General features: G+C 47.4%; 1 long non-coding RNA gene and 19 other non-coding genes across 20 annotated transcripts; all 20 read left to right on the forward strand.

Moving 5' to 3' along the window:
• Nucleotides 1–23053: 23053 nt before the first annotated feature.
• LOC125529308 lies at nt 23054–29523 on the forward strand. The gene is made up of 2 exons (XR_007292608.1): nt 23054–23180; nt 27724–29523. It is a non-coding gene; the product is annotated as an uncharacterized LOC125529308 (long non-coding RNA).
• Nucleotides 23454–23531, forward strand: LOC125533366. Its single transcript, XR_007294247.1, has one exon. It is a non-coding gene; the product is annotated as a small nucleolar RNA U83 (small nucleolar RNA).
• LOC125533289 lies at nt 23643–23736 on the forward strand. Its single transcript, XR_007294212.1, has one exon. It is a non-coding gene; the product is annotated as a small nucleolar RNA snR60/Z15/Z230/Z193/J17 (small nucleolar RNA).
• LOC125533388 lies at nt 24522–24608 on the forward strand. Its single transcript, XR_007294266.1, has one exon. It is a non-coding gene; the product is annotated as a small nucleolar RNA U31b (small nucleolar RNA).
• On the forward strand, nt 24668–24770 carry LOC125533354. The gene has a single exon (XR_007294236.1). It is a non-coding gene; the product is annotated as a small nucleolar RNA Z107/R87 (small nucleolar RNA).
• LOC125533437 lies at nt 24867–24962 on the forward strand. Its single transcript, XR_007294310.1, has one exon. It is a non-coding gene; the product is annotated as a small nucleolar RNA R30/Z108 (small nucleolar RNA).
• On the forward strand, nt 25017–25109 carry LOC125533396. The gene has a single exon (XR_007294274.1). It is a non-coding gene; the product is annotated as a small nucleolar RNA snoR31 (small nucleolar RNA).
• Nucleotides 25276–25356, forward strand: LOC125533363. The gene has a single exon (XR_007294244.1). It is a non-coding gene; the product is annotated as a small nucleolar RNA snoR77Y (small nucleolar RNA).
• Nucleotides 25415–25597, forward strand: LOC125533341. Its single transcript, XR_007294225.1, has one exon. It is a non-coding gene; the product is annotated as a small nucleolar RNA Z112 (small nucleolar RNA).
• On the forward strand, nt 25721–25841 carry LOC125533425. Its single transcript, XR_007294300.1, has one exon. It is a non-coding gene; the product is annotated as a small nucleolar RNA SNORD14 (small nucleolar RNA).
• Nucleotides 26255–26332, forward strand: LOC125533365. Its single transcript, XR_007294246.1, has one exon. It is a non-coding gene; the product is annotated as a small nucleolar RNA U83 (small nucleolar RNA).
• On the forward strand, nt 26400–26494 carry LOC125533291. The gene has a single exon (XR_007294214.1). It is a non-coding gene; the product is annotated as a small nucleolar RNA snR60/Z15/Z230/Z193/J17 (small nucleolar RNA).
• LOC125533338 lies at nt 26607–26702 on the forward strand. Its single transcript, XR_007294222.1, has one exon. It is a non-coding gene; the product is annotated as a small nucleolar RNA Z43 (small nucleolar RNA).
• LOC125533385 lies at nt 27380–27466 on the forward strand. The gene has a single exon (XR_007294265.1). It is a non-coding gene; the product is annotated as a small nucleolar RNA U31b (small nucleolar RNA).
• On the forward strand, nt 27525–27628 carry LOC125533355. The gene has a single exon (XR_007294237.1). It is a non-coding gene; the product is annotated as a small nucleolar RNA Z107/R87 (small nucleolar RNA).
• Nucleotides 27726–27821, forward strand: LOC125533436. The gene has a single exon (XR_007294309.1). It is a non-coding gene; the product is annotated as a small nucleolar RNA R30/Z108 (small nucleolar RNA).
• On the forward strand, nt 27873–27965 carry LOC125533394. Its single transcript, XR_007294272.1, has one exon. It is a non-coding gene; the product is annotated as a small nucleolar RNA snoR31 (small nucleolar RNA).
• Nucleotides 28147–28327, forward strand: LOC125533340. Its single transcript, XR_007294224.1, has one exon. It is a non-coding gene; the product is annotated as a small nucleolar RNA Z112 (small nucleolar RNA).
• Nucleotides 28451–28571, forward strand: LOC125533426. The gene has a single exon (XR_007294301.1). It is a non-coding gene; the product is annotated as a small nucleolar RNA SNORD14 (small nucleolar RNA).
• On the forward strand, nt 28922–29007 carry LOC125533384. The gene has a single exon (XR_007294264.1). It is a non-coding gene; the product is annotated as a small nucleolar RNA snoR8a (small nucleolar RNA).
• Nucleotides 29524–71178: the final 41655 nt, after the last annotated feature.

Genomic DNA, 71178 nt, shown 5'->3' on the forward strand with positions numbered 1-71178 from the left:
AGCGAGAAACTAGAGAGCAACCTGCGCAAAACATTACTCCAACACCGACTCCGCCGAGAAGAGGCCATCACGGTAACACACTCAGTTGATTCATTTTAATTAAATTAAGGTTCAAGTTATCTACAACCGGACATTAACAAATTCCCATCTGCCCATAACCGCGGGCACGGCTTTCGAAAGTTCAAATCCCTGCAGGGGAGTCCCAACTTAGCCCATGACAAGATCTCACGGTCAACGAAGGAATAGACCTCCTCCCAAGACGTTCCGATCAGACTCGGTATCTCGGTAATTCAAGACACTTCGACAGGTTAAAACAAGACCAGCAACACCGCCCGAATGTGCCGACAAATCCCGATAGGAGCTGCACATATCTCTTTCTCAGGGCACACTCAGATGAGCAAGACGTCGGGTAGGCCAGCCCAGAGTTGCCCCTGGTAGCCCCGGACATCACTCGGTTGGACCAACACTCAGAGGAGCACTGGCCCGGGGGGGGGGGGTTAAAATAAAGATGACCCTTGAGTCTGCAGAACCCAAGGGAAAGAAAAGGCTAGGTGGCGAATGATAAAACCAAGGTTGGGCATTGCTGGAAAAGCTTTAATCAAGGCGAACTATCAAGGGGTTCCCATTATAACCCAACCATGTAAGGAACGCAAAATCCGGGAACATAACACCGATATGACGGAAACTAGGGCGGCAAGAGTGGAACAAAACACTAGGCGAGAGGCCGAGCCTTCCACCCTTTACCAAGTATATAGATACATTAAGATAACAAGATAATATAATGATATCCTAACAAGTCAGTAAATGTTCCAACAAGGAACAGCCTCCAATCTTCACCTGCAACTAGCAACGCTATAAGAGGGGCTGAGCAAAGCGGTAACATAGCCAAACAACGGTTTGCTAGGACATGGTGGGTTAGAGGTTTGACATGGCAATTTGGGAGGCTTGAAAGCAAGTGGTAGGCATCGTAGCATTGGCATAGCAAAAGAGCGAGCAAACTAGCATAGCAAAGATAGTAGTGATTTCGAGGGTATGATCATCTTGCCTGCACAGTTGTCAGAGTTGACTGGATCCTCAAAAGCAAACTCAACGGGCTCCTCGTTAGCGAACTCGTCTCCCGGCTCTAACCAAACAAGACAAACAAGCAACAAGAGTACAATCAACCACGTGCAAACTCAAACAACACAATGCAAAGATGATATGCTATGCGGGATGCGATGCGGGATGCAAAATGCAAGATATGACAGGAAATGCATGAACCTGGCCTCAACTTGGAAAACCAAGTGTGCCACTGGAAAGATGAGATGAAATCGCTTGAAAACGATATAAAGAACGCCGGAATCGGAGTTACGGTTTGGAAATGGCAAGCGATTCAAAAATGACACCGGTCTGCGATTTACAGCAAGTAGACATCTAAATGCAATGAAATGAACATGCTACAGCACCCAAACATGACAACAAAATACATGGCAGGGATGCACACAAGATGCTTAACAAAAGTCTAGCACTGAGCTACGGCCAAATCATCCATTAACAGGTTCAAACAAGCATGGCAAAAATGCAAATGGCAAACAGATCTCAGACTTCGTGAAATCAACACTTGTCTGGAATTTCAGATCAGGTAGCCCTCTTCGGAGCAACAAAACTACATGCTACAGGACCTGAACATGGCAAAGTAAAGCATGGCATGGAGCTACTCAAAAAGCTTAACAAAAGTCCCTTAGTGACATTGAGCCAAAAGGGATCAGAAAATACAATTACAAGCATGTGAACATAGCAAATACATAATCAGTTTTCAGACTTAGTGAAAACTGACACATGCTGAAATATAACTCAAGTAGGCATGTTTACGAGCTCAATGCACTCACTACGGTGCAAGTCATGGCAAGACAAGCATACATCCATCAAGAAGGCACAAAATGCAAGCTAGACATGGCAAGAACAATAGCATAGCATGCATGGATCAACTACAACATCACCGGCAAAATTGCAAACAAGTTGACAATCTGCCCAGATTCACAAAGTAGCAAAAGTAGAGCTCGATTGACTCAAGCTAGGGTGCTCCATAATTGCAAACAAAGACATTGATGGATAGAGCACTACAATATTAACAAAACTCCCTTACTGATCATCCTCAAAAGAGGCACGGATCACTAGGAAACAACATGAACATATGGCATCATGAGATAAACAGCTCCAGGACTTAGTGAAATTACTAAGTCCCTGAAAACAGACTTAGCAAGTGCACCACCTTGCAAGGTTGCACAAGTCACCACACACATCACAAAAATACATGGGTTGCACCTCTGTAAAGATGACAAAACCCTTAACAAAACACATGTAGAGCATCAGGGCATAGCATACACACAATAATCATGGCAAAAATGACAAAAACCTAAACGGAGTAGCAGATCTGGCAATTAACTCAAGTAGCCCTCTTCTAACAGCATTTCGGGCATCAAGATGAGCTCAAATGAAAATAATGCAATGGAATGAAATGATGTACTCTTTGAGATGAACATTTTGATATGCTATATGCATGAATCGGAGCTACGAATGCATAGTTACGAGGCCACGAACATGAGCACTTGGATCAGAATTTCTGGGACTTAGAGAAAATCAACCTCGCGAAAAAATTAGGGTTACTGTAGCAACCGGATCAGATCTGGGCGCGCCTCCCGAGGTTCGACGCCGGGCCCTGTTCGCCGGAGTTGAGGACGGGGAGGAGGCCGGAGCTCGCCGGGGGAGGCCGGCCGGATCTGGTGACGGCATTGGCTAGTGGAGGCCTAGGGCTGCGCGGGCGAGGCCGGTGCGGCGCCCGGAGCTGCGGTGGCTGCGGGGCAGCGCGACGGCCGGCGGGGAGAAGCAGGGCAGCGTCGTTGGCGCAAGGCGGCGCTGGCGGTCGGGCGGAGGAGGCAGATGACCCGGGCGGCGGCGGGAGCGACTGGGCCGCGGGGGGCCCGGCTCGGGCCTGGCGGGCCCGCGCGGGTGCCGGCGCAGCGAAGTGGGCACGCCCCCACGTGGCGGCGTGCGATTGGGTGGCTGAGGCGGCCGGACGTGTCCGGTTAGGCGGCGGACATGTCCGGCAGTGGCGGGGAGATTTTTTTAGGGTTAGGGGGAGAGGATCCGCGAATTTGGAATGGGGGTGTATATATAGGCATAGGGGAAGCTAGGAGAGTCCAAATGAGGTGCGGTTTTCGGCCACGCGATCGTGATCGAACACTCTAGGTGATGGAGCAGAGTTAGGTGGGTTTTGGGACAAATTGGAGGGGTGTTGGGCTGCAACACACACGAGGCCTTTTCGGTCCCTCGGTTAACCGTTGGAGTATCAAACGAAGTCCAAATGATACGAAACTTGACAGGCGGTCTACCGGTAGTAAATCAAGGCCGCTTGGCAAGTCTCGGTCCAATCTGGAAATGTTTAGTCCCCACACATGAAAGAAAGCTAGAAATGACCACCGGAGGAGAAGGAAGCGCCGGAATGCAAAACGGACAACGGGGAAAATGCTCGAATGCATGAGACGAACACATATGCAAATGCAATGCACATGATGACATGATATGAGATGCATGACAACGATAACAAAACACGGAGACAAAACCCGAACCCGAGGAAATAAATATAACTTAACGCCGGAAACGGCAAGAGTTGGAGTACAAATAGGGAAAGTTACATCCGGGGTGTTACATAGGTAAGGCAAGGTAAAATATGTGGAGCTGCAGCAAGCGACTAGCAAAGATATGGTGGCTAACTTATTCGCAAAAGAGAGCGAGAAGAGGAGGCAAAGTGCGAGCGAGAAACTAGAGAACAACCTGCGCAAAACATTACTCCAACACCGTGTCCACTTCCCGGACTCCGCCGAGAAGAGGCCATCACGGTAACACACTCAGTTGATTCATTTTAATTAAGTTAAGGTTCAAGTTATCTACAACCGGACATTAACAAATTCCCATCTGCCCATAACCGCGGGCACGACTTTCGAAAGTTCAAATCCCTGCAGGGGAGTCCCAACTTAGCCCATGACAAGCTCTCACGGTCAACGAAGGAATAGACCTCCTCCCAAGACGTTCCGATCAGACTCGGTATCTCGGTTCTTCAAGACACTTCGACAGGTTAAAACAAGACCAGCAACACCGCCCGAATGTGCCGAAAAATCCCGATAGGAGCTGCACATATCTCGTTCTCAGGGCACACTCAGATAGGTCAAGCTACGAGTAAAACCAACCCTCGAGTTTCCCCGAGGTGGCCCCGCAGGCTGCCTGGTTCGGACCAACACTCAGAGGAGCACTGGCCCCGGGGGGGGGGGGTTTAAAATAAGATGACCCTCGGGCTCCGGAAACCCAAGGGAAAAAAGAGGCTAGGTGGAAAATGGTAAAACCAAGGTTGGGCATTGCTGGAAAAGCTTTAATCAAGGCGAACTATCAAGGGGTTCCCATTATAACCCAACCGCGTAAGGAACGCAAAATCCAGGAACATAACACCGATATGACGGAAACTAGGGCGGCAAGAGTGGAACAAAACACTAGGCGAGAGGCCGAGCCTTACACCCTTTACCAAGTATATAGATGCATTAAGATAACAAGATAATATAATGATATCCCAACAAGTAAATAAATGTTCCAACAAGGAACGCCTCCAATCTTCACCTGCAACTAGCAACGCTATAAGAGGGGCCGAGCAAAGCGGTAACATAGCCAATCAACGGTTTGCTAGGACATGGTGGGTTAGAGGTTTGACAAGGCAATTTGGGAGGCTTGAAAGCAAATGGTAGGCATCGTAGCATTGGCATAGCAAAAGAGCGAGCAAACTAGCATAGGAAAGATAGTAGTGATTTCGAGGGTATGATCATCTTGCCTACACAGTTGTCAGAGTTGACTGGATCCTCGAAAGCAAACTCAACGGGCTCCTCGTTAGCGAACTCGTCTCCCGGCTCTACCCAAACAAGACAAACAAGCAACAAGGACACAATCAACCACGTGCAAGACTCAAACAATATGATGCAATGAGGGTATGCTATGCGGGATGCGATGCGGGATGCATATGCAAGATGTGACAAGGAATGCATGAACCTGGCCTCAACTTGGAAATCCAAGTGTGCCACTGGAAAGATGAGATGAAATCGCTTGAAAACGATATAAAGAACACCGGAATCGGAGTTACGGTTTGGAAATGGCAAGCAATTCAAATATGACACCGGTCTGCAATTTACAGCAAGTAGCCATCTAAATGCAATGAGATGAACATGCTACAGCACCCAAACATGAAAATAAAATACATGGCAGGGATGCATTCAAGATGCTTAACAAAAGTCTAGCACTGAGCTACGGCCAATTCATCCATTAACAGGTTCAAACAAGCATGGCAAAAAATGAATATGGTAAACAGATCTCAGACTTGGTGAAATCAACACTTGTCTGGAATTTCAGATCAGGTAGCACTCTTCGGAGCAACAAAACTACATGCTAGAGGACCTGAACATGGCAAAGTAAAGCATGGCATAGAGCTACTCAAAGAGCTTAACAATAGTCCCTTAGTGACCTTGAGACAAAAGGGATCAGAAAATACAATTGCAAGCATGTGAACATGGCAAAACATAATCAGATCACAGACTTAGTGAAAACTGGAGCATGCTGAAAACAGATATCAAGTAGGCATGTTTACGAGCTCGATGCACTCACTACAGAGCAAGTCATGACAATATAAGCATACATCCATCAATAATACACAAAATGCAAGCTAGACATGGCAAGAACAATAGCATATCATGCATGGATCAACTACAACATCACCGGCAAAATTGCAAACAAGTTGACAATCTGCCCAGATTCACAAAGTAGCAAAAGTAGAGCTCGATTGACTCAAGCTAGGGTGCTCCATAATTGCAAACAAAGACATGGATGGATGGAGCACTACAATATTAACAAAACATCCTTACTGATCATCCTCAAAAGAGGCACGGATCACTAGGAAACAACATGAACATATGGCATCATGAGATAAATAGCTCAAGGACTTAGTGGAATTGCTAAGTCCCTGAAATCAGAATTACCAAGTGCCTCACTTGGCAAGCTTGTGTTAGTAACCACACACATCACAAAAATACATGGGTTGCACCTCTGGAAAGATGACAAAACCCTTAACAAAACATATTTAGAGCATCAGGGCATATCATGCACACATTAATCATGGCAAAAATGACAAAAAGCTAAATGAAGCAGCAGATCTGACAATTATCTCAAGTAGCCCTCTTCTAACAGCATTTCGGGCATCAAGATGAACTCAAATGGAAATGACGCAATGGAATGAAATGACATACTCTTTGAGATGAACATTTTGATATGCTATATGCATGAATCGGAGCTACGGATGCAAAGTTACGAGGCTATGAACATGAGCATATGGACTAGAAAATTCCGGGAACTTGAGAAAAAAAGGAACCACCAGATCTAGGGTTTCGGTGGCACGCAATCCGAGGCAGCGGCGCTGCTCGCCGGAGATGGCGAGGACGGTGGCCGGATCTTCGCCGGAGTGGACGGAGGAGGTGGGATCCGACCGGATCCGGGGCCGGACCGGTGCGGACGGCGGCGGGGCTCGGCTCCCGCGACGCGGCGCGCGCGGCGACGTCTGGCCGGCGTCGGGCGGTGGCCGGCGCCGGGGTGCGGCACGACAGGACGGCGGCGAGGAGGGGCGGCGTCGGCCGCGGAGAAGAAGGGCGGCGCGGGCGGATGGAGGACGACCCGGGCGGCGGCTACGGGCCGCGGGGGCCGGCGCTGGGCCTGGCGGGCCCGCGCGGGCGGCGGCGCGGCGAAGTGGGGCGCTGCCACGTGGTGGCTCCTGGTTGGGGCGGCAGCGACGTCCGGCCCGGACGGACGTGTCCGGCCGGCGCGGGGACGATCTTTAGGGTTTTGGACGAGGGGATCCGGGATTTCGGAGGGGGGTGTTTAAATAGGCATAGAGGGAGCTAGGAGAGTCCAAATGAGGTGCGGTTTTCGGCCACGCGATCGTGATCGAATGCTCTAGATGATGGAGAGGGTTCAGGTGGGTTTTGGGCCAAATTGGAGGGGTTTTGGGCTGCAACACACACGAGGCCTTTTCGGTCCCTCGGTTAACCGTTGGAGTATCAAACGAAGTCCAAATGATACGAAACTTGACAGGCGGTCTACCGGTAGTAAATCAAGGACGCTTGGCAAGTCTCGGTCCAATCCGGAAATGTTTAATCCCCACACACGAAAGAAAGCTTGAAATGACCACCGGAGGAGAACGAAGCGCCGGAATGCAAAACGGACAAGGGGGAAAATGCTCGAATGCATGAGATGAACACGTAAGCAAATGTAATGCACATGCTGACATGATATGAGATGCATGACAACGATAACAACACACGGAGACAAAGACCCGAACCCGAGAAAATAAATAACTTAACGTCGGAAACGGCAAGAGTTGGAGTACAAATTGGGAAAGTTACATCCGGGGTGTTACAACACTCCACCACTACGAAAGGATCTCGTCCCGAGATCTAGGACTGAAAGAACGCCGGGTACTCAAAACAGAGGTGATCCTCGCGTTCCCATGTAGCTTCACGGTCGGAATGGTGTGACTACTTGACTTTGAGAAATTTGATTGACTTGTTGCGAGTCTTGCGTTCAGTCTCTTCAAGAATAGCAACTGGGTGCTCACGATAGGAGAGATCTTCTTGGAGCTCAATGTCCTCGAAGTTGACGGTGCGGTCAGGAGTCTTGAAGCACTTTCGAAGCTGAGAGACATGGAACACGTCATGAACATTTGCAAAGTTTGAAGGAAGCTCGAGTTGATAGGCGAGGTCGCCTCTCTTGCTGACAATCTTGAAAGGTCCCACGTATCTATTGGCAAGCTTCCCTTTGATACCGAAGCGACGAGTACCTTTCATAGGAGAGACACGGAGGTAAACATGATCTCCGATCTCGAAAGCCAAATCATGGTGCTTACTATCATAGTAGCTCTTCTGACGGGATTGGGCTACTTTGAGGTTATCTCGAATGACTTTGCACATCTCCTCTGCCTCTGTGATTAAGTCATTACCCAAAAGCTGACGTTCACCGGTTTCAGACCAGTTGAGAGGGGTACGGCACTTCCTGCCATACAGAATTTCAAATGGGGCCTTGCCCAAACTTGCTTGAAAACTGTTGTTGTAGGAGAATTCAGCATAAGGAAGACAATCCTCCCACTTCATGCCGAAGGAGATCACACAAGCCCTGAGCATATCTTCAAGAATCTGGTTGACATGCTCGATATGACCGCTAGTTTGAGGATGGAAAGCTGTGCTGAAGCGGATGTTGGTGCCCATGGCCTTCTGAAAAGAATCCCAAAACTTGGATGTAAAGATGCTGCCACGGTCTGAAGAGATCACTTGTGGAATACCGTGCAGAGAGACAATACGAGAGGTATAGAGTTCCGCCAATTGAGCTGCAGTGATCGACTCTTTGATAGGTAGAAAGTGAGCCACATTGGTGAGTTTGTCAATGACAACGAATATAGCATCATTGCCACGCTTGGACTTTGGAAACCCAGTCACGAAGTCCATCTCAATGTGGTCAAACTTCCATTCTAGAATGGCAAGAGGTTGGAGGAGACCAGCTGGCCTTTGGTGTTCTGCCTTCACTCTTCTGCACACATCACACTCATTCACGAATTGAGCAATCTCGCGCTTCATTCGAGTCCACCAATAAGCCTGCTTGAGGTCCTAATACATCTTCGTGCTCCCAGGGTGGATGGAGAGGAGAGAATTGTGAGCCTCGTTCATGATCACTTTACAGAGGTCACCTTTGGGTGCAACAATACGATCCTCGAAGAAGAGAGTATCCTTGTCATCAAGGCGGTAGCACTTGTACTTGGGTTGACTCTTGGCAATCCCAATCTTCACCTTTTTCACCATAGCATCACGAAGCTGAGCTTGGCGAATCTGGTCTTCCAAGGTAGGAGAGACTTGAAGGTTGGCGAGGAAACCTTGAGGAACAACTTGCAGATTAAGTTTGCGGAAAGCTTCACAAAGCTCGGGTTGATAAGGCTTGAGAATCAGACTGTTGCAATAAGCTTTCCTGCTTAATGCGTCAGCAATCACATTGGCCTTGCCTGGAGTATACTCGATACTCGGATTATACTCTTGAATCATTTCGACCCATCGAGTCTGCCTGAGGTTGAGATTAGGCTGAGTGAAGATGTACTTGAGACTCTTGTGATCAGTGAAAATGTCCACTTTTCTTCCCAATAAGAGATGTCTCCAAGTCAAAAGAGCGTGCACAACTGCCGCCAACTCGAGATCATGAGTGGGGTAGTTCTTCTCATTGGGCTTCAACTGGCGAGAGGTATAAGCAACAACTTTCTTCTCTTGCATCAACACTGCGCCAAGACCTTGGAGAGAGGCATCACAAAAGACCTCGTACGGCTTGGATTCATCAGGCGGAGTCAGAACTGGAGCAGTGATCAATTTCTCTTTCAAAGTGTTGAAAGCAATGTCACACTCCGGAGACCAAACGTACTTGACGTGCTTCTGGAGAAGATTTGAGAGAGGCTTCGCGATCTTAGAAAAGTTTTCAACGAATCTTCGGCAGTAGCTTGCGAGACCGAGGAAGCTAACGGAGTTGCTTCACGTTCTGAGGAGGTTCCCAATTCACAATTGCAGACACCTTCTCAGGATTCACCGCAATGCCCTTGGCAGAGATGATATGACCAAGATAAAGAACCTCATCGAGCCAAAATTCGCACTTGGAGAACTTGGCGTAGAACTTGTGTTCCCTGAGCTTATCGAGTACCAAACGCAAGTGCTTGGCATGATCTTCCTTGTTCTTCGAGAAAACCAGAATGTCGTCGAGATAGACCAAAACGAAGTCATTGGTGTAGGCGTTGAAGATGAAGTTCATCATGCGAGAGAAAGTCGGAGGAGCGTTGACGAGGCCAAAAGACATGACAGTGTATTTATATGAACCATAGCTTGTCCTGAAAGCCATCTTGGGAATATCTTGCTCACGGATTCGAATCTGATGATAACCCATATGGAGATCAAGCTTGGAGAATACTTGGGCACCTTTGAGTTGTTCGAACAGCTCGTTGATGTTGGGAAGTGGGTATTTGTTCTTGATGGTCTTCTTGTTCAATGGACAGTAATCAACACAAAGTCGGTCCATTCCATCCTTCTTCTTCACAAAAAGAACACCACAACCCCACGGAGAAGAACTAGGCCGGATGAGACCCATTCTCTCTTGAATATCGAGTTGCTTCTTCAGCTCCTTCAACTCTTCAGGTCCGAGCTTGTAAGGACGCTTGCACACAGGTTCCGTGCCAGGCTCAAGATAGATGACGAATTCAACTGGCCGGTGCGGAGGCATTCCTGGAAGCTCTTCTGGAAAGACGTCTTGATATTCGCAAACGACTGGAATTTGCGAGATAGCATCCAGTTCACCCTTCTCATTGAGAGAGAACAGACGGATGGTATCGTCATTCGCAGGAAAGACAATTACATCCTTAGACGAATGAGTCAATTGAATCTGCCTAGCTGCACAATCAAGATGAGCCTTGTGCTTAGAAAGCCAATCCATCCCGAGAATAAGATCAATATCCGAATTACCAAGAACCATTGGAGAAGCCAAAAACTTGAAATCACCCATCATGATAGAAATATCCGGGACTATTGAAGTAGCCCTCAAAGACTTAGCCGGAGAAACCACTCCCATAGGTTTACCCAACATTTGTGAAACGAAGTCATGCTTGGAAACAAATGATCTTGACATGAAACAATGGATGCACCAGTGTCAAAAAGAACTTTTGCAGGAATAGAGGTTAACTGGAAAGTTACCCATGATGACATCTGACGAGTCCTCTGCCTGAGCTGCATTCACCATGTTAACCTTGGCGTGCTTGGGGTTATGCTTGACCACAGCTGTACTTGCCGATCTCACAGGAGGAGGAGGAGGGAGACGCCTCTGATTGAAGCAGTTGTTGGCATAGTGACCCTTCTGTTGGCACTTGTTGCACGTGACCTCTGAAAGCGGACGGTGATACGGAGCACTCGATCTTGGAGCTTGAGACGAAGTCTTGTTCTGAAAGCCAGGGTTGGGTGGGTGGGAAGATCCACTGCCACCTTTGCTCTTCTGCTGATACGGCTGACGGAACGGAGGAGGAGGAAGCCAATACTTCTGCTGCTTGGCCACTTGAGTAGAGGAAGGAGTAGCCATCTCTGACTCGCTTCTTGGAAGCATCACACCTCAAGTTGAGCGGCCTCTTGCTTCAATGCCATGTTGTAGAACTCATCGTACCTCAAGGGCTCAAAGAGAACAAGAGCTAGCTGATTCTTCTCTGAGACCACCCCTGAACTGGTATATCATGCTCTTCTCATCAGGGACGTCCTGCTTGGCAAAGCGGGCGAGCTTCTGAAACAACTTGTTGTAGTCATAGACAGACAAAGAGCCTTGCTTCAGGTTGCGGAATTCCTCACGCTTGCTTTCAACCACGCTCTGAGGGATATGATGAGCTCTGAAATCTTGACGGAATTCATCCCAAGTGATCACACGTCCACCTCTGGAGTCCTTGTACTGCTGGAACCATTCTGCAGCTTGATCTTTGAGTTGGAAGGAAGCGAACTTGACAAAGTCCTCAGGCCTGACGTTACTGCACTCGAAATGCTTGCACAGATCCACGAGCCAATCGTCAGCATCGAGTTGCCTCAACACAATTGCTGAAAGTCTTTGGCCCGTTAGCAAGGAACTGGTTGAGTGTAGCAAAGTGATTCTGATTGTGCCTTGGTTGCCTTGATTGCGCTCTGAGAATTTGCATGATCAACTGTGTGTTTGCATTGGTTGCGGCCATCACAGCTTGCCATGCCTCCGGAGGAGGTGGAGGTGGTGGCGGATCTTGATTCTGATTCTGACTGGTGCTCTTAGCGGGAGCCATCCTGAAGAGGTTGACCACCGTTAGCACATAGACAGATAAATGAAGCTGAAACCAACGGAATGAAAATTGCAACATATAGTCTTCACATCCGAACAAAATGAACGAATGCATTCCTCTTGAAATGGTCACATATCCATAAATTGAGAAGCCACGTAGAATTAAGGTAGAGAAATAAATCAACAAGGTACGGATCAAGAACGAATAATCGGTAAGAAATCCCAATCTCAAACCAAATATCCGTGGAAGAAGAACTAGAGCTACAAGAATTCCCACCTATGAAACTCCCGAACCTTTCCGGTTATGCAATCAGGTGTTGGGGATACAGGGGAAGCATAATATCTCACCCAAATCTAGCAAATCCTACATCCAGCTGTATCCATCCTTCAACACATAACTGAGAAAAACTTCAGAAACCATCTACCTCAACCTTCGAAAAGCATCCGTTATACAAGTTATGGCGATACTCCCGAACTCCCGCCCCAGTACTGGGTGGCGTCGAGGTTATCTCACCAACGAACTGCATAAAAGAGATTTTCGATGTCGGCGTACTAAACTCAGGTATTCCAGAATTGCAACGATAAAATTATGACGACAACACCTCATAGCTCAACTCCCCGGGACACTTCCACAAAACCCCTGACAGGAGGCACCAAGACAATGTTCTCGTCATAAAACCATCGGAATGATTCCAAGATACCCGTGTGATCCTAAATTTTTTTAGTGAAATTTGAGAAGAGAAGAGTCAAAGCTCTACGTCAGGATGCCTTACCAGATCGATGAGGAGACTGGGAAGTAAAAAGAATTCCTAAACTCTCCGATATATAATTCCTAAATGACTCAAAACATTTTTCTAGACACAACTCGGCCGCTAAAAACGATCAAGCAATGGGGCTACTAAGGTCGGGGAAGGCTCTGATACAAACTTGTAACACCCTCGATGCGGCTATATCTCCCACGTGTCGAGGCCCGACTTAGAGGCATAACTGCATTGAAAGCAATGTCGCAAGTTAGGCAATCATCACAACATCCCATGTAATATATAGATAATAAAAGGGGAGATAACATAGTTGGCTTACACTCGCCACGTTAATCAAGTACATAAATAACATTACATCATTCAAACACTCATGGCCCGACTACGGCGCCAAAATAAAAGATAACCCAACATGCGACACGGTCCCGATCACCCCAACTGGGCACCACTACTGATCATCAGGAAAGGAAACATAGTATCGTTGAGAGTCCTCGTCGAACTCCCACTTGAGCTCGAGCGCGTCACTTGGAGCAGAAACATTAGGCCCTGCATCTGGTGTAATAGTAATCTGTGAGCCACAGGGACTCAGCAATCTCGCACCCTCGCGATCAAGACTATTTAAGCTTATAGGTAAGGCAAGGTAAAATAGGTGGAGCTGCAGCAAGCGACTAGCAAATATGGTGGCTATCCTGTTCGCAAAAGAGAGCGAGAAGAGGATGCAAAGCGCGAGCGAGAAACTAGAGGACAACCTGCGCAAAACATTACTCCAACACCGTGTCCACTTCCCGGACTCCGCCGAGAAGAGGCCATCACGGTAACTCACACGGTTGATTCATTTTAATTAAGTTAAGGTTTAAGTTATCTACAACCAGACATTAACAAATTCCCATCTGCCCATAACCGCGGGCACGGCTTTCGAAAGTTCAAATCTCTGCAGGGGAGTCCCAACTTAGCCCATGACAAGCTCTCGCGGTCAACGAAGGAATAGACCTCCTCCCGAGACGTTCCGATCAAACTCGGTATCCCGGTTCTTCAAGACAACTCCGACAATAGTAAAACAAGTCCAGCAACACCACCCGCTGTGCCGACAAATCCCGATAGGAGCTGCACATATCTCGTTCTCAGGGCACACCGGATAAGCTAAGCGTACGGGAGCCAACGTAACCCAAGTTGCCGAGGGACGACCCCGCACGGTGCTCTAGGTTGGACCAACACTCAGAGGAGCACTGGCCCGGGGGGTTTAAAATAAGATGACCTTTGAGTCCACGAAACCCAAGGGAAAAGGCTAGGTGGCAAATGGTAAAACAAAGGTTGGGCATTGCTGGAGGAGTTTTATTCAAGGCGGACTGTCAAGGGGTTCCCATTATAACCCAACCGTGTAAGGAACGCAAAATCCGGGAACATAACACCGATATGACGGAAACTAGGGCGACAAGAGTGGAACAAAACACTAGGCGAGAGGCCGAGCCTTCCACTCTTTACCAAGTATATATATGCATTAAGATAACAAGATAATATAATGATATCCCAACAAGTAAATAATGTTCCAAAAAGGAACGACCTCCAATCTTCACCTGCAACTAGCAACGCTATAAGAGGGGCTGAGCAAAGCGGTAACATAGCCAATCAACGGTTTGCTAGGACATGGTGGGTTAGAGGTTTGACATGGCAATTTGGGAGGCTTGAAAGCATGTGGTAGGCATCGTAGCATTGGCATAGCAAAAGGGCGAGCATCTAGCAAAGCAAAGATAGTAGTGATTTCGAGGGTATGATCATCTTGCCTGCAAAGTTGTCAGAGTTGACTGGATCCTCGAAAGCAAACTCAACGGGCTCCTCGTTAGCGAACTCGTCTCCTGGCTCTACCCAAACAAGACAAACAATCAACAAGGACACAATCAACCACGTGCAAGGATCAAACAATATGATGCAAACATGGTATGCTATGCGGGATGCGATGCGGGATGCATATGCAAGATTTGACAAGGAATGCATGAACCTGACCTCAACTTGGAAATCCAAGTGTGCCACTGGAAAGATGAGATGAAATCGCTTGAAAACGATATAAAGAACGCCGGAATCGGAGTTACGGTTTGGAAATGGCAAGCAATTCAAATATGACCACGTTCTGCGATTTACAGCAAGTAGCCATCTAAATGCAACGAGATGAACAAGCTACAGCACTCAAACATGACATCAAAATACATGGCAGGGATGCATTCATGATGCTTAACAAAAGTCTAGCACTGAGCTACGGCCAATTCATCCATTAACAGGTTCAAACAAGCATGACAAAAATGCATATGGTAAACAGATTTCAGACTTAGTGAAATTAACACTTGTCTCGAATTTCAGATCAGTTAGCACTCTTTGGAGCAACAAAACTATATTCTACAGGACCTAAACATGGAAAAGTAAAGTATGGCATGGAGCTACTCAAAGATCTTAACAAAAGTCCCTTAGTGACCTTGAGCCAAAAGGGATCAGAAAATACAATTGCAAGCATGTGAACATGGCAAAAACATAATCAGTTCTCAGACTTAGTGAAAACTGGAGCATGCTGAAACAGATATCAAGTAGGCATGTTTACGAGCTCGATGCACTCACTACGGAGCAAGTCATGACAAACTAAGCATACACCCATCAAGAATACACAAAATACAAGCTAGACATGGCAAGAACAATAACATAGCATGCACGGATCAACTACAACATCCTCGGCAAAATTGCTAACAAGTAGACAATCTGCCCAGATTCACGAAATAGCAAAAGTAGAGCTCGATTGACTTAAGCTAGGGTGCTCCATAATTGCAAACAAAGACATGGATGGATAGAGCACTACAATATTAACAAAACATCCTTACTGATCATCCTCAAAAGAGGCACGGATCACTAGGAAACAACATGAACATATGGCAATATGAGATAAACAGGTCAAGGACTTCGTGGAAATGCTAAGTCCCTGAAATCAGCATTACCAAGTGCCTCACTTTGCAAGCTTGTGCTAGTCACCACACACATCACAAAAATACATGGGTTGCACCTCTGGAAAGATGGCAAAACCCTTAACAGAACATATGTAGAACTCAGGGACATATCATGCACACAATAATCATGGCAAAAATGACAAATGTCTAAAAGAAGTAGCAGATCTGACAATTATCTCAAGTAGCACTCTTCTAACAGCATTTCGGGCATCAAGATGAACTCAAATGAAAATGATGCAATGGAATGAAATGATGTACTCTCTGAGACGAACATTCTGATATGCTATATGCCCAAAACGGAGCTACGGATGCAAAGTTACAATGCGATGAACATGAGCAAATAACTAGGGTTTCGGGGATAGAAAGTCAACCCGGACGAGATCCGGATCCAGATCTGGGGTTCGGTGGGCACGCGGCCCGAGGCAAGTCCGGCGAGCTCCCTCGGCTCCGGCGAGCTTGATGGAGTGGCGGGGAGGCGAGAGGAAGGTCACTCCGGCCTCTCCCGGCCGGATCCGGCGGCGGGGAGGCGAGGCGACGCGGGGAGGCGGCTTCGGCGAGCACCCGTGGCGGCGGCGAGGTCCGGTGGCGGCGGCCGGCGAGGAGGCGGCGCGCAGGCGGCGGCGGCCGGCCCGGAGGAAGGAGGCGGCGGGGCGAGGCGCTCGGGCGGTGCTATGCGCGCGGGACGCTCGGGCCCGATCCGGCCCGGGGCGGGCTCCCCGTGGGCCGCGCGGGCCGCGGCGGCGGCGGTTGACGGCGGACACGTGGCGCGCGGCTACTGGCTGGGCGTGGCGGCGCGGCGCGTCCGGCCAAGGACGGACATGTCCGGCGGCAACAGAGGTTGGATCTAGGGTTTCGGGAGGAAGGGGAAGGAGAAATTTCGGGGGGGGGGGGCTTTAAATAGGCATAGAGGGAGCTAGGAGAGTCCAAAAGAGGTGCGGTTTTCGGCCACGCGATCGTGATCGAACGCTCTAGGTGATGGAGAGGGTTTAGGTGGGTTTTGGGCCAACTTGGAGGGGTGTTGGGCTGCAACACACACAAGGCCTTTTCGGTCCCTCGGTTGACCGTTGGAGTATCAAACGAAGTCCAAATGATACGAAACTTGACAGGCGGTCTACCGGTAGTAAACCAAGGCCGCATGGCAAGTCTCGGTCCAATCCGGAAATGTTTAATCCCCACACATGAAAGAAAGGTATAAATGACCACCGGAGGAGAACGAAGCGCCGGAATGAAAAACGGACAACGGGGAAAATGCTCGAATGCATGAGATGAACACGTATGCAAATGCAATGCACATGATGACATGATATGAGATGCATGACAACGATAACAACACACTGAGAGAAAAACCCGAACCCGAGAAAATAAAATAACTTAACACCGGAAACGGCAAGAGTTGGAATACATATTGGGTAAGTTACATCCGGGGTGTTACAGCGCCTCAACTACACACCCTTAAAGAATAACCGCTTCCTCCTCGAGTTCAAGCGGGAGGGGGACCTTCGGTTCATCCTCAACAACGGCCCCTGGATGCACAAGGGCGACGCCTTCCTCATTGTAGCTGTGGACGGGAGCGCACAGCCGGGAGACGTGGAGGTTGCCCACATGCCAATGTGGGCTCGCATCTATGATGCCCCACCGATCATGCTTTTTGAATCGGTGGCTCGTGAACTCGACGCTGAGCTCGGCGAGGTGCTGGAAGTGGACACAGACAGTGAGGGCAGGATATGGGGTAACTACATGTGAGTTCGTGTTAATCATCATGTCGATGAACCTATCCGTAGCAAGTTGGAGTCATATGATAGTGCTGAGGGGAAGTGGTATGAGCTGAATGTAAAGTATGAAAGGCTTCCTAGGTTCTGTAGCTCATGTGGTCATCTAGGTCACAGCCAGCGCGATTGTAAGATGCCCGAGGATCTCCAAGAGATGAGATACTCGGCAGCAATGCGCGCATCCCCATTTAAGAGGAGTAGCAGTAGGGGTGGATTCATTGTACCAGAGGCGAGCAGTGCCCGTCGCTTCCTCCTCTTCGACTCAGAGGCCAAAGGAGCACCAGCTGAGGCCACCAAAAGGTCACTGGTGGTAAGGCCTGGAATGGTTCCTGAGGAGGTGTTGGCAGACCCTCTAGTATAGGAAGCCATTGCGGCTGTAAGCGCTCTCCGCCTGGACGCGGGAAGAAATGGGGGCCCTGCCGAAGCACTGATATCGAAGGATGCAATAGCAGCGAATATCATTCAGGCTGGAGCAATGTCTGATGGAGACAAAACCCCACGGGGCCAACCTTCAGACATCACACTGGTGGGAAATGCAGCAAGGGGTGAGTCTCATGGCCCGGAATTCCCTCCTGGCTTTGAACCCCTTCACCGAGATGGCTTTCCCCTGGCCGAGGTAGCGGTGCAGGGTGATGCTACATGGACGCACAACGCTGCTGCGGCTGATACTGTCGTGGATGAGAAACAGTCAAAAGTGGGGGGGATCACTACTGAAGTTGTTCGGAGCAAGACCCTGAACCAAGCAGAAGATGGCAGCCCTGAGAAGAACAGATCTGAACCAAAAGAAGGGGACCTGGCCACGAAGCTGTTGACTGGGGCGTCGCAGTTGACGGTGCTAGGGACTAAAACATTGACAGACAATATGGGCATCTCTGGTGGGAAACTTGCAGGAAAAGGTTTGGGAAGCAAATGCAAAAAGGCGATCAACAAGGGTTGTGGGGGAGGCTTAACTACTACAGGCTCAATCCTAGGCAAGAGAGATGCCACTGAAGAGAAGGGAACTGGGAACGCTGATGCTCCAAAGAAGGGTTATGGTCCTGAACAGAGTAAAAAGAAGAAAGGGGGTACTGAACCAAAGGAGGATAATGACAATGGTAAGAAAGGCAGACAGGAAGCAACTGAGCCAGGGGCTCTCGGTCAACTGGTGGGTGCAACGGATAGCACCCACCAGGAGCCATGACGATTATCAGCTGGAACTGCCGGGGCCTTGGGCAACCCCGGACAGTTCAGGAGCTTGTGTGCTTGGTGCGCACATACCGCCCGTCTTTGGTGTTTGTCTCGGAAACTAGGAAAAGCGAGGACTATGTTAATAAGTTGCGTAGGAGACTAGGTCTCAAGCATTGCATCTCCCATTTGGGTAAAGGAAAAGGTGCAGGTATCGCTCTCTTCTATGATGAGCATGTTGAAATAAAAAGACTCGATGTTGGCCCGCGTTATATTGATGTGTTGATCCGTCTTAATCCCCATGGCCATCAATGGCGGGGCACCTTTGTCTATGGGGAACCTAAAGCATGTGAGAGCCACCACATGTGGGAGCTACTAAGGAGAATTAGGCCCATGTCAAGCGAACCATGGCTCATGATAGGAGACTTTAATGAGACGGCTTGGCAGCATGAACACATTTCCAAAACCAAAAGAAGTGAAAGAAATATGGAAAACTTCAGAGAATGCCTAGCTGATTGTGGATTACTGGATCTGGGGTTCAAAGGTCCAAAGTGGACCTATGACAATAAGCAAAGCGGGGAGGCCAATGTGAAAGCAAGAATTGACCGGGGGTTGCGGACAGAGATTGGAGCTCTCTTTTTCCACAGGCATCAGTTGAGCATGTCAGTTCCTCAAGATCCGACCACCCGCCCCTCCTCCTCAGATTTGGACCAAGAATGGAATGGAGGCCTATCAATAAAATCTTCCATTATGAGTATATGTGGGAGAGGTTGGACTCCCTTTCGGAGGCAATTGTGGACTCGTGGAAAGATAAGTCTGAAGCTGTAAAGCTATTGGACATATCAGCTAAATTACAGAACTTGCAGCGTACCCTCAATGTTTGGGCAAAGAAGAACTTCGGATCAATCATCAAACAGACCACGGGCCTGAGGAAGCAACTAGAAGCCCTATGGAGGCGACAACCGTCTCCTGAGAGAGATAAAGAAATTAAAAAGGTCGCATCGAACCTGGATGAGGTCCTCCATCGGGAAGAGATGATGTGGAGACAGCGTTCTAGAGCTCTTTGGCTGCGAGAGGGGGACAGAAACACAAAGTATTTCCAACGAAAAGCTTCTGGAGACGCAAAAAGAATACTATCAGTAAGCTAAAAAAATGAGTGCGACACCTGGGTGGAGGAAAGAAGCAAACTCCAGGAAATGACATCAAATTTCTTCAAAGCTCTTTACTCTAAGGAGGAGGGGGTGGAACCTAAGGTGATTGTGGACTGCATGAACGAGAGAGTCACTAGTGTGATGAACACGTCTCTGACCAAGGAATTCACCGAGAAGGAAATTAGCGATGCACTCTTCCAAGTTGGCCCGCTGAAAGCACCCGGGCCTGATGGGTTTCCTGCAAGGTTTTTCAAAAGGAATTGGAGTACGGTGAAGCAAGATGTGGTGTTGGCGGTGCTAGAATTCTTCAAGAACGGGGTTATGCCAGAAGGAATAAATGACACAGTCATTGTGCTTATCCCGAAAAATAAGAATCCAGAGCACTTGAGAGACTTCCGACCTATTAGCCTATGCAACGTGATATATAAGGTCATATCCAAATGTATGGTAAACCGTCTAAGGCCTTTTCTGGACGAGCTAATTTTAGAGACGCGGAGTGCCTTCATTCCAGGTCGGTTGATCACGGATAATGCTACAATTGCCTTCGAATGTTTCTACAAAATTCAGCATACTAGACAGCCTGCTAACACACACTGTGCCTTCAAGTTGGACTTGGCAAAAGTGTATGATAGGGTTGATTGGGTCTTCTTGGAGGAGGCCCTCCTGAAATGGGGCTTTGACCATAAATGGGTAGACTGGGTGATGTGTTGCGTAAAGTCAGTTAGATATACCGTAAAATTTAACGGTGAGCTTTTGGAACCGTTCATTCCATCAAGAGGGCTCCGTCGGGGGGATCCCTTAAGCCCCTACCTCTTTCTCTTTGTAGCTGAGGGCCTGTCATGCTTGCTGGATAGAGAAATTCGTCAGGGGAGGATCACACCACTTAAAATAGCCAGAGGCAGCCCTGGGATCTCGAACCTATTATTTGCCGACGATAGCCTGCTCTTTTTTAAGGCATGCAGAGAGGAGGCTGAATGCATTATGAAGACGCTTGACAAATTTCAGAAGGGCTCAGGTCAACTGTTAAGCAACAATAAATGCTCAATCCTTTTTAGCGATATTTGCCCAGAGTCTACGCAACTTGCTGTTAAAGAGACCCTCCAGCTCTCAACTGCCACCTTTGAGAGTAAGTATTTGGGCCTCCCAACCCCGGAAGGACGCATGAAGGATTCGTCCTTCCAACCGATCATGGAAAGGTTTATTAAGAGATGCTCGGATTGGTCTGAAAGATTCATGTCTTTTGCTGCTAAAGAAGCTTTAGTAAAATCAGTCCTGCAAGCTCTCCCCACGTATTGCATGGGCGTGTTTAAGATGTCCTAGGGATTATGTGATAAGTATGAGAAACTGATCCGGGATTTTTGGTGGGGAGAGGAAAATGGACACCGGAAAGTGCACTGGATGTCATGGGATCGAATGGTCAAACCGAAGAGAGGGGGCGGCATAGGCTTCAAGGATATGAATCTCTTTAACCAAGCCTTACTGGCCAGGCAGGCTTGGAGACTGCTGCAAAGACCAGAGTCTCTATGTGCACGAGTCTTGAAGGCCAAGTACTACCCTCACGGTGAGCTGATTGACACTATCTTTGCTTTAGAAGCCTCTCCGGTCTGGCGCGGGATCGAGCATGGACTGCAACTCCTAAAAGCAGGGCTGGTCTGGAGGATTGGAAACGGAGAGAAGGTTCAGATCAAAAGAGACAATTGGATCCCAAGGGAGGAGGGGCTCCAGCCTGCTAATTTCATCCGACAATCTAGGTTGAGATGGGTGAACCAATTGATGTTGGCCGACGGCAGTGGATGGAACTCAGACCTGATATATCAATTATTTTATCCGTTTGATGCAGAGGCTATCTGTAACATCAAGCTCCCTAGGTCGCATACTGAAGATTGGCGGCTTTGAGAAATCCGGTTCCTTCACAGTCAGGAGTGCATATAGATTGGCGGCTTCACTCCAAAACCAAGTGAACCACCCAACTTCTACCTCAACAAATGGTGCGGATGATCGCAGCATGTGGGATTCGATATGGAAAGCAAAAGTGCCAGAAAAAGTTAAAATCCTCGGATGGAGAGTTGCAACTAACACTCTAGCTACGAGGAAGAATAAATGGAGACGGACGCTGGAGTTGGATAGCAGGTGTACCATATGTGGCAGAGAAGAAGAAGATGAATACCATGTAGTTGTAGCCTGCACAAAAAGCAAGGCACTGAGGGATAAAATGAGAGATGTCTGGGCTCTTCCTAGCGAGTTGCAGTTCAAATACACGGGGACAGATTGGTTATAGAACCTACTTATCCCTTGCAGTGCCGAGATGAGAGCAAAAATCCTCCTCCTCCTGTGGCGTTGCTGGTTCCTCCGAGATGACTGTATCCACAACACAGGGAAGGAGCAAATTACCCGTTCAGCGCTCTTCTTGAAACAATACAAGGAGGAAATCAGTTGCACTAGTGCAGTGGATAAGGAGCTTTGGTCGGGCGAACCCCCTCGGATCCCCAGTCAGTTACAGCCAGTATGAGAATAGAGAACAATGGGAAAGCCACTTCTAGTCCGTGGTGCCCCCTAGTTGATGGCACCATTAAACTGAACACGGACGCGGCGTTCCTGGCTAACAGCGGCGTGTCCCATGCGGGTGCGATCGCGCGTAACCACAGGGGAGAGGTCCTCTTCTCACTGTCCAAGCAGATCGCCAACTGTGCCACGGTGGAGGAAGCCGAGGCGATAGCCCTACATGCTGGACTGAATACCCTCTCGAATCTGTACAGGGGGCCAATCACTGCTGAAATAGACTGCACCTTCCTTTCAAATGAGCTGTGCCCGGGTGCAAGCAACTCTCTGCTTGGTTCCACGCGATCGTCGACATTAAGATGGAACTGGCGAAATTCAGTGCTGCCCAGGTTAATTATACGAGCAGGAGCCAAAACAACATGGCCCACCTCCTAGCCGCTCGAGCTAGAACCCAGGACGACGTACAGATAGTGGCGGGCGTCCCAGATGATTTGGATGCAGCTTTAGCTGCCGACCCTGTGTTGGCTCAGGAGTAATTTTGTGTACTCCTGTTTTCCTCAAAAAAAAAAGTTTTTCTAAGTTTTTTTGAGGGATAATAGTTTTTCTAGGTGTTCGAAGACAAAGCAACAAAGGCCGAAGGAGAACGGCCGATGGGATGGGTTCCTCGGCCCGTTAGTTCTGGCCCTACGGGCCGAGCAGATTACACCGAACGCATCCAACGGCACGAATCGTCCGGGCGCCCCTGTAAGCAATCTGCCCTAACGGGAGCCCCTCTATATTAATCACAGCCTTTCTTCCCCACGCCGCCACCTCCCATCTCAGCAAACAGGTTCTTCTTCTCTCATCTTCATCCTGCAGATTCTCGATCTGTCTTGCTTCGGAACCTCTTTTCCGTTCGTTCTTCGGGATTTCTTCTCCCATCTGGGTTTGAGCACGGTGGGGATCGATATTCAGTCTCGTTCGTCGTAACTGGCATCTTCTTGTTCCTTTCTTCTGGATTAGATTAGAAGTACCTTTCTCCCAACTACATTCTTCTCCTGATTTGTTCTTGTATTTTTAGTTTGTTTTCGGTGGCCAAGGATTAAAATAAATTATAGACAAGCATATGTCCGAATTTTCTTCATGTGGAACGATCTAATCTTCTCTATGAGGCCGGCCAGGGATCTTGCTTGTTTCTTGATCTGCAGTTTTATTTGATGCGTTTCGTGGTTCCGATGATGATTACTGTGAACCTTTCTCAATGAAATCGCTAATGATTACATAACCTACTGCCTTCCTTCTGAGGCACCACGAATCCTTGATTCCTTGTGTCTGCCTTCCTTCTGAGGCACCACGAATCCTTGATTCCTTGTGTCTTTGTATGTATTTTTTTGGTTGTCTCTTGAATTATTGGTTTGCCAAGGTTGGATGATGATCACAAGTGCATAGTTCATATGATCAAATCGTGATTACTTGAACAAAAATAGTCTTTCGCTCCTATCTGACGACCGTGCAACCTTCCCTTTCTCAGGAGAATCAAACAATTTGTGTGTTATTTTGCTTGCTATGTTTTGCAGCCTCGTGTCTGAATTTGTTGTAGAGGATGTACCATATTATTTGTTTGACATGTTATTCTTATTGTTGTTGCTGTTTGGCCTATGATTAAACTAAGCTAATAGACAAGCATATGTCTCAATTATCTTCATGTGGAAAGCATAATTAGCAATGAGGTCGAAATCTGATAGTTTTTTACTAGTATAACTTGTCTGAGGTAGGCTGATTATCACAAGTGCATAGTCAGAGATGACCAAACCGTGATTACATCAACAAAGTAGTCTTGCGCTTGTAGCTGACGAACATTAGCTTTCCTGTTTAATTTCAGTTCAAATTTCATACGAGAAACCATTCCTACTCAGTAAAGCTATTTCGATTTGAGGAATAATTTTGGAGAATGTTTTATTTACTTGAATTTGGAGCAGTGACTAAACAATCACTCAATATCTTTCTGGTTTGATTAATCGCTCTGTTCTTACCTAGCTTTGTATAATATGTTCAGAACTGTAATGTAAATGCCAGTGAACGTTGGAAAGCCATTCTTGACTTATTGGGGTGACACATCTCAAAGAAAAAGAGAATTCTTGGAATAATAGAGAAATGACAGAATTACGAGTAATAAATGGAATTTCATATTTTTGGGGATCTTTGATTAGGCGGCACTTGCATAGTTAGCTGTTTTTGAATTGGTAGACCATCTACAATAGATACTTTGATGTTTGCAATGATTCTTCAAAACAGTTTGAGGATGAAGATTTCATATTTGTCGCCCCAGTCTTAGGATCTGCCTAGGTGGATCTCTGCTGATTGACATACTTCTGAATCTGACCCAGCAGATGAAAATTTTGAACAGTTGGTTCGGTTTTCTTTTCTGCTTATTTTTCTTGGGTGATGGCAGTGACGATTTGCAAAATTCAAGCTCAACAGACCAAAACACAGGTTTTCTCTCAGGAGTTGATTTGTATGCCGATTATCCCGCTGAACTGAGCCATCTAACACTTTTCAAACTGCTGTTCATTGTTCTCATCTCTGGATCATTTACTTCCATGCTTCTTTTCGTGTTTATTTATTTTTGCTTGTATTGGAGGACGAAGTTGCCATGAGGATAACAAGCTCCCTCTTCTGAAAGCATTGATGACATTGCTGGCAGAATCGAACCAATTAAATATTGCCACCACTGAGCAACTCTGTCTCTTAGTACAATCTTTGTTGCTTCTTTTTACTTCTACAAGATCTGTTTGGATCATGGGGAAGTATTGATGCATAATCGGACACTTGATCCGAGGGCAGTTTCAGCTGCCCATATGATGTCATCTTTGCAACTGAATCCATCAGAGTTCAGTGTTACTTTTTCTGAAACATAGAAACAATCTTAGGACACCTTCTGACACAGTGCTTAATTTTCTGTGAATAAGAAGTCATTTATATTCTGATGGTACATCTTATTTTCATAATTTTTTACAATCTTGTCTTCTAAGTTAGATCTGTAATGCAATTGAAGCTCTTGATGATTAGCTTTATGTTGGAATTACCGTCAGATGCCCAATGATGATATTTTTGCGGCTTTCTGAGGCATAAAACCAATCGCTTCAGGTCTTCTATAGTTTTTGCATTGTTAATTTCGTTCATCTTAAATCATCCCTGTGAAGATTCTCAGACCATAGGAAGTGCCGTATGACACTGTAAACAACAGCTGCTTCTCTCCACTGCAAATGTCCTCCTTCGGGTATAGCCTTTGTGGTTTGGTCTGGGCTGGAATCTCCATTTGCAGCTGGTTTGGTTCAGCTGTGTGCGTGATTTTAAGCGGGTCTCCGAGGGATTCTCTTTAATCTTGTTAGCATCGTATTTGGCCGGTCCAGAGTGCCTGTTATTGTGATGAATTTTTTGTTATGAGTAGTAAATCAGTTGTGATCACTATGATTTGATTATTTGGGTATGTGTTATGGCAATGATGATAAATTAAAGGCTTGTTTCTCAAAACATTCGCAGTTGCCGCCTAAGAGCTTTCGCCCTGCCAGGCTTGAAAGCTAGTGCTGCTAATTCCTTCCTTGGATGTCTGAGCCTTATGAAATCCCTAATTTATTTTTATTTCTATGTACTTTGTTGACTTCATTTCTTGATCTAATTATTTCGCTTTCTTTTCTTTGATGCTTTAATCTTATTAAATGCTGTTCTGTTTGTTGGTTTCACTCGGAGCACTGTCCCATGTCCGCCCACCGTTCTCTTGTTGGATCCAAGTTTACAACGCTCCCAAGGAGTATTTTGGTTTCATTGGATTCTTATTATTGTTGCTTTTTGTTTATTTCACTTATCTTTTTTTTGTTTTGCTTTGTTAGTGGCCGAGGATTAAACCAAATTATAGACAAGCATATGTCTGAATTTTCTTCATGTGGAATGATCTAATCTTCTCTATGATGCTAATGATCTTGCTCGTTTCTTAATCTGCAGTTTTATTTGATATGTTGTTGGTTGCATGATGCCGATGATGATTAGTGTGAACCTTTCTCAATGAAATCACTAATGATTACATAACCTACTGCCTTCCTTCTGAGGCACCATGATTCCTAGATTCCTTGTCTTTTTCTGTCATTTTTTTGGTTGTCTCCTGAATTATTGGTTTGCCAAGGTCGAATGATTGTCACAAGTGCATAGTTCATATGATCAAATTGTGATCACTTGAACAAAAAAAAGTCTCTCGCTCCTATCGGACGACTTTCAAGCTCATCCTTTTTCAGGGGAATCAAACAATTTAGTCGTTTGTCTGTTTTTTATTGTATTTTACATTTTATGCTAATAAGTAATAAAATGTAGATGTCTGAATTCCATCGAGGACGGTGAAGATTGATATTTGGTCTCGTTCGTCGTAACTGGCATTTATTTGCCTTGCCGACCATCCTGCTATATCACCACCCATATTCTGAGTCCTCTTAGTACATACTCAAGCATATAATTGGTTTGATATGTTATTATTTTGCTGTTTGGCCTATAAATAAACCAAACAAATAGGCAAGCATATGTCTCAATTCTCTTCATGTAATTAGCAATGAGGTCAAAATCTGATTGTTTTTTTACTATTAGTATTTAGGTAGGCTGATTATGACAAGTGCATATCAGATGACCAAACAGTGATTGCATTAACAAAGCAGTCCTTCGCTAACTTTAGCTTACCTGTTTAATTTCAGTTACAAGTGCATATGATAAACCATATCCTACTCAATAATTTTGGAGAATGTTTTATTTAGTTTAATTTGGAGCAGTGATGAGACAATTCACTCAATATGATCTTTCAGGTGTGATTATCAATTGCTAAGTTCTTAAGGGCTCCGTATAGTATGCGCAGAACTGTAATGTTAATGCCATTGAACACTGGAAAGCCATTCTACTGCACATTACACAGAACCTCTCACATAGTAGTTCATGAAATTATTGTGATTACACAAGTCAAGAAAAAGAGTAGTGTTAGTATAATGGAGAAATAACAGAAGAGTAATAAATGGGAATTCATATTTCTGGGGTTATCTTTTATTAGACGGCACTGTCGGTTGACCATCTGCAGTACAGTACGTACTTCGATCTTTGCTATGATTCTCCAAACCAGTTTTGAGGGTGATGATTTCATATTTGTCGCCCCAGTCTTAGGATCCGCTTTGGTGGAACTGTGCTGATTGACATACTGCTGAATCTGACTCGGCATATGAATTTTTGAACAATTGGTTTGATTTTCTTTTCTACTTATTTTCCTTGGGTGATGGCAGTGATGATTTGGAAATATTCAAGCTTAACAGACCAAATCATAGGTTTTCTCTCAGGAGTTGATTTGTATGCCAATTATCCCACTGAACCGAACCATCTGACACTTGAGTTTTTTAAACTGCCGGTCATTGTTCTTATATCTGGATTCTTCACTAACATGCATCTTTTCGTGTGTTTTTTTCTTGTATTGGAGGACGTAGTTGCGATGAGGATAACAAGCTCCCTCTTCTGAAAGCATTGACGACATCGCTGGCAGAATCGAACCAATTAAATATTGCCATCACTGAGCAACTCTGTATCTTCGTACAATCTTTGTTGCTGCTTACATCTACAAGATCTGTTTGGATCGTGAGGAAGTATTGATGCATAATCCAACACTTGATCCGAGGGCAGCTTGAGCCGCCCATATGACGTCATCTTTGCAACTGAATCCATCAGATATGAGTTATATTTTTTCTTATTTCGTTACTATCATGGGTTTACACCTTTGACACACTGCTTAATTTCCTGTAAATGAGGGCCATCTTGTCTTCCAAGTTGGATCTATGATTAGCTTTACGATATGTTTGTGGGTCTTCTGTAGTTTTTGCATTGTTAATTTCGTTCATCTTAAATCATCCCTGTGAAGATTCTCAGACCATAGGAAGTGCCGTATGACACTGTAAACAACAGCTGCTTCTCTCCACTGCAAATGTCCTCCTTCGAGCATAGCCTTTGTGGTTTGGTCTGGGCTGGAATCTCCATTTGCAGCTGGTTTGGTTCAGCTGTGTGTGATTTTAAACGGGTCTCAGAGGGATTCTCTTTAATCTTGTTAGCATTTTATTTGGCCGGTCCAGAGTGCCTGTTATTGTGATGAAGTTTTCGTTACGAGTAGTTAATCAGTTGTGATCAATATGATTTTATTTTTTGGGGATGTGTTATGGCAATGATGATAAATTAAAGGCTTGTTTCTCAAAACATTCGCAGCTGCCGCCTAAGAGCTTTCGCCCTGCCAGGCTTGAGAGTTAATGCTGCTAATTCCTTCCTTGGATGTCTGAGCCTTATGAAATCCCCAATTTATTTTTATTTTTATTTTCTTTGTTGACTTCATTTCTTGATCTATTTATTCCGCCTTCTCTTCTTTGATGCTTTAATCTTGTTAAATGTTGTTGTGTTTTGTTGGTTTATCTGGGGAGCACTGTCCCATGTCCGCCCACCGTTCTCTAGTTGGATCCGAGTTTACAACGCTCCTAAGAGGTATTCTGGTGGCGCTTCCAGCACAAATCCGTCTAGATGGATCTTTGTTTCGCTCGCCCCCAAATTCCAGTTTAATCTCTACTGTTTTATACTTTTTTTTCATGTATTATAGTTCTAGTTATTGTGGGATTGATTATTTAGCAATTTGAACCTTTGTTGGTGTGGTGATTATAAAACATTCCTCGTGCTGACGGGAAATCCCTGTGAACGACAACTATACACCCATAGAATCTGAGCACCAACAAACAATATGTCCTTTGGTTTCATTTGATTCTTAATTTTGTTTTCTGTTTATTTCCCCTGACTTTCTTTTCGTTTGGACTTGAGACTAAATGTTTATCTGTATCTGTTGAACTTTAAGATATGAAGCTTGTTTGACTTGAGGTGTGGTAAATTCTCTATTCGTATTGCTGGTGGTTGCAATTTGCAGTGATTATTGAACATTAACCACTAGTCACCAGTTCAGATATAAACTCTGTAGTGGAGCCCCTGAAGTCCAGCCATCTCTTGCTAGTTTGCGGGCCACCGTATTACAAGACCTTGGACAGTAGTCCCGAACTATCCAGCTCTTTTTCAGCGAGAGCATTGCTCAGTTGCAAAGCATCGGGTTCGAATCAGGCACTCCTCCATGAAATGTAATTTAGACTGTTGAAATAGAGACGGTTTCAATAGGGTTCGCTTAATTTCTTTTTTAAATGTAGCCTTCGCTTCTAAAAGATTTTGTAATTGCTGGTCAATAGTGAATCATTGTGAAGCATGTTTAGTGATCGACACTGATGATCAATGCTTATAAATATGTCACTACTCACCGACGATTCTTTTTGGTGGAGAAATGTTGTACAATATCTCTTCGTCAACCATGATTTATCATTTGACAATTTTTTTGATCCGCCACAATTTAAGTATTAGTATCGAGAGATCGACAGCAACATTGTCACTGAAATTGGTGGCGTGATGTGGTTGACGAAAAGAGATTGTACAACATCTCCACCAACTGGGTCATGGTTCATGTTTTTTCTCATGCCATTCGTATTTAATGTGGCTCTTTTCCGTGCTCCAAGGTCTTTTGTCTAATTCAGGCCAAAACCCGGCCGATCTGCGTGGGTTTAGCCCTGGACAGGGTTGGATCCTGGCCTGGGCCAAATCCCTCCCAAACCTCGTGGAAATCACCGGGAAATGACCCACGTGACCCATTCAGTGGAAGCAAACCCTCTCGCGAAATGTTACACAACCTTTCTCTTGCCCCGACCTTGTCTCCCTCTCTCCGTTCAGCGACGATGCACTTCCTCCTTCCCCTTATTCTCCCTTTTTGAATTGCCGCACAACATTTAGGGGAAGTGGCACGATCTTGGCGGTGACCCAGACAACCATGGAGCCTGGCCGGAACCCTAGCTGTACTTCGACCAATCACCCCCGCCACCTCACGCCGGAGAAGAGGAGGTAGACGACAAAGACCTCTTCAGGGCGGTCTCTCTTTCTCTCTACTGTGTGCTTCTCACCTGCCTACTCTCTGTTCTCTCTATTTGTAGCAAAGGATTAACCAAATGCATAATAATTGACATGGATTACATAGTGACATGTATTGCATAGTGACATGTATTTGTTCCTCGAGGGGATTTGGTGCATGGTGGGGGATCACCCAATCCTCCAGAGGATTAAATACTCTTGAACCGAACAAGGCCTAAAGCAGTTTGCCGTTGGCGGTGTGACGTGTGTGATGAAAGTTTTATGGTCAATTTTGCATGGTGGGGTCATCTGGTTAACTGGTGGGGTTGTTGGCTTGTGGTATCTGTCTCGGGGATGGTTTTGCATGAGTTTTTTAGGCCGGGGAACTAGTTTTGCATGTGTTTGTTTAGACCAGCAGACTGCATGTCTGTGTGATGGGCATGTTGTGTGATTGGTGCTCGTTGATTTCTTTGGGGTGTGTTTATCCGTTGTTCTTTTACTGTCCTGGTTTGTAGTTGCCATTGTTAAATTAGTACCCATGCCTCACTGATTTACATTGACCAGCTTCTTAGAAAGATGCACACTATGTCACCAACACTATGTGCCCCAAGCCCACCCAAATCTGCATGCGAAGGATGTGCCTATAGTCGTGTTCAAGTCTTCACTTCCCTATCTCCATTCGTGACTGTTGGGGGTTAGGTGCGACATATGCCAAAGGATGGCTTATCATGGTGGGAGCGACTAGAACGTCGCCGGTGCCTGAAAGTGGGATGAGGCGTAGACACGAACGCCGACGCACTTTACCCAGGTTCGGGGCTCTCCTAGGAGATAACACCCTAGTCCTGCTCTGCGGGGTCTTCGCATGATCACTAAGGCACTAGTGGTACAATGGTGCTCCTTGAGCTGTTTGCTAGAGGTGGAAGAAGGCAGGCACGCTCTCTCCTCTAGGTGTGAGTCTAGTTCTAACAGGTTTGAACCCTTTGCATGGGTGCCCTAGGGGGTTTATATAGGCCTACACCTCCCAGGGGTACATTGGTAATCTGCCGGGTGTAAGACCCGGCTGTCAGTGTCTCCGGACGCCGGCTTCTCCGCCGACTGCTCGGGCCCGCCGCATGGTGGGCCCCGCTGACTGGTCTGGTACGGAGCCGACAGGCCGCTCTCGCCGCTCGCGGGTCTTGCCGGCTGCTGATCACTGTAGCCGTGATGCTAATGACGCAGGCTTGGTCGGGGGGGGGGGGCGTGGCTACTGTCCGGCCGCCTGGTGGGCGATTACTATGGCCACACCGCGTCCCATCTGGTTGATGGCGCATGGGGCCCGAGGGAGGGATAAGTCGCCTGCTGGAAGCCTTCCCTTAGGTCTGGCTGCCCTGGCTTCCTCCGTCTTCAGGGCTCTCACTGCTTGGTAGGGCCCGCCGCCTGCAAGCCGTACCGACAGGCCGTCGTGGGAACAGGGCTCCGCCTGTTAGGGGTGACGTTTGGGGGGGGAGGCAACAGTGCCGCGTCGTGCGGGGATCTCCGCCTGTACGGGGCACTATGGCCACGCCCGGCCCTGGATTCGGGGGGATGGCTGCGCTGTAGCCGTACCCTGTCTTGTCTCCTTGATGAGGGCGCAGACTTTGAGGGCGCCACAGGCCGACTGCCTCTCTGGAGGCCGCTCACTAGGAGTCGGCCTGTCGTGATGCCGTCTTTTGGAACTCGGCAGCCTTCGGCCAGTCGGCCGCTCGGCCAACCGGCTGCCAGAAGGCGGAGATCTATCTTGACGTCTTGAGGGGCGCATCCAGCCCCGTTGTCTTGAAAGGTTCAGGGGCTCGGGTTAGGCTACCCGTGGCCCATTACTCCGACAGTAGTCCCCGAATCTGGTGAGGGGCCGCGGTTCGAGGAGCCGGGGAGCCTCAATAGTTTCCTCCTCCGGGTGCTCTGAAGGAAGCTCCATCCGACTTCTGGGGAGCCGGTTGGCAGGAGTCGGATACGTCCAGTCGGATCCTTCTGGGATTTCGAATGCATCGGTGGGACCCAGGTGGCGTGCTTGCTAAGCTTCTCTGCCTGCCATCCGTCGTGGGCGTGCCACATGGCGTCGGCCAGCCGGGTCGGCCTGCCAGCCCATGCGCGTGACGGGACGCGACCGCAGGCCGGGCCCGCCACCACCGGGCCTCAGGCTGCGAGCGGATCCGCTGTGGCCGAGGCGGGCGGTTGGGTTCCCCTGCGGAGTTACTGCACGCAGTACCCGCGCGGTAAAGGCGGGAGCGTGGGGTCGTGGGCACAGTTAATCCCACGCCCACCCCTCGGCTTCGTAGCCCGTAGGCTATAAGTAGGGGGAGGAGAGGGAGCGGCGAAGCACGCGCGCCCCTCCACCCCACTCTCCCTCCCTCTTCTTCTTCTCGTCGCAGCGCCCCGAGCCCTGCCGAAGCGCTGCCATAGTTCGTCTCCGTCGAGTTCGTCCGTCAACCTCGCGTCCCCATGGCGCGCGCCGGAGCCTGGGACGGCTCCACAGTTCATGAAGACCACATCGACTTCCTCCGCCAGACGCGGCGGCTGCCCATCAAGGAGTACGTGAGGGTTCGCCTCGCGCCGGAGGGGGAGATCTCGCCGGTGGCGGAGGAGGGCGAGCAGGTCGTCTTCCGCTCGCACTGCCTGCGTGGCCTCGGCCTGCCGGCGAGCGGCTTCTTCCAGGCCTTCCTCGAATTCTACAACCTCCAGTCGCACCACCTCACCCCGAACACGGTGGTGTTGCTGTCCGCCTTCGTCACTCTGTGCGAAGGCTTCCTCGGCGTCCTCCCCACTATCGAGCTTTGGGGGGAGTTTTTTTACACCAAGCTCGGCACCGTCGTCGCGGGCGTGCCGGCTCAATGCGGCGCCTTCATCGCGGTGCGGAGGCCGGGAGGCGACAATCCATTTCCTCCCATCACGCTGATCCAGTCGGTGAAGATGTGGCAGCAGTCATACTTCTACGTGAAGAGTATCTTCGTGGAGGGTGACTAGGTCAACCTGCCGGCTTACGCTGCCGGCCCGCCGGCCGGGAGGCGGCCCAACTGGTCGTACCGGGCCAAGACACTATCGCCTTCTAGAGCCGCCGCCATCGCGCGGCTTCGGGTGTTGGTTCAGTCGGAGGGCCTGACCGGGCCTGACTTGCTGTCCGCCTTCGTGGCGCGCCGGGTGCTCCCGCTCCAGGGCTGCCCTCACATGATCTGTCAGATGAGCGGGCATCGGAACCCAAGCCGACTGTGCATCAAGGAGATGCCTCACGCAGAGGTGGCTCATATGGTGAACTACCTTGTGAACTGCAAGCTCACGGAAGAGTGGCGGTTCGGCAAGGAGCCGTATTCTCGCGCCATCCCCCGCCTATGGTAGATTTCCTTTCCTTCTCTCTCTCTTTCTTTTTTGCCGAGTTTCGTTTGTCTAACCTAACCAACTGGCTCTTCAAACAGAGCCCCCCCCTCTAGCCGGCAGCCGGCGCCGCGGGGCTGGAGCGTCAATTTCTCCCCGACCGAGCGGAGAGCGACGTGGATGACCCCGACTTGGGGGCGGCAACCTTGGAGGACGACGCCGAGGGAGGGGGCGGCGCAGCAGGCGGCTCAGGGCTCGGAGCCGGCCTCGAGGACTGGCCAGACAACGACGACGCGGGGGAAGTCGTCCCGCGCCGCCAGCCGAGGTCCGACCAGCAGGGCGTGAGCTCGTCTGCTGCGCCGGCAGCCCAAGGTGGTGCGCATAAGCGCAGGGCCGCGCCGAGCCTGTTCGGCAGCCAGCCGAAGAAGCCCAGGGGCTCGGCCGCGGCGACCAAGCGGGATGAAGCGGCCGCGAAGACCATCCGCTTCCACAAGGCGGTGAAGGAGCCGCAACTGGTTTCCGCGTAAGTACTGTCTTCCTCTCGTACTTTCTCCTTCCTTGCTGATCTTGTCCGAGTTTCTTCGCTTTGTTTCCCTTGATCTAGGGCCCCGCTCTCTCTTGAGACGTTGGCCGCCTCCTCCATCATGGGGTCGGCAGAGACTTCCACCACCACCTGGCGGATCGATCCGGCCGCGGACCTCCGGGAGGCGACGGAGCGGAACGCGCGGGAGGCGTGCAAGGAGCAGGAAGCCGCCCGCCTGAAGAAGGCAGAGGCAGACAGGGCGGAGGCCACCGCTTTGAAGAAGCTGGCGGAGGCCGAGGCCGCCGCCGTGGCGAAGGAGCAGGCCGAGGAAGCCGCACGCCGTCAGTCGGTGATGTTTGTTATCCCCCTGAACTTTGCGCCGCCACCACTGGAGTTCGTGGCACAGACTGGGGAAACCGGCGGCGAGCACCCTATCATGGAGAGGGACAGCGGCAACGTCGCCATGCCGGACGTAATCGTGCCCCCGCCACCACCTTCTAAGGAGGCGCGAGACAAGCAGCCGGCCGACCCGCCGGCGCCACCAGCCGGAAACGAGATGGTGACAGGCCCGACTCCCAGGGTCCGCACACCCTTACGATGCCGGCTCACGAAGGCAGCCTAGACGCCACGCCCGCTGGAGACCGGCACCGCAAGCTCCTCGATGCCGGACACCGAGGCGACCAGCGCCGCGCCCACTGGGTGGGTGCGGGGAGGCAGGACGGGCCCTCTGAACAAGGCGATCCTGGACGTTCAAGCCAAACTCCGCGCCGAGGCCGACGCTCTCAAGCTCTGCAACAAGGCGTTCCTGGAATCGCAAGAGGCCATCCGGGTACGCTTCTTGCTTCTTCGTTTTTAATTCTTGTATTGCTTCGTGGGGGCGCGCCAGCGCACCCACTGGGTGTAGTTCTCGAGTTTTGGGCCGACTGCTGAGCAGGCGGCCCGGAACTTTAATTAGCAAGCTCCGAGTACTAATATCTTTGCTGCAGGACTATCATAACCTCCGTGCGGCCGCCTTCAACTCCAGAGTCCAGGAGTTGGATTAACGTGCCGTCGACTTGTCGGAGAGCCGGAGTAAGTCTTCTTCTTCTTTCTCTGCGGGGGCGCGCTGGCGCACCCGCAGGCTGTAGTCCCCGAGATTCGGGCCGACTACTGAGCAGTCGGGCCGGATCTTCCTGGCAACTTCATCTTTCTTTGCTAAATGTTGATGTCCTTTCTTCTTCTTCTTTTTGCAGAGGCCAACGCCACCCTTCAACGGCAGCTGGGCGAAGCCAACACCGCGCTGCATGCCAAGGAGGTGGACTGCAGCAAGATGGCCGAAGAGCGCGATCGGCTGGTTGTGCAACTGGCGGAGCTTCTCAAGAAGGCTCAGAAGGAGGCGGAGGAGAAGGAGGCGGGTCTCCTTGCTGAGTTCGAGATCGAACGCTCCGCCTGGACCGACAAGGAGGCGATGCTGACGGCTAGCTTTGGCGAGATCGAGGACATGGTCGACGGTAAGCCGCCTTCTTTACTCTTTCTTCAAACCGCCAGCTTCTGATCAAGCCGACTTCTCGTTTCTGTTCTGACTCTTTGCTTTTTTGTCCTGGCAGACTTCTTCCTAGGTCACTCTGGTGCCGCCAACCAGGCTATTGAGGCCGACCACAAAGGACGAAGGGCAGAAGGCGAGGAGATCGCCACCAATGCCCCTCGCACTCTCCGCGAGCAGCTTCTCAGCATCCAGGCTCGTCTTCGGCCGACTCATCGGATGCTGCGCCGCCTTCAGTGTGTCGGCGCCCAGGCAATTGCCGCCCTGTGCCCAGACATGCTAGCACCACACACACCCAGCCGGACTGCCGACTGGCTGGAGGTGATGGTCGGCCGTCTTGAGGCGTGGAAGGGCTCCTCGGCCCGCGTCGGAGCACGCCGGGCCTTGGAATTCATCAAGGCGTGGTACCCTGGGCTAGATCTAGCCTGGTTGACCACATTTCGACTGGAAGCCCAGGAGGAGCTGGTGGCGGTGGAGGATGACCTTGTCAAGCGAGCGGCGGCAATCACCGAGTACACCAACACCAGCATCTTCGTCCCGGAGCTGGCCGAGAACGGTGCCGAGGCGCCACCGGAGTGGTTTGGGCTGAACCCGGAGGATGGCGAGGACTCGGCCGAGGTGATCGATTCCAGCGACGAGGGAGAAGACGAAGAGGAGGAAGGTGAAGAGGAGGCACCAGAGGTCGGAGCGGACGTCCAGCCTCAACTCGACCGCGCCTCCAGCAATGAGCCGCGCCCGAGCGAGCCGGCTGCTGCTGAGGGCAACCAAGCGGAGACCGACCAGCCGGTCGCCCAACCAGCCAGCACCACCGACTCCGCCATTCCGCCGACTCCGTCTGCTGCTTCCTAGGCTGCTATTTACCTTTGCTTCTTCCTACTTATCAGTCTCAACAACTTTGTTAATTTCGCACAATCCCACCCACTAGGTGTATTTCAAACTCCTGTTGAATATCGGCCAAGGGCCTTTTGATGTGTAAATATCTTATCCGAGTTCGATCTTTCCTTGCTTTATGCTCTTTTGGCTTTTTTTCCTTTGCCGCCTTCCCTTGGTTGCCGTCTTGCCAGCCGAATAGCCGCTCTGCGGACTGTGGCTGGGTCAAGTACTTAGCCACTTTTGGGAAGGCAAGTACTTAGCCGGCTAGAGTTCTCTTGGCAAGTTAAGTAGAAGCCGGTCGGTGAGGCGAGAAGTCGGCTTGGACTATGTGTATGCTTTAGGTCCTTAGCCATTTTTCATGCAGACGCCCTTTTCGCCTTAGCTCCTACCGACCGAACAGTTGCTCTGCGAGCTGCGGGCTCTAGCAGGAGAAAGCTAAGGTGCCAACACACTACTTGTCCGGCTGCAAGAAGCATTTCATAGTACAAAGCGGCAAGTCCCCGGGTCGATTGGTCGAACCCGCTGCCAGACGGTCTAATGGGATAACACAAATGACAGGCGTAATACTTATCATATAGATAAAAGAGGGTAGTCCCCGAGCTCTTCTCGGGGGACCCGGAGTCTTCGTACTTAATACAAAAGTTGGTGTGATACATACTTCTTTTAACTGTAAAACCTTCGAAGGAGATTCACATTCCATGGTCGCTGCGTCTCCTTGCCGGAGTCATCTCTTTTGCGTGCTCGAGGCTTCTGAGCGTCGACGAGGTAGTAGGAGTTGTTGCCCAACACCTTGCTGATAATGAAGGGGCCTTCCCAAGGTGCCGAGAGCTTGTGTTTCCCGGCTGTTCGCTGGATCAGCCGGAGCACAAGGTCTCCTTCTTGGAAGGATCTTGGCCTAACCTTTCGGTTGTAGTATCGGCGCACACTCTGCTGGTAGATGGTGGACCGGCTGAGTGAAAACAGCTGGCCCTCTTCTAGCAGATCGACGCTGTCTTGTCGTGCTTCTTCTGCCTCCTCTTCGGTGTACATGGTGACTCGAGGGGAGTCGAATTCTATGTCCGTTGGGATGACGGCTTCGGCACCGTAGACGAGGAAGAAAGGAGTGAAGCCGGTTGATTTGTTCGGGGTTGTGCGCAGACTCCAGAGGACGGCCGGCAGCTCGTCGAGCCAGCAGCCGGCCGAACGCTCTAGAGGCTCGACCAGTCGGGGCTTGATGCTAGACAAAATAAGTCCGTTTGCTCGCTCCACTTGACCGTTTGACTGCGGATGGGCTACAGACGCTAAGTCTAGTCAGATGCCCTGCGTCGCGCAGAAACGGGCCAAGGCGCCTTTGGCGAAGTTCGTGCCATTGTCGGTGATGATGCTGTATGGTATGCCATACCGGATGGTGATGTCAGAGATGAAAGTCACAGCAGTCGGACCATTCAATTTCTTGATTGATTTTGCTTCTATCCACTTGGTGAACTTGTCCACTGCGACAAGCAGATGAGTCATGCCACCTCGTGCTGTTTTGAATGGTCCCACCATGCATGTCCAGGCCGACAGCAAAGGTCCAGGCAATGGGGATAGTCTTGAGTGCAGAAGCCGGCTGATGAGGCTTGGAGCGGAAGTTCTGGCACCCTTTGCATTTCTGGACCAAGTCTTTGGCGTCTTCTAGAGCAGTCGGCCAGAAAAAACCATGGTGAAAAGCTTTGGCAACAAGTGCTCTTGAAGCCGCGTGGTGACCACACTCGCCTTGATGGATATCTTTGAGGATTGCTTGGCCTTGCTCTGGCTCCACGCAGCGCTGGTAAACACCAGTGACGCTGCGCCTCACAAGTTCTCTGTTGACGATTGTGTACACTGCTGCCCGGTGTTGCACCTGCCGGGCCGAGATCTCATCAGTCGGCAGTTTTTGTTCACCAGGAAGTTGAGGATGGGGTGCGCCCATGAAGGTGCTGCAATTTCTTCGACTGCTAGGACTGCTACTTGCACGAGGGCGGTTGGGCTGGGAGGCGATGGGTTGGAGTCGGCCGCCGCTTGCTGAATTGATGAAGTCCCCAGGCCGACTGCTGCAGTCCGCAGGTCGGGCTCTAAGGTCCCAGGGCCAGGTGCGACTGTTGCAGTCCCCGGGCGGCCTGCTGAAGTTCTCGTGCCGGCTGCTGGGGCTCTTAAGTCGGATCCGACTGCTTCAGGAGGATCCGACACAAAGATGGAATCCGACTCTGGCGATGGTTTAACAGACGGCTTGAGGAGGCGTTGCAGGGCGACGCCGGTTGGTATTGCTTGCCGGGTGGAGCCAATTCGTGCCAAGGCGTCGGCTTCCTCATTGTCATTTCTTGGCACGTGGACGAACTCGCACCCTTCAAAGTATTCACTGACTTGCTGTACGAGGAAGCGGTAGCTGGCCATATTTGCATCCTTGGCGTCCCAGTCACCCGATGACTGCTGGACCACCAAGTCGGAATCTCCATAGCACAGGATCCGGCGAATGCCGAATTCCTTGGCAAGCCGGAGCCCGTGTATAAGCGCTTCGTATTCAGCTACGTTGATGGAGGCGACAAAGTGAATTTGCAGCACATATCTGAGCTTGTCGCCTTTGGGAGAGGTGAGGACGATGCCGGCTCCTAAACCAGTGCGCATTTTTGAACCATCAAAATGCATCCGCCAATGGGTGGAATCTAGCGCTGACGGTAGGTACTGGGTCTCGACCCAGTCGACGAGGAAGTCGGCCAGTGCTTGTGACTTGATGGCGGTGCGAGGCTGGTAGTAGATGGTGTAGGTGGCCAAATCTATGGCCCATTTGGCCACTCGGCCCAAGGAATCTCGACTTCCAATGATCTCGGCAAGCGGAGCTGTGCAGACCATAGTGATTGGGTGCTCTTGGAAGTATGGCTTCAGCCTCTTGGCAGGAAAGTGCACACCATAACACATCTTCTGGTAGTGGGGATAGTTCTGCTTGGAAGCGGATAGTACTTCGCTCACGTAATACACCGGCCTTTGGACTGGTAGGGCTTTGCCTTCTTCCTTGCATTCCACCACTATGACTGTGATGACCACCCGACTGGTAGCGGCGATGTAGAGGAGCATGGGCTCCTTAGGAATCGGGGCCGCCAGGACAGGCGGGGTGGCCAACATTTTCTTGAGCTGGAGAAAAGCTTCATCTGCTTTGTCGTTTCACTCGAAAAGAGTGGTCTTCTTCATGAGCTGATACAGGGGAAGAGCCTTCTCGCCCAGCCGACTGATGAAACAGTTGATGGATGCCAAGTAGCCGGTGAATTTTTGCACGTCCAGCAGTCGGGTGGGAACCTCCATCCTCTCGATGGCCTTGATCTTCACATGGTTGCACTCTATGCCGCGCTCTGAGACTAAGAAGCCAAGAAGCTACCCGGCTGGTACTCCAAAGACGCATTTCGCCGGGTTGAGCTTGATCTGAAATCGGCACAGATTCTCAAAGGTCTCTTTGAGATCTTCTAGTAGCGTCCCAAGCTTCTCCGTCTTCACCACCACATCGTCCACATAGACATGAGCATTTCTGCTGAGTTGCTTGAGGAGACACTTCTGCATGCATCGTTGAAACGCAGCGCCGGTGTTTCTCAAGCCGAACGTCATGGTCAGGTAGCAGAAGGCTCCGAATGGCATGATGAAGGCTGTCTTCAGCCTGTCGGCCGGGTTCAGCTTGATCTGGTGATACCCGGAGTATGCATCCAAAAAACTCAACAGCTCGCATCCGGTTGTAGAGTCAATCACTTGGTCGATTCTTGGCAGAGCAAATGGGTCTTTAGGGCATGCTTTGTTGAGGCTGGTATAATCAATACATGCGCCACTACTTGTTTCTTCAGCACTAGGACCGGGTTGGCTAACCACTCTGGAAAGAACACCTCCATGATGAAGCCGGCTACCAGAAGTCGGGCTATCTCCTCTCCAACAACTCTTCTTTTCTCTTCTGACAGGCGGCGCAAGGGCTGCCGGACTGGCTTGGCATCAGGTCGGACGTGTAGCTTGTGCTCGGCGAAATCCGTCGGAACACCCGGCATGTCCTTGGGGGACCATGCGAAGATGTCCCGATTCTCATGGAGGAAATCGATGAGCTCGCCTTCCTATTTACTGTCCAGGTTTGCACCTATGACAGCGTACATCTCCGGGTGCTCCTGGTCCAAGGGTATCTTCTTTGTTTCTTTGGCCAGCTTGAACGAGCCCTCGGCTTCCGACTCCTTGGGGTTGGGTGACATTTCCGGCTGCTTGCCTGCCATTGCCACAACCTGGTCAAGGAGCCACTTCTCCGCTGCGATCACGAGGGACTCGGCCAACCGGCTGCTCTTTGCAGCGCAGGCAGACGACTTCTTGTAGTCTCCTGCTATGGTCAGGATCCCCTTGGAGCTCGGCATCTTCATCTTTAGGTAAGCATAGTGGGGAACTGCCATGAATTTGGCCAGGGCAGTACTACTAGGGAAAACCTTATACACCGAATTTTAGCAGTAGCGAGGGTCAAAAAAGCACGCTGGTGCTAAGTAGCAGTAGCACGCCTGTGCAAACCGCGTTGCAGATAAAGTTCTAGCAGTAGCGCGTTACGTCATAAACACGTTACTACTAAAATTCCCACGACCCCGCCATGAAGCTAGTTCTAGCAGCAGCGCGTTTACTCGGACAGCGCTACTGATAGGTAGTTTAGCAGTAGCGCCTTCGCCTTTAGAGCGCTACTGCTAAAACTAGCTATCTCCACCCCCACTACCGCTCCTCTCCGCGATACACACTCACACACTCAGACTCACTCCCCCTCAACCCCCCCCCCCCCCCCCCCCCCCCCCCCCCCCCCCGCGCTGGTCCTCCCCCGCCGGCCGCCGTCGCCCCGGCCAGCCGCCGTCGCCTACCCCTCTTCCCTCTGTGCCACCGTCAACTCCTCCTCCTCGCTGGACTCGGTACCGCCCTCCTCCTCCGTCCTCCCTCGACTCGCCGCCGGCCGGCCCCTCCTCGCTCCGCCTTCCTCCTCCGTCCTACTCTCTTCTCCCTCCTCGAGTCGCCCCTCCTTCTCCCTCCTCCCTGCTACATTTTGATTTAGTAGGCTACTTCATATGCAACATTTTGATTTAGTTGATTTAGTTGATTTAGTAGGCTTGTTGATTTAGTTGATTTAGAACATTTTGATTTAGTAGATTTAGTAGGCTAGTTGATTTAGTTGATTTAGAACATTTTGATTTAGTTGATTTAGTAGGCTAGTTGATTTAGTATGCATCATTTTATTGTTATTTTTTCTATACATGGATATGTAGATGTTTTTGTTTTTTTGTAGTAAGTTATTTTTTGGCAAAATGTAGGTGCCAATTTAGTTACAATCACATGCTACTGTTTTTCTTTCCTGTGAAGTGGATCGTTAATCCTTTGCTCATATTGCTTTAGGAAAATAGCGCCGCCACCACCACCACTATGTCGACTGTGCAAGTCAAGGTGCGCCAGCAGCCTTGCAACTGGCAAGCTGTTCAGCATCTACTTCCTACGGCGACACCGATACGGCAATACGAGTACTGCGATACGGGATACGGCAATTTCTAGAAACAGCAATATGCGATACGTCGAGTATATATAAATAATTAACAAAAGTGACATGTAATAGAAACCAACATAACAAAATGTCCTCGACTCCATTAGTTGCCTGATTGCCTCCAAGCCTCTTTTCTTTTGTCTTGAATGATCCAGGTCCTCAACTCCTCATGGTGTATGCAAAATAGAAAATACATCAACAAGCAGCAACATCAGCTAGCAATTTTATCCAACAAACAGCAACAAGCAGCAGTAGATAGAAGTGATAGCCTCCTTTGTGCAGCTATTTCTCTCGATGTACTAGTACTACGGACGCCCGCAAGCACAACCAAGCAAGAATACAGCAAGCATAGCCAAGCAAGAATCCAGCAAGCAGGCAAGCATACATCAAGCACACAGCAAGCACACATCAGACATCACTCGGTGCTCGGGGAAATTGCCTTTGCGACAACGGTGCAGAAGACTCGAGGAGGAGAGGCAATTCCAGGCGGTGGGTGCAGCGGCGGCGAGCCACTCCAGGCGGCGGAGGCGACGACGGTGAGCCACTGCAGGCGGCGGCGGCGGCGAGTAGCCCTCGAGCCCTTCCTCATGCAGAAAGAGAGATTAGGTTTAGGTGGTCGTGAGCTATCAGGCTCGCTCGGCCGCTCGCCGTGTCCCAGGCGTGTCCCGAGCGTGTCGCTGCCATATCAGCATTATTTTTTCTTTTCTTTTAAATAAAAAACGCAATACTTCTTTGATACACGTATCCAAGCCGTATCGGCGTATCGGAGCCGTCCGGAACGGCGATACGGCACTTTCCTGGCGTATCGGTGCTACATAGTCTACTTCCAGCCGAGTTTTCGTCATGCGGCGGTAAGAAATTAGATGAAATGTAACACTATTTTATTTTTAGTGTTGACATTACTACATTGTGTCATTTTGCTTTTTTACACAGATCGTCCCATGCAATGTGAGGTTGAAATTCAACAAGCTGACAGGAGACACTGTGACATTTGAGGCTCCGGGGGCCCTTACACTATGGAGGTCGAGAAAGGAAGCAATATGTCGCAGATTGGAGGAGATGGATGGGCCCGTTTCATCGCCCACATGCGTCTTACTGGTGGTGAGTTGATTAGGTTCTCCTTCAGAGCAGAAAGACCCAAGCTGGTTGTCATATATCTCAACCTGGTGGAAGATGATGAAGATGACGAAGATGATGAAGATGATGAGAACCCACTTCGTGAAGCCATCGTAGCTCAAAGAATGAGGCTGAGCGAGGAGGAGGTGCGCAACCTATGGGACATAATTCCGCCACGTGATGACTTTGTCGGGGTGCCATTCGTGACCCGCCTGACAAGTACCATGGTCGATTGGCATGAAATGGTATGTTATACTGACTGTAGTAAGTTGATGATATATATATATGCTTTATTTTTATACTTACAAATGCAAATTATCCGATGATATGCTTAGTGAATCCAATGATATGCTTAGTGTAGAGTCCATTGATAAGCTATGTGGAATCTAGTCGATGATATGCTATGTGGAATCTAGTAGATAATCCATATATACTTATTAGTAGAATTCATGATTAATTAGTACAAATATGTAGTACTGTGTCTTTTGATAGTGTAGAAATGTAGACTTAATAGAAATATATTTGCAAGAGTATGTGCCAAGCTATTTATTAATTGATATGTTTTTCTTATTCAGAAATTGCCAAAGAACCTATCTGCGAGTTGTGGTATTGAGCCTGATGAAGAAGGCTCAGCTGGACTACACCTTACCGCAAGGGGCTCCGTCACCACCTGTACTTACCACATGGACACAGACGACGGTCGCACACACTTAAACTCGGTTGGCTGGAAGAGATTCCTCATTGGCAAGAATCTTCGTGTTGGACAGGCCATCCTAATTACTATCAGGAACACCCGCCGTCCAGGCTTGAGGATGATGACCGTCGTCGATATCATCTAGAACTACATATGTGTGTGTGTGTGGCTATATCATCTAGAACTACATATGATGATTGCCATCGATATCATGTAGAACTACATATGATGATCGTCGTCGGTATCATCTAAAACTACATATGATGATCGTCGTCGATATCACCTAGTACTGCTTGAGGATGCATGTTGAGTATATATGAAATTGTTATCTAGTACTCCCTCCATTTCAAATTACTCGTCGTGGTTTTAGTTCAAATTTGAACTAAAACCACGACGAGTAATTTGGAACCGAGGGAATACTACCTAGTACCTATCATGCTTTATGCCTTTATGAAATTGATATCTAGTAGTACCTAGTATCTCGAAATTGTAGTTTATTGAAGCTGAAACGGGGTTGAAATGATGAAAGATATAGCAGTAGCGCAGGGCTAGGAAATCACTACAGCTAACTAATAGCAGCGCGTTCTGTAAAAGCGCTGCTGCTATAGTCAATAGTAGTAGCGCGGGTGAATACAACGCTACTACTAGGAGTTAGTTGTAGCGCCTTATTGGTAGCGCGGCCCCACGCGCTGCTGATAGCCTAAAAACCCGCACTACTACTAGGCTTTTCCCTAGTAGTGCAGGCCGACCAAGTAATGCATGATAAGGGCTCTCAAGGTCCACCACTTCAAACTAGACTGGCTCTCAGCGAAAATGACTTTTGTCCCCGAAGAGGACATCTATCTGAGTCTTGCCGATTGGTGAGCAGGAAAGGCCAGGAACTATGCCATGAAAAATAGTCCGGTTGGGCTAAAGATGTCTCTGCTTGATCCCCAACTTCTCCATGGTATCTTTGAACAGAATGTTGATGCTGCTGCCGCCATCTATCAGGACTCGGGAGAAGCGAGCAGCTCGCCTCTCTGTGGCAAACGTGGCATCCAACACCAAGGCATAAGAGCCGGGGTTTGGCATCACCTCCGGGTGGTCAACTCTGCTCCAGCTGATGGGCTTCTCCGACCAATGCATGAACTCGGGGGGTTTCTGATGCTACTGCATTCACTTCTAGATGTTGCTGCCGTCTGCTGCGCCTGTCGTCGGCCACGCTGGTGAACACGACGTAGGATCCATGCTCCTCGGGATAATCATCTTGTATGGCACCGACTAGCCGGGCCGCCGGCTGCTGAGGAGGAGGAGGAGGAGGAGGAGGCTGGAGTCCGTCACCCTTGGCGATCCTGGTGAGCCAGTGGCACTTCCGAGTAGTGTGATTGGACGGCTTCGCACCGCTATGGAACTTGCAAGGTGCATCAAGAGTCTGCTCGTATGAGAAAGCATACAGCCAGTTGGGCTTGCCGCCATTCTGGCGCTTGGGAGGAGGCGGCCCTTCTGGCTGCTGATCTTCAACTGTCACCTGATACGTCTCCAACGTATCTATAATTTTTGATTGCTCCATGCTATATTATCTACTGTTTTGGACATTATTGGGCTTTATTATCCACTTTTATATTATTTTTGGGACTAACCTATTAACCGGAGGCCCATCCCAGAATTGTTGTTTTTTGCTTGTTTTAGGGTTTCGAAGAAAAGGAATATCAAACGGAGTCCAAACGGAATGAAACCTTCGGGAACGTGATTTTCTCAACAAACAAGACCCGGGAGACTTGGACCCTACATCAAGAAATAAAACAGGAGGCCACAAGGTAGGGGGCGCGCCACCCCCACCAGACGCGCCCTTCACCCTCGTGGGCCCCCTGTTGCTCCACCGACGTACTCCTTCCTCCTATATATATCCACGTACCCCCAAATGATCAGAACAAGAGCCAAAACCCTAATTCCACCGCCGTAACTTTCTGTATCCACGAGATCCCATCTTGGGGCCTGTTCCGGAGCTCCGCCGGAGGGGGCATCTGTAACGCCCTCGATGCGGCTATATCTCCCACGTGTCGAAGCACGACTTAGAGGCATAACCGCATTGAAAGCAATGTTGCAAGTGAGGTAATCTTCGCAAACAACCCATGTAATACAATAAGGGAAAAGATACATAGTTGGCTTACAATCGCCACTTCACACAAATACATGAATAAAGCATTACATCATCCAAATACAATCAGGGCCCGACTACGGAGCCAAAATAAAAGAAGACTACCCCAAATGCTACACAGATCCCCGATCGACCCCAACTGGGCTCCACTACTGATCAACTAGAACGAAACAACACAAAGGGCAAGATCTTCATCGAGCTCCTCCTGAGCTTGGTTGTGTCATCTGCACGGACTCATCGGCACCTGCAAGCTGGTTTTGGAAGTATCTGTGAGTTACGGGGACTCAGCAATCTCGCACCCTCACGATCAAGACTATTTAAGCTTATGGGTAAGGTAAAGGTATGAGGTGGAGCTGCAGCAAGCGACTAGCATATATAGTGGCTAACATACGCAAATGAGAGCGAGAAGAGAAGGCAAAGCACGATCTAGAAACTATGATCAAGAAGTGATCCTATAACAACCTATGTCAAACATAACTCCAACACCGTGTTCACTTCCCCGACTCCGCTGGAAAGAGACCATCATGGTTACACACGCGGCTGATGCATTTTAATTAAGCTCAACTTCAGGTTTTCTACAACCGGACGTTAACAAATTCCCATCTGCCCATAACCGCGGGCACGGCTTTCGAAAGTTCAAATCCCTGCAGGGGTGTCCCAACTTAGCCCATCACAAGCTCTAACGGTCAACGAAGGATATTCCTTCTAGCAGGAAGACCCGATCAGACTCGGAATCCCGGTTACAAGACATTTCGACAATGGTAAAACAAATCCAGCAACACCGCCCGAATGTGCGGACAAATCCCGATAGGAGCTGCACATAACTCGTTCTCAGGACACACTCAGATGAGCAGTCCGTACAACTAAAACCAGCCCTCGAGTTTCCCCGAGGTGGCGCTGCAAGGGGCTCTAGTTTGGACCAACACTCAGAGGAGCACTGGCCCCGGGGGGGTAAAATAATGATGACCCTTAGGAGCGCGACTCCCAAGGGAAAAGAAAAGGCTAGGTGGCAAATGGTAAAACCAATGTTGGGCATTGCTGGAAGAGTCTTATTCAAGGCAAACTGTCAAGGGGTTCCCATTATTACCCAACCGCGTAAGGAACGTAAAATTCGGGAACATAACACCGATATGACGGAAACTAGGGCGGCAAGAGTGGAACAAAACACCAGGCATAAGGCCGAGCCTTCCACCCTTTACCAAGTATATAGATGCATTAATTAAATAAGAGATATTGTGATATCCCAACAAGTAAACATGTTCCAACAAGGAACAACATCTCCATGTTCCAACAAGGAACAAAGTTCATCTTCACCTGCAACTAACAACGCTAAGAGGGGCTGAGCAAAGCGGTAACATAGCCAAACAACGGTTGGCTAGGACAAGGTGGGTTAGAGGCTTAGTTCAACAATATGGGAGGCAAGATAAGCAAGTGGTAGGTATCGCAGCATAGGCATAGCAAAAGAGCGAGCAACTAGCAAGCAAAGATAGAAGTGATTTCGAGGGTATGGTCAACTTGCCTGAAATCCCGCAAGGAAGAAGAACGAGTCCATGAAGAAGACAAACGGACATAGTCGAACGGATCCTCACAAACACGACGTTATCGGAACCAACCCGAAGAAGCAACACCGGAAAGAAGCAAACAACATAGTAAACAACCATCACATAATCATGGCATGATGCACAACCAAGTATGATGCATGTCCGGTTTAAATATGCATGGCATGGCAAAGTGCACAAACAACACTACAAGTTAAGTGGAGCTCAATATGCAACGGGTTGCATATTGACGGAACACCACATCAATTCTTTAGTTCTCTCTCGTTTATGTACCCAACAAGATTAAATGTTGATTAACATGGAAAGAGATGAAGCATAAAGAAACTATCTATCTAGGCAAGTTTAAATGAGGCCGGAACAACAAAACAACAAGTCCAGAAACTCCTCATGTGCATATTTTAAGGTTTGGTACTGTTCTGCCCTAAACACAATTTTAGAGTTGTTAACCATGCAAAGTAAAGCCACCATGTTAAACTAGGCATTTTCCACCCCATCTACATATAAAGTTTATTAAATTCGGAGTTACGGTTATTTAGTTATGAATTAAAGCATTTTAGCAAGGCATAGAGCAAAAATTAACCAAACAACATTTTAAGCATTTCAAACATGGATGAAAGTGACATATTATGAAACTAGATGGAAATCTAAGCATTTTTCATATATAAAGTTTTTACATGTGATGCACGGTTTGAGAGTTACAATATGCATGGAGCTTAGGGGTTATACTGCAAAACTACCAACTCTGGGAAAAAGAACAAATTCACAGACGCTGAAAAAAAAACACGCGGGCCGAATCTGAGTGGACTGGGTGCTCACCATGGGCTCTTGGCCCAGCTGGAGGGGAAGCAGGCCGGTTGGTTGAGTGGGTAGGCCGGGCGAGGCGAGCTGGGCCTGCAGCGGTGTGGCCCATCCGGTGGATCTGGAGGTTCGACGGGCGTGGCACTGGGCCAACATCAGATCGAGGTGAGGCGCTGGATCTCGTCGGCAGATTGAAGCAGAGACAGGGCGATTGGGTCAGCGCGGAGGGTTAGCGAGCAGAGGATCGAGCGGGACTTGGCCTCAAAGCAGCGGGGCGGCGGCCATCCATGGCGTCGGGCAGGGGAGGTCCACGGGCAGCGAAGACGGCGACGTTGGTTGCTTCGGGCGGCGAAGTAAAGTAGACCCGGTGGAGGAAGCGAAGGCGTCAGGGAGCTCGGCTCCGTCGCCCAGAATCTCTACACACAGAGAAAGAACGAAGAGAGCAGCAGGATGAGCGCGGGGAAAAAGGGAGCAAGGAAAAGAGAAGAGGCGCGGCGCGACTGGCCTGGTTGAAGACGGCGACGTCCTAGGTGGTCGTCGGAAGAACTCCGGCGAGGCTTGCGCAGGAGGCGTGCTCGGGGCCGAGGAGCTTGGGATCGAAGGGCTCAGGGGACGAGGATAGCTTGGCTGGTGGTGTCCACGAGCTGCAGCGGCAGTCAGGCAGAGGCAAGGCGGTGGTGGCGAGATCCGGGCGCGGGGGTTCCGTTCCTGGCGCCGGAATGGAGGGGGCCGCACCGGCGAGGAGAGGAGCGCTCGGGCACTGCTGCTTTCTGGGGGGGTGGAGCGCCGGGCAGGGCCGAGGAAGGTGGTTGGTGCATCGGGATGGAGGGTTGGTCAGGCGCGGAAAGAGAGGAGCAGGTGGATCGGGAGGAGACAGGAAGAGTGGCGGCGGCAGCTAGGGGGATCCCTAGAAACTAGGGATTTGGTCTCGGGTTAGACTAATATATATAGCGAGTAGGATAGGTTAGGGGCTAACTCGTCCCTCCGATCGTAATCGGACGGTCAGGAAAAATAGGCTAGGGAGTCCAAATAACAAAACGGAGACGTTTTGTAGACGTTTGGGGATGATCCGGACCCAACGGTGACGACTGACCGGGTCGAGTCCGGGACAACTTTCGGACGCGCGCGCGAGGAGGTCCGATGCACTGTGCAAAGAGGGGTAGGCATGGGCCTAGGTGGGCTGGGGAGAGCGGGTTGGTCTGAGAAAAGAGGGGAGAGATGCAGCCCGGCATGATTTCCGGAGACCGAAAACGTCCGATGTTAGACCGGCTATACTGCCGCTATAGTTATCCGTTGGTGCATCAAACGATCTCCGAATGCGATGAAACTTGACAGGCGGTCTATCTACACTATAAAAAGACCACACTCCAACTCTCATCCCATTCCGAGAACATTTTCTGGCCACTTATAAAATACTATTTCAAACATGCCGCGGGCGCGTGCAAGTGTGTCTGGGCTCAGAACGGACAACGGAAAGAACGAGGAGACCGGGACGGATGCAAGTTTTGAAAACATGATGATGCAATGCACATGATGGCATGGTATGCAATGCATGACATGCAAGCACATGACAAGGCAACAACAACGAATAACTGGAGGACACCTGACACATCGGTCTCGGGGCGTTACAACACTCCACCACTACGAGAGGATCTCGTCCCGAGATCTAGAATGGCACCGGAGGGACAACGGACGAGAAAGAGAAGAGGTAAAATTAAGTTGCTTCTTAACAAAAGAGTGAAACCAAAGAACCTTGCGAGGTTGAACAAATTAAAAGAAAGAATACAACGAAGAAGAGCAATGTTGAAAGCACTCCGGTTAAAAGAGATGAAAGACTTGATAAAATGAAAAAACTTGAGCCGCGGGCACACACTCCGGTTAAATGGATAGGCATGAAAAGAACATGATCTTTGACAAAACAAGATGATGGGTTTAAAAGAGCAACATGACAATGCGTCCGGAAGAGAGAAATAGAAGATAGATTATTGAGATAAAAGAATGTAGAAGAAAATGCCAACTTCTGCTACAAAAGATCTTGAAAACGTATCCTTAGGAGAAGGGTCGAACGGAGTTGTTGGAAAAAACAACAACGAAAAGAATAATCTTGATATGGTCTTATGGAATACATCTCAATTTATGAGGTGACAACCTGCCACTCACGGGAAAAGAATTGGATTGATATCAACAAGGAGGCGAGAAAGTATTTCACCGGGAGGATAAAGAAGAACTTGGGTCCTTTATAAGCACCATAGATAGCAACAGTCCTTAGGGAAGGCTTTAGGTGAAATTTAACCCAAGGTAACTCCAATGACGAGATTGATGGATTTAAAATACCTCATTCTTAATAACATGTGAATCATGAAACATGAACTCAAATTATCAAGAATGACATAGTACCACCTCCAATGATACGGAAGAAAGAATTGCACTCCGGATAGCAAGATGAAGAAAACTTGAGCTTCTTAGCAAAGAATGTCGATGAACACTTCGAGAAGGAATTAAATCCTTGATGAATCCATCATGTAGAACATTCATGAAGAACTCTGTTAAACAAAAGAATGATCAAACGGAAAGAAAGAGAAGTTGAAAACAGAAGGTGAATCCTTGTACCGATTTAGATGAAACTCCGTGGTGAAAAAAAATTGTAAAGGTTGGAACTCCGGGAAAAAGAGAAGAGTCAGGTAAGATCCTGGAAACAGACCTGTGGGTTAGGGCCCACTCAAAAGAAACACCGTTGAATGATTTAAAAGATAGATTGCGCCGGTTGAATTAAATGGCTAGAATGAGATAGCAACCTCGAAAGATCTTGAAAGAATGAGAATAAGCACTAGCATCTTCTGAGATATCTTCAGCACTCCAGAACAAATGAATAGCGAGAGGTGAATGATTATGGGGTGCACCGGCATGGAAAAACATTGAAACGAGGAAAAGGATATGGTCAACAAAGCTTGAATTGAAACCACCGGAGATGAAAAGAATGAAGAATGAAGAACTTGAAGCTCCGTTAGCATCTTCTTGAGAATCACCGGATAAGAATATTAGTTAAAAGAATGGAAAGGCTTGACATCCATACGATGGATACTTGATTAAGAAATCCGAGTCCTTGACGAAACAAGGGCGGGAGGGCGGGACAACAAAGACAACCTGGGATGGATGAAACGAACACCGTTGAGAGAAAGCTTAGAATTGAACTTGCGGATGTTGAAAAAGATCGGATCCACTTAAAGAAAGACACGCCGGTTGAAAAGGATTGACATGACAAACTCGATGATCAAGAAGGATTGATTCACATAGGAAACATGAGAACACCACTTGGAAAAGGTATGGAATCAACATTTGACTTCGAAGCAACTCGAATACCACAACTCAAAACAAAACAAAGGATTGGCTTGTAGAATAAGCCGGAACAAACATATGATAGAGATTTCGTCCGAAGTTTTCGTGGTGGGGCCTACACGGGCTCGATCATACATCACCATCATGTACAAGGCAGTGCACATGACATACGAAGCGTCCCCGAGTCGGCATAGCCAAGTACTCGTTAAGACACAACGAGACCACTGTAAAACCAACCATGAATAGGCGGACCACTAGACGTCGAACCCCAATTTCATATCATACATCTATCGGAAAGATATCCTAAGATCTACTTGAATTCCCACTTATAAACTCCCGAAATTTTCCGGTTATGCAATCAGGTGTTGGGGATACAGGGGAAGCATAATATCTCACCCAAAACTAGCAAATCCTACATCCAGCTGTATCCATCCTTCAACACAAAACCAAGAAACCTTCGGAAATCGTCTACCTCAACCTTCGAAAAGCATCCGTTATACGAGTTATGGCAATACTCCCGAACTCCCGCCCCAGTACTGGGTGGCGTCGAGGTTATCTCACCAACAACTTCATAAAAGAGATTTTCGATGTTGGCGAAACTAATCTCAGGTATTCCAGAACTGCAACGATAAAATTGTGACGACAACACCTCGGAGCTCAATTCCCCGGGACACTGCCACAACCCCTAAATGACAGGAGGCACCAAGAACAATGTTCTCATCACAAAACCATCGGAACGATTCCAAGATACCCGCGTGATCCTAAATTTTTTTTAGTGAAATTTGAGCAGAGAAGAGTCAAAACTCTACGTCAGGATGCCTCACCAGAGTGACGAAGGGACTGAGGAGTAAAAAGAATTCCTAAACTCTCTCATATAAAATTCCTAAATGACTCAAAACATTTTTCTAGACTCAACTCGTCAGCTAATTCGATCAAGTAGTGGGGGCTCCTAAGGTCGGGGAAGGCTCTGATACCAACTTGTAACGCCCTCGATGTGGCTATATCTCCCACGTGTCTAAGCACGACTTAGAGGAATAACCGCATTGAAAGCAATGTCGCAAGTGAGGTAATCTTCGCAAACAACCCATGTAATACAATAAGGGAAAAGATACATAGTTGGCATACAATCGCCACTTCACACAAATACATGAATAAAGCATTACATCATCCAAATACAATCAGGGCCCGACTATGGAGCCAAAATAAAAGAAGACTACCCCAAATGCTACACAGATCCCCGATCGACCCCAACTGGGCTCCACTACTGATCAACTAGAACGAAACAACACAAAGGGCAAGATCTTCATCGAGCTCCTCCTGAGCTTGGTTGCGTCATCTGCACGGACTCATCGGCACCTGCAAGATGGTTTTGGAAGTATCTGTGAGTCACGGGGACTCAGCAATCTCGCACCCTCGCGATCAAGACTATTTAAGCTTATGGGTAAGGTAAAGGTATGAGGTGGAGCTGCAGCAAGCGACTAGCATATATGGTGGCTAACATATGCAAATGAGAGCGAGAAGAGAAGGCAAAGCACGATGTAGAAACTATGATCAAGAAGTGATCCTATAACAACCTACGTCAAACATAACTCCAACACCGTGTTCACTTCCCGGACTCTGCCGGAAAGAGACCATCACGGTTACACACGCGGTTGATGCATTTTAATTAAGCTCAACTTCAGGTTTTCTACAACCGGACATTAACAAATTCCCATCTGCCCATAACTGCGGGCACGGCTTTCGAAAGTTCAAATCCCTGCAGGGGTGTCCCAACTTAGCCCATCACAAGCTCTCACGGTGAACGAAGGATGTTCCTTCTAGCGGGAAGACCCGATCAGACTCGGAATCCCGGTTACAAGACATTTCAACAATGGTAAAAAAAATCCAGCAACACCGCCCGAATGTGCCGACAAATCCCGATAGGAGCTGCACATAACTCGTTCTCAGGGCACACTCAGATGAGCAGTCCGTACAACTAAAACCAGCCCTCGAGTTTCCCTGAGGTGGCGCTGCAAGGGGCTCTAGTTTGGACCAGCACTCAGAGGAGCACTGGCCCGGGGGGTAAAATAATGATGACCCTCAGGAGCGCGACTCCCAAGGGAAAAGAAAAGGCTAGGTGGCGAATGGTAAAACCAATGTTGGGCATTGTTGGAAGAGTCTTATTCAAGGCAAACTGTCAAGGGGTTCCCATTATTACCCAACCACGTAAGGAACGCAAAATCCGGGAACATAACACCGATATGACGGAAACTAGGGCGGCAAGAGTGGAACAAAACACCAGGCATAAGGCCGAGCCTTCCACCCTTTACCAAGTATATAGATGCATTAATTAAATAAGAGATATTGTGATATCCCAACAAGTAAACATGTTCCAACAAGGAACAACATCTCCATGTTCCAACAAGGAACAAACTTCATCTTCACCTGCAACTAACAACGCTAAGAGGGGCTGAGCAAAGCGGTAACATAGCCAAACAACGGTTGGCCAGGACAAAGTGGGTTAGAGGCTTGGTTCAACAATATGGGAGGCAAGATAAGCAAGTGGTAGGTATCGCAGCATAGGCATAGCAAAAGAGCGAGCAACTAGCAAGCAAAGATAGAAGTGATTTCGAGGGTATGGTCATCTTGCCTGAAATCCCGCAAGGAAGAAGAACGAGTCCATGAAGAAGACAAACGGACGTAGTCGAACGGATCCTCACAAACACGACATTATCAAAACCAATCCGAAGAAGCAACACCGGAAAGAAGCAAACAATATAGTAAACAACCATCACATAATCATGGCATGATGCACAACCAAGTATGATGCATGTCCGGTTTAAATATGCATGGCATGGCAAAGTGCACAAACAACACTACAAGTTAAGTGGAGCTCAATATGCAACGGGTTGCATATTGACGGAACACCACATCAATTCTTTAGTTCTCTCTCGGTTATGTACCCAACAAGATCAAATGTTGATTAACATGGCAAGAGATGAAGCATAAAGAAACTATCTATCTAGGCAAGTTTAAATGAGGCCGGAACAACAAACCAACAAGTCCGGCAACTCCTCCTGTGCATATTTTAAGGTTTGGTACTGTTCTACCCTAAACACAATTTTAGAGTTGTTAACCATGCAAAGTAAAGCCACCATGTTAAACTAGGCATTTTCCACCCCATCTACATATAAAGTTTATTAAATTCGGAGTTACGGTTATTTAGTTATGAATTAAAGCATTTTAGCAAGGCATAGAGCAAAAATTAACCAAACAACATTTTAAGCATTTCAAACATGGATGAAAGTGACATATTATGAAACTAGACGGAAATCTAAGCATTTTTCATATATAAAGTTTTTACATGTGATGCACGGTTTGAGAGTTACAATATGCATGGAGCTTAGGGGTTATACTGCAAAACTGCCAACTCTGGGAAAAAGAACAAATTCGCAGACGCTAAAAAAACACACGCGGGCCGAATCTGAGCGGACTGGGTGCTCACCATGGGCTCTTGGCCCAGCTGGAGGGGAAGCAGGCGGGTCGGTTGAGTGGGTAGGCCGGGCGAGGCGAGCTGGGCCTGCAGCGGTGTGGCCCATCCGGTGGATCTGGAGGTTCGACGGGCGCGGCACTGGGCCAACGTCAGATCGAGGTGAGGCGCTGGATCTCGTCGGCAGATCGAAGCAGAGACAGGGCGATTGGGTCAGCGCGGAGGGTCAACGAGCAGAGGATCGAGCGGGACTTGGCCTCAAAGCAGCAGGGCGGCGGCCATCCATGGCGTCGGGCAGGGGAGGTCCACGGGCAGCGAAGACGACGACGTGGGTTGCTCCGGGCGGCGAAGTAAAGTAGACCCGGTGGAGGAAGCGAAGGCGTCAGGGAGCTCGGCTCCGTCACCCAGAATCTCTACACACAGAGAAAGAACGAAGAGAGCAGCGGGATGAGCGCGGGGAAAAAGGGAGCAAGGAAAAGAGAAGAGGCGCGGCGTGACTGGCCTGGTTGAAGACGGCGACGTCCTAGGTGGTCGTCGGAAGAACTCCGGCGAGGCTTGCGCAGGAGGCGTGCTTGGGGCCAAGGAGCTTGGGATCGAAGGGCTCAGGCGACGAGGATAGCTTGGATGGTGGTGTCCACGAGCTGCAGCGGCAGTCGGGCAGAGGCAAGGCGGTGGTGGCGAGATCCGGGCGCGGGGGTTCCGTTCCCGGCGCCGGAATGGAGGGGGGCGCACCGACAAGGAGAGGAGCGCTCGGGCACTGCTGCTTTCTGGGGGGTGGAGCGTCGGGCAGGGCCGAGGAAGGTGGTGGGTGCATCGGGATGGAGGTTTGGTCAGGCGCGGAAAGAGAGGAGCAGGTGGATCGGGAGGAGACAGGAAGAGTGGCGGCAGCAGCTAGGGGGATCCCTAGAAACTAGGGATTTGGTCTTGGGTTAGACTAATATATATAGCGAGTAGGATAGGTTAGGGGCTAACTCGTACCTCCGATCGTAATCGGACGGTCAGGAAAAATAGGCTAGGGAGTCCAAATAACAAAATGGAGACGTTTTGTGGACGTTTGGGGATGATCCAGACCCAACGGTGACGACTGACCGGGTCGAGTCCGGGACAACTTTCGGACGCGCGCGCGAGGAGGTCCGATGCACTGTGCAAAGAGGGGCAGGCGTGGGCCTAGGTGGACTGGGGAGAGCGGGTTGGTCTGAGAGAAGAGGGGAGAGATGCAGCCCGACACCATTTCCGGAGACCGAAAACGTCCGACGTAAGACCGGCTATACTGCCGCTATAGTTATCCGTTGGGGCATCAAACGATCTCCGAATGCGATGAAACTTGACAGGCGGTCTATCTACACTATAAAAATACCACAGGACAACTCTCATCCCATTCCGAGAACATTTTCCGGCCACTTATAAAATACTATTTCGGACTTGCCGCGGGCGCGTGCAAGTGTGTATGGGCTCAGAACGGACAACGGAAAGAACGAGGAGACAGGGGCGGATGCAAGTTTTGAAAACATGATGATGAAATGCACATGATGGCATGGTATGCAATGCATGACACGCAAGCACATGACAAGGCAACAACAGCGAATAACAAGAGGACACCTGGCACATCGGTCTCGGGGCGTTACAGCATCGATCACGGAGGGCTTCTACATCAACACCATAGCCCTCTGATGAAGTGTGAGTAGTTCACCTCAGACCTACGGGTCCATAGTTAGTAGCTAGATGGCTTCTTCTCTCTTTTTGGATCTCAATACAATGTTCTCTCCCTCTCTTGTGGAGATCTATTCGATGTAATCTTCTTTTTGTGGTTTGTTTGTTGAGACCGATGAATTGTGGGTTTATGATCAAGTCTATCTATGAATAATATTTGAATCTTCTCTGAATTCTTTTATGTATGATTGGTTATCTTTGCAAGTCTCTTCGAATTATCAGTTTGGTTTGGCCTACTAGATTGATCTTTCTTGCAATGGGAGAAGTGCTTAGCTTTGGGTTCAATCTTGCGGTGTCCTTTCTCGGTGACAGTAAGGGCAGCAAGGCACGTATTGTATTGTTGCCATCGAGGATAACAAGATGGGGTTTTCTTCATATTGCATGAGTCTATCCCTCTACATCATGTCATCTTGCTTAAGGCGTTACTCTGTTTTTAACTTAATACTCCCTCCGTTTCGAATTACTTGTCTTAGATTTGTCTAGATACGGAGGTATCTAGCACTAAAATGAGTCTAAATACATCCGTATCTAGACAAATCCAAGACAAGTAATTCGGAACGGAGGGAGTACTCTAGATGCATGCTGGATAGCGGTCGATGAGTGGAGTAATAGTAGTAGATGCAGGCAGGAGTCGGTCTACTTGTCTTGGACATGATGCCTATATACATGATCATACCTAGATATTCTCATAACTATGCTCAATTCTGTCAATTGCTTAACAGTAATTTGTTCACCCACCGTAGAATACTTATGCTCTTGAGAGAAGCCACTAGTGAAACCTATGGCCCCCGGGTCTATCTTTATCATATTGATCTCCTACTACTTAGTTATTTCCTTTGCTATTTACTTTGCCTTTATTTTACTTTGCATCTTTTATCATAAAAATACCAAAAATATTATCTTATCATATCTATCAGATCTCACTCTCGTAAGTGGCCCTATAGGGATTGACAACCCCTATTTGCGTTGGTTGCGAGGATTTATTTGTTTTGTGCAGGTGTGAGGGACTCGCGCGTAGCCTCCTACTGGATTGATACCTTGGTTCTCAAAAACTGAGGGATATACTTACGCTACTTTGCTGCATCATCCCTTCCTCTTCGGGGAAAACCAACGTAGTGCTCAAGAGGTAGCAAGAAGGATTTCTGGCGCTGTTGCCGGGGAGGTCTACGCAAAAGTCAACATACCAAGTACCCATCACATACCCTTATCTCCCGCATTACATTATTTGCCATTTGCCTCTCGTTTTCCTCTCCCCCACTTCACCCTTGCCATTTTATTTTCCCTCTCTCTCTCTATCCTCCCTCTCTCTCTCTATCCTCCCTCTCCCTCTCTATTTGCCTCTTTTTGTCCGCTTGCTTTTTGTTTGCTTGTGTGTTAGTTTGCTTGCTTGTCACTATGGCTCAAGATAATACTAAATTGTGTGACTTCACCAATACCAACAACAATGATTTTATTAGCACCCCGATTGCTCCTCTTAGCGATGCTGAATCTTGTGAAATTAATACTGCTTTGCTGAATCTTGTCATGAAAAATCCGTTCTCCGGCCTTCCTAGTGAAGATGCCGCTACCCATCTTAATAGGTTCGTTCATTTATGTGATATGCAAAAAAAGAAAGATCTGGATAATGATATTGTTAAATTGAAGCTATTTCCTTTTTTGCTTAGAGATCGTGCTAAAGCTTGGTTTTCGTCTTTGCCTAAAAATAGTATTGATTCATGGAACGAGTGCAAAGATGCTTTTATCTTTAAGTATTTTCCTCCCGCTAAGATCATCTCTGTTAGAAACGATATTATGAATTTTAAGCAACTTGATCATGTACATGTTGCACAAGCTTGGGAGAGAATGAAATTAATGATACGTAATTGCCCTACTCATGGTTTAAATTTGTGGATGATTATACAAAAATTTTATGCCGGATTGAATTTTGCTTCTAGAAATCTTTTAGATTAGGCCGCGGGAGGCACTTTTATGGAAATCACTTTAGGAGAAGCTACTAAACTCCCAGATAATATTATGGTTAATTATTCTCAATGGCACACTGAAAGATCTACTAATAAAAAGGTGCATGCGATAGAAGAAATTAATGTTTTGAGTGGAAAGATGGATGAACTTATGAAATTATTTGCTAATAAGAGTGTTTCTTCTGATCCTAGTGATATGCCCTTGTCTACTTTGATTGAGAATAATAATGAATCTATGGATGTGAATTTTGTTGGTAGGAACAATTTTGGTAACAACGCGTATAGAGGAAATTTTAATCCTAGGCCTTATCCTAGTAATCCCTCTAATAATTATGGTAATTCCTACAACAATTCTTATGGAAATTATAATAAGATGCCCTCTGATTTTGAATCTATTATTAAAGAATTTATTACTTCGCAAAAGAATTTTAATGCTATGATTGAAGAAAAATTGCTTAAGATTGATGATTTGGCTAGGAACGTTGATAGAATTGCTCTTGATGTTGATTCTTTGAAACTTAGATCTATTCCACCTAAGCATGATATCAATGAGTCTCTCAAATCCATGAGAATTTCCATTGATGAGTGCAAAGAAAGAACCGCTAGGATGCGTGCTAAGAAAGATGCCTTTATAAGAGCGTGTTCTTCTAGTTCCTATGAAAATAAAGATGAAGATCTAAAAGTTATTGATGTGTCCCCTATTAAATCTTTGTTTTGCAATATGAATCTTGATAATGATGGGACTGAATATGATCCACCTTTACCTAGAAGGCGTTCCAAGAATTCGGAATTTGTTGATCTTGATGCTAAATTTGATAAAAGTGGGATTGAAGAAATTAAAACCCTAGATGTTGCTAAACCCACTATTATGGATTTCAAGGAATTTAACTATGAAAATTGCTCTTTGATTGATTGTATTTCCTTGTTGCAATCCGTGCTAAATTCTCCTCATGCTTATAGTCAAAATAAAGTGTTTACTAAACATATCGTTGATGCCTTGATGCAATCTTATGAAGAAAAACTTGAATTGGAAGTTTCTATCCCTAGAAAACTTTATGATGAGTGGGAACCGACTATTAAAATTAAAATTAAAGATCATGAATGCTATGCTTTATGTGATTTGGGTGCTAGTGTTTCCATGATTCCTAAGACTTTGTGTGATTTGTTAGGTTTCCGTGATTTTGATGATTGCTCTCTAAACTTACACCTTGCGGATTCCACTATTAAGAAACCTATGGGAAGAATTAATGATGTTATTATTGTTGCAAATAGGAATTATGTGCCCATAGATTTTATTGTTCTTGACATAGATTGCAATCCTTCATGTCCTATTATTCTTGGTAGACCTTTCCTTAGAATGATTGGTGCAATTATTGATATGAAGGAAGGAAATATTAGATTCCAATTTCCATTAAGGAAAGGCATGGAACACTTTCCTAGAAATAAGATTAAATTACCTTATGAATCTATTATGAGAGCCACTTATGGATTGCCTACCAAAGATGGCAATACCTAGACCTATTCTGGCTTGTTATGCCTAGCTAGGGGCGTTAAACGATAGCGCTTGTTGGGATGCAACCCAACTTTATTTTTATTCCTTGATTTTTGCTCCTGTTTTGTAATAAATAATTTATCTAGCCTATTTTTTGGTTGTTTTTTTTGTGTTTAATTAGTGTTTGTGCCAAGTAGAACCGTTGGGAAGACTTGGGGAAAGTCTTGTTGAACTTGCTGTAAAAAACAGAAACTTTAGCGCTCACGAGAACTACTGTCATTTTTATTTGGAAAGTGATATTTAGTTAATTCTTTTTGAAGATGATTAATAGATAAATTCCTCACGTCCAGCAATTTATTTTAGAATTTTTGGGGTTCCAGATCTTGCGCTAGCTACAGATTACTACAGACTGTTCTGTTTTTGACAGATTCTGTTTTTCGTGTGTTGTTTGCTTATTTTGATGAATCTATGGCTAGTAAAATAGTTTATAAACCATAGAGAAGTTGTAATACAGTAGGTATAACACCAATATAAATAAATAATGAGTTAATTACAGTACCTTGAAGTGGTCTTTTATTTTCTTTCGCTAACGGAGCTCACGAGATTTTCTACTTTAAGTTTTGTGTTGTGAAGTTTTCAAGTTTTGGGTAAAGATTTGATGGATTATGGAACAAGGAGTGGCAAGAGCCTAAGATTGGGGATGCCCATGGCACCCCCAAGATAATCTAAGGACACCTAAAATCCAAAGCTTGGGGATGCCCCGGAAGGCATCCCCTCTTTCGTCTACTTCTATCGGTAACTTTACTTGGAGCTATATTTTTATTCGCCACATGATATGTGTTTTGCTTGGAGCGTCTTGTATGATTTGAGTCTTTGCTTGTTAGTTTACCACAATCATCCTTGCTGTACACACCTTTTGAGAGAGCCATACATGATTTGGAATTTGTTAGAATACTCTATGTGCTTCGCTTATATCTTTTGAGTTATATAGTTTTGCTCTAGTACTTCACTTATATCTTTTAGAGCACGGTGGTGGATTTGTTTTATAGAAACTATTGATCTCTCATGATTCACTTAGATTATTTTGAGAGTCTTAATAGCATGGTAATTTGCTTAAAATCCTAATATGCTAGGTATTCAAGATTAGTAAAATTTTCTTAAGAGTGTTTTGAATACTAACAGAAGTTTGATGCTTGATGATTGTTTTGAGATATGAAGGTAATAATATCAAAGTCGTGCTAGTTGAGTAGTTGTGATATTGAGAAATACTTGTGTTGAAGTTTGCAAGTCCCGTAGCATGCACGTATGGTAAACGTTATGCAACAAATTTGAAACATGAGGTGTTATTTGATTGTCTTCCTTATGAGTGGCGGTCGGGGACGAGCGATGGTCTTTTCCTACCAATCTATCCCCCTAGGAGCATGCGCGTAGTACCGAGGTTTTTGATGACTTGTAGATTTTTGCAATAAGTATGTGAGTTCTTTATGACTAATGTTGAGTCCATGGATTATACGCACTCTCGCCCTTCCATCCTTGCTAGCCTCTTCGGTACTGTGCATTGCCCTTTCTCACATTGAGAGTTGGCGCAAACTTCGCCAGTGCATCCAAACCCCATGATATGATACGCTCTTTCACACATAAACCTCCTTATATCCTCCTCAAAACAGCCACAATACCTACCTATTATGGCATTTCCATAGCCATTCTGAGATATATTGCCAGGCAACTTTCCATCATTCCGTTCATCATGACACATTCATCATTGTCATATTGCTTAGCATGATCATGTAGTTGACATAGTATTTGTGGCAATGCCACCGTTCATAATTCTTTCATACATGTCACTCTTGGTCCATTGCATATCCCGGTACACCGCCGGAGGCATTCATATAGAGTCATCTTTTGTTCTAGTATCAAGTTGTAATCATTGAGTTGTAAATAAATAGAAGTGTGATGATCATCATTTTCTAGAGCATTGTCCCAAGTGAGGAAAAAAAAGGCCATAAAAAAGAGAGAAAAGGCCCAAAGAAAAAAATGAGAGAAAAAGAGAGAAGGGACAATGTTACTATCCTTTGCCACACTTGTGCTTCAAAGTAGCACCATAATCTTCATGTTAGAGAGTCTCTTTTTTGTCACTTTCATATACTAGTGGGAATTTTTTCATTATAGAACTTGGCTTGTATATTCCAACAATGGGCCTGCTCAAGTGCCCTAGGTCTTCGTGAGCAAGCAAGTTGGATGCACACCCACTTAGTTTCTTTTGTTGAGCTTTCATACATTTATAGTTCTAGTGCATCCGTTGCATGGCAGTCCCTACTCCTTGCATTAACATTAATCGGTGGGCTTCTCCATAGCCCATTTATTAGCCTTGTTGATGTGAGACTTTCTCCTCTTTTGTCTTCTCCACATAACCCCCCTCATTATGTTCTATTCCGCCCATAGTGCTATGTCCATGGCTCGCGCTCATATATTGCATGAAAGTTTATAGGTTTGAGATTACTAAAGTATGAAACAATTGCTTGGCTTTTCATCAGGGTTGTGCATGATGAGAGCATTCTTGTGTGACGAAGATGAAATATGACTAAACCATATGATTTTGTAGGGATGAACTTTCTTTGGCCATGTTATTTTGAGAAGACATAATTGCTTAGTTAGTATGCTTGAAGTATTATTATTTTTATGTCAATATGAACTTTTGTCTTGAATCTTTCGGATCTGAATATTCATACCACAATTAAGAAGAATTACATTAAAATTATGCCAAGTAGCACTCCGCATCAAAAATTCTGTTTTTATCATTTACCTACTCGAGGACGGGCAGGAATTAAGCTTGGGGATGCTTGATACGTCTCCAACGTATCTATAATTTTCGATTGCTCCATGCTATATTATCTAATGTTTTGGACATTATTGGGCTTTATTATCCACTTTTATATTATTTTTGGGTCTAACCTATTAACCGGAGGCCCAGCCCAGAATTGCTGTTTTTTGCCTGTTTTAGGGTTTCGAAGAAAAGGAATATCAAACGGAGTCCAAACGGAATGAAACCTTCGGGAACGTGATTTTCTCAACAAACAAGACCCGGGAGACTTGGATCCTACGTCAAGAAATAAAACAGGAGGCCACGAGGTAGGGGGGCGCGCCCACCCCCACCAGGCGCGCCCTCCACCCTTGTGGGCCCCCTGTTGCTCCACCGACGTACTCCTTCCTCCTATATATATCCACGTACCCCCAAACGATCAGAACAGGAGCCAAAGCCCTAATTCCACCGCCGTAACTTTCTGTATCCACGAGATCCCATCTTGGGGCCTGTTCCGGAGCTCCGCCGGAGGGGGCATCGATCACAGAGGGCTTCTACATCAACACCATAGCCCTCCGATGAAGTGTGAGTAGTTCACCTCAGGCCTATGGGTCCATAGTTAGTAGCTAGATGGCTTCTTCTCTCTTTTTGGATCTCAATACAATGTTCTCCCCCCTCTCTTGTGGAGATCTATTCGATGTAATCTTCTTTTTGCGGTGTGTTTGTTGAGACCGATGAATTGTGGGTTTATGATCAAGTCTATCTATGAATAATATTTGAATCTTCTCTGAATTCTTTTATGTATGATTGGTTATCTTTGCAAGTCTCTTCGAATTATCAGTTTGGTTTCGCCTACTAGATTGATCTTTCTTGCAATGGGAGAAGTGCTTAGCTTTGGGTTCAATCTTGCGGTGTCCTTTCCCGGTGACAGTAAGGGCAGCAAGGCACGTATTGTATTGTTGCCATCGAGGATAAGAAGATGGGGTTTTCTTCATATTGCATGAGTCTCTCCCTCTACATCATGTCATCTTGCTTAAGGCGTTACTCTGTTTTTAACTTAATACTCTAGATGCATGCTGGATAGCGGTCGATGAGTGGATTAATAGTAGTAGTAGATGCAGCAGGAGTCGGTCTACATGTCTCAGACATGATGCCTATATACATGATCATACCTAGATATTCTCATAACTATGCTCAATTCTGTCAATTGCTCAACAGTAATTTGTTCAGCCATCGTAGAATACTTATGCTCTTGAGAGAAGCCACTAGTGAAACCTATGGCCCTCGGGTCTATCTTTATCATATTGATCTCCTACTACTTAGTTATTTCCTTTGCTATTTACTTTGCCTTTATTTTACTTTGCATCTTTTATCATAAAAATACCAAAAATATTATCTTATCATATCTATCAGATCTCACTCTCGTAAGTGGCCCTATAGGGATTGACAACCCCTATTTGCGTTGGTTGCGAGGATTTATTTGTTTTGTGCTGGTGCGAGGGACTCGCGCGTAGCCTCCTACTGGATTGATACCTTGGTTCTCAAAAACCGAGGTAAATACTTACGCTACTTTGCTGCATCATCCCTTCCTCTTCGGGGAAAACCAACACAGTGCTCAAGAGGTAGCATCGCCACCTGCCGGCTCGTGGAAACGGGCTGCATGGCCTTGCGCTTGTTGTCGTTCGGTTGCTGTCACCGACTGGAGTCACCAGGCGGGGTCCAAGGAGCTTGAGGGGCCACCTTGCCCGATACGTTGACTTGAATATCCGCCTACATGGAGGAGTCGGCCGTGGCGTACTTGTCTGCTATGATTAGCAGTTTGTCAGGGTCGCCGGCCTGTCACAGAGAAGCTTGTGCTTGAGGAGGTTGCCCTCTCGGCACCCGGCAGTGAAGTACTCGATGGCCTACACCTCGTGCACACCCTTGCATGAGTTGCGCAACTCGGCCCAGCGCGTAAGATAATCGCGAGTCGACTCGTTGCGGCCTTGGACGCATAAGGAGAGTTGGCGGGGCTTGGGCGGCTGCTTGTACGTTGCTACCTCTTGAGCACTGCGTTGGTTTTCCCCGAAGAGGAAGGGATGATGCAGCAAAGTAGCGTAAGTATTTCCCTCAGTTTTTGAAAACCAAGGTATCAATACATTAGGAGGCTACGCGTGAGTCCCTCGCACCTGCACAAAACAAATAAATCCTCGCAACCAACGCAAATAGGGGTTGTCAATCCCTATAGGGCCACTTACGAGAGTGAGATATGATAGATATGATAAGATAATATTTTTGGTATATTTTTATGATAAGAGATGCAAAGTAAAATAAAGGCAAAGTAAATAGCAAAGGAAATAACTAAGTAGTAGGTGATCAATATGATAAAGATACCCAGGGGCCATAGGTTTCACTAGTGGCTTCTCTCAAGAGCATAAGTATTCTACGGTGGGTGAACAAATTACTGTTGAGCAATTGACAGAATTGAGCATAGTTATGAGAATATCTTGGTATGATCATGTATATAGGCATCACGTCCGAGACAAGTAGACCGACTCCTGCCTGCATCTACTACTATTACTCCACTCATCGACCGCTATCCAGCATGCATCTAGAGTATTAAGTTAAAAACAGAGTAACGCCTTAAGCAAGATGACATGATGTAGAGGGATAGACTCATGCAATATGAAGAAAACCCCATCTTCTTATCCTCGATGGCAACAATACAATACGTGCCTTGCTGCCCTTACTGTCACCGGGAAAGGACACCGCAAGATTGAACCCAAAGCTAAGCACTTCTCCCATTGCAAGAAAGATCAATCTAGTAGGCGAAACCAAACTGATAATTCGAAGAGACTTGCAAAGATAACCAATCATACATAAAAGAATTCAGAGAAGATTCGAATATTATTCATAGATAGACTTGATCATAAACCCACAATTCATCGGTCTCAACAAACACACCGCAAAAAGAAGATTACATCGAGTAGATCTCCACAAGAGAGGGGGGAGAACATTGTATTGACATCCAAAAAGAGAGAAGAAGCCATCTAGCTACTAACTATGGACCCGTAGGTCTGAGTTAAACTACTCACACTTCATCGGAGGGGCTATGGTGTTGATGTAGAAGCCTTCCGTGATCCATGCCCCCTCCGGCGGAGCTCCGGAACAGGCCCCAAGATGGAATCTCATGGATACAGAAAGTTGCGGTGGTGGAATTAGGGTTTTGGCTCCGTCTCTAATCGTTTGGAGGTACGTAGGTATATATAGGAGGAAGGAGTACGTCGGTGTAGCAACAGGGGGCCCACGAGGGTGGAGGGCGCGCCTGGGGGGGTAGGCGCGCCCCCTACCTCGTGGCCTCCTCTTTTCTTTCTTGACGAAGGGTCCAAGTCTCCCGGGTCTTGTTCGTTGAGAAACTCACATTCTCAAAGGTTTCATTCTGTTTGGACTCTGGTTGATATTCCTTTTCTTCGAAACCCTAAAACAGGCAAAAAACAGCAATTCTGGGCTGGGCCTCCGGTTAATAGGTTAGTCCCAAAAATAATATAAAAGTGGATAATAAAGCCCAATAATGTCCAAAACAGTAGATAATATAGCATGGAGCAGTCAAAAATTATAGATACGTTGGAGACGTATCAAGCATCCCCAAGCTTAATTCCTGCTCGTCCTCGAGTAGGTAAATGATAAAAACAGAATTTTTGATGCGGAGTGCTACTTGGCATAATTTTAATGTAATTCTTCTTAATTGTGGTATGAATATTCAGATCCGGAAGATTCAAGACAAAAGTTCATATTGACATAAAAATAATAATACTTCAAGCATACTAACTAAGCAATTATGTCTTCTCAAAATAACATGGCCAAAGAAAGTTCATCCCTACAAAATCATATGGTTTAGTCATGTTTCATTTTGGTCACACAAGAATGCTCTCATCATGCACAACCCCGATGACAAGCCAAGCAATTGTTTCATACTTTAGTAATCTCAAACCTATAAACTTTCACGCAATATATGAGCGCGAGCCATCGACATAGCACTATGGGTGGAATAGAATATAATGAGGGGGGTTATGTGGAGAAGACAAAAAAGAAGAAAGTCTCACATCAACTAGGCTAATCAATGGGCTATGGAGATGCCCACCGATTGATGTTAATGCAAGGAGTAGGGATTGCCATGCAACAGATGCACTAGAGCTATAAATGTATGAAAGCTCAACAAAAGAAACTAGTGGGTGTGCATCCAACTTGCTTTCTCACGAAGACCTAGGGCACTTGAGGAGGCACATTGTTGGAATATACAAGCCAAGTTCTATAATGAAAAATTCCCACTAGTATATGAAAGTGACAAAACAAGAGACTCTCTAACATGAAGATTAATGTGCTACTTTGAAGCACAAGTGTGGCAAAGGATAGTAACATTGTCCCTTCTCTCTTTTTCTCTCATTTTTTTCTTTTTTTCTTTTTCTTTTTTTGGGACTTCTCTTTTTTATGGCCTTTCTCTTTTTTTGGGCCTTCTCTTTTTTATGGCCTTTCTCTTTTTTTGTTCCTCACTTGGGACAATGCTCCAGAAAATGATGATCATCACACTTCTATTTATTTACAACTCAATGATTACAACTCGATACTAGAACAAAAGATGACTCTATATGAATGCCTCCGGCGGTGTACCGGGATATGCAATGGACCAAGAGTGACATGTATGAAAGAATTATGAACGGTGGCTTTACCACAAATACTATGTCAACTACATGATCATGCTAAGAAATATGACAATGATGAATGTGTCATGATGAACGGAATGATGGAAAGTTGCCTGGCAATATATCTCGGAATGGCTATGGAAATGCCATAATAGGTAGGTATGGTGGCTGTTTTGAGGAGGATATAAGGAGGTTTATGTGTGAAAGAGCGTATCATATCATGGGGTTTGGATGCACCGGCGAAGTTTGCGCCAATTCTCAATGTGAGAAAGGGCAATGCACGGTACCGAAGAGGCTCGCAAGGATGGAAGGGTGAGAGTGCGTATAATTCATGGACTCAACATTAGTCATAAAGAACTCACATACTTATTGCAAAAATCTACAAGTCATCAAAAACCTCGGTACTACACGCATGCTCCTAGGGGGATAGATTGGTAGGAAAAGACCATCGCTCATCCCCGACCGCCACTCATAAGGAAGACAATCAAATAACACCTCATGTTTCAAATTGGGTTGCCTCCCAACAAGAGCTATCATTTAACGCCCCTAGCTAGTCATAACAAGCAAGAATAGATCTAGGTATTTCCATCTTTAGTTTTCAACTTCTTAGCAGAATCAAGGTCGAATCCGGGAGGTTCTTTATGTTTCCCATCATATTCTGAAATTTTTAGATCTAACGAATCCAACCGCTTATTGCAAAGGTTAATCAACATATTCATGCGGTGAATATTTCCACTAATGTTATTAAGAGGTTCAAGAGATTTCTGCAAGTTTTTAGTAACTTCACAAATTTTTTCAAAAACTTGTGTCTCTTCCAGAGTAGGATGAGGCCCCTTTTGTTGAGGTAGTGTTCCCACTATACCTTCTATAATTTCGAGCACAATATGGGGATTGATTTCAATAAAATTTCCTTTGGCAACGCAATCCAAGAGTTGTCTATGAGACATATTCAATCCAACATAAAAATTGCGAAGCAAAATTCTCAGGTTTATTTCAGAGGTACAATTTCGATAAGACTCCATTATTCTCAACCAAGCATCTTTTAAGTTTTCTCCTAGTATTTGTTTAAAGTGAAAGATTTCGAACTCAGGGGTCAACGGAGAAGATAAGGGACTAGCCATAACGACAAGCAAACAAAAAGCAAGCGGGGAAAAGGAGGCAAATAGAGAAAGAGAGGGGGGATAGAGAGAGAGGGCAAATAAAACGACAAGGGTGAAGTGGGGGAGAGTAAAACGAGAGGCAAATGGCAAATAATGTAATGCGGGAGATAAGGGTATGTGATGGGTACTTGGTATGTTGACTTTTGCGTAGACCTCCCCGGCAACGGCGCCAGAAATCCTTCTTGCTACCTCTTGAGCACTGCGTTGGTTTTCCCCGAAGAGGAAGGGATGATGCAGCAAAGTAGCGTAAGTATTTCCCTCAGTTTTTGAGAACCAAGGTATCAATCCAGTAGGAGGCTACACGCGAGTCCCTTGTACCTTCACAAAACAAATAAATCCTCGCAACCAACGCAAATAGGGGTTGTCAATCCCTATAAGGCCACTTACAAGAGTGAGATCTGATAGATATGATAAGATAATATTTTGGTATTTTTGTGATAAATATGCAAAGTAAAATAAAGGCAAAGTAAATAGCAAAGGAAATAACTAAGTAGTAGGAGATTAATATGATGAAGATAGACCCGGGGGCCATAGGTTTCAGTAGTGGCTTCTCTCGAGAGCATAAGTATTCTACGGTGGGTGAACAAATTACTGTTGAGCAATTAACAGAATTGAGCATAGTTATGAGAATATCTAGGTATGATCATGTATATAGGAATCACATCCGAGACAAGTAGACCGACTCCTGCCTGCATCCACTACTATTACTCCACTCATCGACCGCTATCCAACATGCATTTAGAGTGTTAAGTTAAAAACAGAGTAACGCCTTAAGCAAGATGACATGATGTAGAGGGATAGACTCATGCAATATGAAGAAAACCCCATCTTGTTATCCTCGATGGCAACAATACAATATGTGCCTTGCTGACCCTACTGTCACTGGGAAAGGACACCACAAGATTGAACCCAAAGCTAAGCGCTTCTCCCATTGCAAGAAAGATCAATATAGTAGGACAAACCAAACTGATAATTCGAAGAGACTTGCAAAGATAACCAATCATACATAAAAGAATTCAGAGAAGATTCAAATATTATTCATAGATAGACTTGATCATAAACCCACAATTCATCGGTCTCAACAAACACACCGCAAAAAGAAGATTACATCTAATAGTTCTCCACAAGAGAGGGGGAGAACATTGTATTGAGATCCAAAAAGAGAGAAGAAGCCATCTAGCTACTAACTATGGACCCGTAGGTCTGAGGTAAACTACTCACACTTCATCGGAGGGGCTATGGTGTTGATGTAGAAGCCCTCCATGATCGATGCCCCCTCCGGCGGAGCTCCGGAACAGGCCCCGAGATGGGATCTCGTGGATACAGAAAGTTGCGGCAGTGGACTTAGGGTTTTGGCTCCGTCTCTGATCGTTTGGGGGTACGTAGGTATATATAGGAGGAAGGAGTACATCGGTGGAGCAACAGGGGGCCCACGAGGGTGGAGGGCGTGCTTGGGGGGGAGGGGTAGGCGCGCCCCCTACCTCGTGGCCTCTTCTTTTCTTTCTTGACGTAGGGTCCAAGTCTCCCGGGTCTTGTTCGTTGAGAAAATCACGTTCCCGAAGGTTTCATTCCGTTTGGACTCCGTTTGATATTCCTTTTCTTCGAAACCCTAAAGCAGGCAAAAAATAGCAATTCTGGGCTGGGCCTCCGGTTAATAGGTTAGTCCCAAAAATAATATAAAGTGGATAATAAAGCCCAATAATGTCCAAAATAGTAGATAATATAGCATGGAGCAATCAAAAAATTGTAGATACGTTGGAGACGTATCATACGTGCCGGTGAAGTTGCGGATGAATGCTTCGGTGAAATCAACCCAGCTGTTGATACTGCGGGGCTTCAGGCTGTTCAACCACGTCCGGGCTGTGCCCTGGAGCATGAGCGGGACGTACTTCACGACAACGCGCTTGTTGCCGTTGGCGATGCTGACGGCTGTGGAGTAGTCGACGAGCCAGTCCTCCGGCTTCACGAAGCCGGTGTACTTGGGTGTGTCTCTCGGGAGAGTGAATCCTTTGGGGAAGGGCTCATCTCGGATGCGGGGGCCAAAACAAGGCGGACCCAGCTCATCTTCCTCTTCTAGCGCCAAGGATCGATTGAGGCGATCGATCCGGTGGCGGGCATCATTTTCTCTGATTCCTTCTCGGCGGCCAAGGCGGTCGCCGAGTGATGGGTGATCAACAGGCGGCGGGGAAATGCGCCTCTCCCTGCGGGGAGGAGGAGGCGCACAGTCGTCTCACCGCCGTACTGCTCTTAGGCGACCGTCTTGGTCGCGCTCGATGGTGATGTGAGTCCGGCTGC

Source organism: Triticum urartu, chromosome 1, assembly GCF_003073215.2.
Source record: "Triticum urartu cultivar G1812 chromosome 1, Tu2.1, whole genome shotgun sequence".
NCBI classification, from domain to species: Eukaryota; Viridiplantae; Streptophyta; class Magnoliopsida; order Poales; family Poaceae; genus Triticum; species Triticum urartu.